General features: G+C 31.6%; 3 protein-coding genes across 3 annotated transcripts in view; 2 read left to right on the top strand and 1 right to left on the bottom strand.

The window, feature by feature from the left end:
- Positions 1–4,251, bottom strand: part of LOC139489610 (mitochondrial uncoupling protein 4-like) — a 19,872-nt gene extending 15,621 nt beyond the window's left edge. Inside the window, exons 1-2 of the mRNA XM_071276208.1 lie at positions 3,925–4,251; positions 337–453 (exon numbers count right to left, since the gene is read on the bottom strand). Coding sequence (XP_071132309.1) covers positions 337–453; positions 3,925–4,021 — 214 coding nt within the window. The 5' untranslated portion in view covers positions 4,022–4,251. The remainder of the gene's footprint in view (positions 1–336; positions 454–3,924) is intronic.
- Positions 4,252–13,191: 8,940 nt separating this feature from the next.
- Positions 13,192–25,347, top strand: LOC139489605 (growth factor receptor-bound protein 2-like). The gene is made up of 5 exons (XM_071276205.1): positions 13,192–13,322; positions 16,113–16,210; positions 16,887–17,027; positions 17,974–18,139; positions 21,291–25,347. Exons 1-5 carry the CDS (start codon positions 13,245–13,247, stop codon positions 21,462–21,464), a joined length of 657 nt encoding a protein of 218 aa, XP_071132306.1. The 5' UTR covers positions 13,192–13,244; the 3' UTR covers positions 21,465–25,347.
- Positions 25,348–37,515: 12,168 nt separating this feature from the next.
- LOC139489606 (growth factor receptor-bound protein 2-like) lies at positions 37,516–51,873 on the top strand. Its single transcript, XM_071276206.1, has 5 exons — positions 37,516–37,657; positions 45,763–45,860; positions 47,542–47,682; positions 48,173–48,332; positions 49,392–51,873. The coding sequence occupies exons 1-5, from the start codon at positions 37,580–37,582 to the stop codon at positions 49,554–49,556; spliced, it is 642 nt and encodes a 213-aa protein (XP_071132307.1). The 5' UTR covers positions 37,516–37,579; the 3' UTR covers positions 49,557–51,873.
- Positions 51,874–72,089: the final 20,216 nt, after the last annotated feature.

The raw sequence follows: 72,089 nt of genomic DNA, 5'->3' as shown, positions 1-72,089 counted from the left end.
CGGAATCATATCCAAACAACTTTTTTGTCGTTTTTCTCCCAAAATAACTCAATCTGAATAATCATAAGAATGAATGACAAATGCGACTATGCATGTTACCTATAGGACACAGAAGCATGATGATTGATTTTATTGTGGACGGAAAAGAAGCGACACACAAAATGAGGTCTTCTCGTTTAATAGTATAGATGTCTATTAAACAAGACAGCCAATATTGCCAAAGTGAACTTTCTAATACAATTACATGACTATTGAACTGATAGTTTACAGTAAGAATATGCCACCAAACCCTGTGATAGGTAGAATGGGTAATATTTATTGATTAAATCTAATTACCTATACCAATCACTGTGCTGACCATTCCCCTTTTCTTCACTGTAATACTGTTTCCTTCTAGGTTTTTCTCTCCCTGGATCATTAATCGGGTTTTGGTTAGATCCAATGGATATGTTACTGTAGAAAAGAATATCTACCCAAATCAACATGCATAATAAATTTCTTTTTTATCTGGTTAATTCTGGTACATTATATAAGTAAGTATCCTCTTACTATAATCATGCTTATTGCAAGATTATGTCCATCAAAATAAATTGTTTCAGGACTATAATACATGAACATCAGAAATAGAAATTAAGAAATACTTTATTGCACTCATATACATTGTATCACAAATTCACTTATTTGCTAATTCACCCTTTAATTTGTGATTTATGATTATAGTTGCCAATCTAAGTTGGTCTTTTCTGAAGATTGATCTATGAAATCTACTCCAGCTGGCAGCTGCAATGTTTAAATAATATTATATGAATGAATCTTTATTGCAAAAGCATAGACATGCTATGGCAAAATTAACAACATATATTACATAATATAAAACATGGATAGACAGCAGAGAACAATAGTATAATACAATGACATATAAAGATATGAGACTATATAAGATCGAATATTCCATGCAGCTTTTACATAATTACATAATTTGATCATAAGAGACTTAGTAGAAGCATGTAGTAAATGTAATAGCTTGATATTATTAGGCCAATGACAATAGAACTTTGGTAAAAATTGCGTTAGTACAGATCTATAAGCTGGACAAACAAGAACAAAATGGTATTCATCTTCAATAACACACATTTTACAACATTCACATAAATGATTTTCTCTAGGAATATTATTATAACGGCCAACTTCAATATTTAACTTTGATGTTCCATTACGTAACTTTGTCAACAGATTAACATTATTGCTATTAGACAAATATTTTTCAATATAAAAAGTTACTACATTCCTGAATAGTTGTTGACCAATTCTGCAAGTATTGATCTTTAATACGAGTTTTAATGTTATTTATACAAATTGTGCTAGCATCTTGATTTAGCCATAAATAATTTAAACCAAGATCATATAACATATCACGAATATTTGAGGCTCAGTTTACATAACCATTTATAGCATCGTCATACAAGAGTTTATACACATCGTATACAACTTTTGGTTTATTTGTAATAATATGTTACCAATATTTCAATATATTTTGTTTTCTAACAATAAAAAGAGGTAATTGGCCAAGTTCGCCATATAAAAAATATGTTGGTACATTTCGACCCAATTTTAACATAAATCTACAAAAACGACTATGGATAAATTCGATATCTTTAGCACGATGGAAACCCCATATTTCTGATGCAATATTATAGTGCATCATGGAATCATTTCTCCTCAACAAGTTAAGAACGCAGAGCTTGCTTTAAACTCTTAATTATCAAATGAGTTGCCAAACCATTTATGACTATAAATAAATTTCCAAGTTATTATCTTCATGGAATGGTAGCTTATAAAAAAACTAATTTAAAAAACGCTGTGCATGCAGAAAATTTTAGTGCTTTTTTATTGGCTTTAGTTTTTTGATAGCATGTTGCTTACTTTTTGCTTGCTGCATAATGGTGGGTTTCTTTTCCAGTGGAGGATCCAGAGGGGAGCGTAGAGGGCGTATGCCCCCCCCCCCCCTTTGCAAAAATTTGTAAAATGATTAATCAGACTAGACCTCGTGAACTTTGCCATTTCCCATGTACTACTTTTTAATTTTATGCGACAATTCTTGACTTATAAAGATATTTTTCGCTGGAATTTACTGATTATCAAAGTCATGTGATTCGCTATGGTGGAGTTGACCTTCAGTGCGTCGATTAAAACGTCTCTCAGTCATTTTGAAATTCAAATTACAGTAACACATTGCGTAGGCTTAGGATGACAATCATGACACCTTCAAAGCGACACAGGATTTAGCAAGAACATATTGACTTCTATTTCACTATTCCACCAAACAGAAAGCAATACTCTATAGACTATTACACTCTCATGAAAAAAAAGTTCCACAGCAATATTATCTAACTACGGAAACATGTTTAACCCCAAACGCCCCAGCCTTTTTTAAAATAATATAGCTGAATAATGATCCCGTCAGTATAAGCTCTATATAGATTTAAAGTCGTAAGTACAAACCATTTGATTTGAGGAGACAGTCTTAGATATTTGAGAGAAAAAAATTTGACTCTGATTTTTGCCTTAAACAAAAATTCTGGACGCAAAACAAAAATCTTGTCCACTTTTTGCTATTAGAAACGAAAATTCCCAACAGAATTATTTAGCATTAAATGAACATGATGAATAAAAGCTGGCATATTGCTCTTTAAAAACTACACCCCCTCTTTCAAAAATCCTGGATCCGCCCCTGTTGTCTTTGTTTAATTCTGTTAACTGTGATGTCCTTTTTGTTTTTGCTTTGTCATTTAAATGTATTGCATATTGTTTTAAGTAGTTGATACAAGAGATCTAGAGAGCTTGGAAGAACACATGTACAAGAAAAGTATGTTTCTAAATTTTGCACATAAGCTTTTTAATAACCTGTATTTTTGACAGACTTTTTATTTTTTATCTCATCAATTATCATCATGATCAGTTGATAAATCCAAACCCTACTCCAATTCTTTCCATTGGTTGTCAACATGTCAGTCCAATGATCAAGATTTAAAGGGGTTGAGATCTCTATTAATTTCCCTGACACATAAAACTTTATGTGTGCCAGAAATAAGGATTATTGTCAGTGGTTGACCTATAATTGGGTGTATTTTACTGAATTCCCTATGCTGAATCTTTCTCATAATGCTGTTTTTTGGTTGTTGTTTTTTTTCATTCAAGGAAATTATGGTTGGTAGCTTATCTTTGATGATGTCTCTGTTATTTATTGTCTCCCTCTTCATCAGCATCAATTTACATGTAGGTGTTTTTCTAATGACAATTTTACACTACCCATTACTTAATTGCCAGATAAAATGACCCAAATGATAAAGGGGTACCAAGATTTCCCAAGAAATTCCAGAACAACGTAATATCCCCAAAACAAACTGATATATCCCGATAACAAGATTTTTAAGGGGTGATAACTGCTTAAACTAGTGTACCAGCATACAATTAGTATAAGGTTTAAGGCGTTCATAATTAATTTAATAAAAATACACGCAATCTTCAGAAAATCAATTTGTATATATCTTGTATGCAAATTCTTTGTTGAAAACAATATTGTTGAAGACTGTATGTTGCCTGGAAGCCTATGGTTTTTCGTGTTGTTGGATTGCTGTCTCATTGACTTATTATAGTTATCAAAGGTACCAGGATTATAATTTTGTACGCCAGACGCGCGTTTCGTCTACATAAGACTCATCAGTGACGCTCATATCATAATATTTATAAAGCCAAACAAGTACAAAGTTGAAGAGCATTGAGGATCCAAAATTCCAAAAAGTTGTGCCAAATACGGCTAAGGTAATCTATGCCTGGTTATACCATCATCCTCTATTTAACAGGGTCTAAAATTAAATTTGTGATGTACAGTGTACTTTTTAATATTACACCAAAGCCACACACCTGTCTCAGCTACAACTGCAGCAAGAGCTGAGAGTGTGTATTTAAACCAGAATGAATCTGCATACACTAATGCTGACTGACGATCTCCACCTGTCATTGTTGACAATTACTGCCCACAGTGGCCACAAACACGTGTAATACAGCTGTTCTCTACGTTCAAAGGTCACTTCCTGTTTACATTTGCAACTGATGTAAATTGTCAACCCAATGTCCTGCAACTTCTGTTATCACACTTAATAATATACGACTGACACTAAACAAAGTGTTTGACATTGCTGTTTTGGTCAGGAGTCCTCCACAACAAAAACACGAAAATTATTTTTATAAAACCCTAAATGCTAACACCGAATAGATACGAATAATTACGGTTTTTTTGTGGACTATAAAAACAATTAGCTTATTTCTGTAGAAATGGCAACTTACCGGCAAAGGAAATATAGAGAATTTGTATTTGGCCGGTTGTTTGAGAAGAGAGAAGTTTTATATAAGATCAGAATTATGTAGATTTACTTTGGACTCTTATATATAAATCTCAACACTCATGTATTTTATAGAATAAACTGTAATGATATTAGGGAGCTACGATATCGGAATTGGGTATCAGCCTTCCTTAGTAACAGAACGCAACAGGTTGCCCTTGACGGAGAGGTATCTAGTCAAATGCCTGTGGTAAGTGGGGTGCCCCAAGGCTCGGTTTTGGGTCCACTACTTTTTCTCATCTTCATTAATGACCTACCTGCAGCAGTAACATCAAAAACACGCTTGTTTGCAGATGATTGTATCTTATACAGAAACATAACAAACCAACAAGATTGTACCATACTACAAAATGATATAAACTGCCTAGCCAATTGGGAAAAAACTTGGGGTATGCAATTCCATCCTGAAAAATGCAACTCCCTCACTGTAACAAGATCACAGTCACCATTCAAACATGATTATGTATTAAAAGGCCACATCTTAGAATCCGTCAGCACTGCAAAATATCTTGGTATCACCCTTTCTCACAACATGTCTTGGGATACACACATAAATAATATTACTTCAAAAGCAAATAAGAAAAAAAGAAACTTGAAAATAAACCAGGAAGAAACTAAAAGTTTGGCATACAAATCCATGGTACGTTCTAACTTAGAATACTGCTCTTCAGTTTGGTCACCTCACACCCAAAAACAAAAAAAAACAACATTGAAAAAGTACAAAGAAGGGCAGCACGCTATGTCACCAACAGATACCACAACACCAGTAGTGTTACTTCCATGATTGACAATCTTCAATGGAAGTCACTTGAAACTCGCAGAAACATCAATCGAGTCACTATGCTTTACAATATCTCTCCCTGGATCAGTTTAAAATACTGATACTGATCCAGAGTCAGTATATTTAGATATCTAACCTGTTTGTAAATAATGTAAATGCGTTAATTTTTGTTTTGTTTTTGCACAAAATTTATTTTTGAATTATTGCACAAAATTAGTTATTATATTTTATTAAGTGTCTGTTTGCGATGCGCCGACGTATAGTCATCAATGTGCTGATGGATCGTCGTATGATGTAGATGTAGATGAAAAGTCCTCTCCCTTTTTTTCCAAAGTCCGTTATGTGTTTCCTTTCTGTTAAATTCAATTATTTCGTGTTTCTCAATTATTCTTCCCCTTTGCTACAATGCATTTTTTGGCAAAAGTCAAATTAAATTAAAAATTTGCACCGCTGCAAACATGAAATAAATGAAACTGCTTATAGACCATTATAATTCTAATAAAATGGGCTTCTAGAACAATCCATCAGTGCTTTTCCTTTTGAGAGCACCATTAACATGCCAATGGTAGGATTTGAATCTCGTATAAATGACTAAGGCTCATTTGAGGGGTGGTCTGAGGGGCCCTGATCCCGAAATCCCGGGCTTAGAAACATGAAATCCCGAGGTGCGTATTTTAACAAAATTCATATCTCGACATCCCGAAATTTAAAAAAAATATTCCCGCATCCCGTAAAGATCAATCCCGAAATCCTGAGCTTAAAAACACACGATCCCGACGTCCCGAATAAGTCCTGCCTCCCACTAATCGCTACCCTACTTTCATTTTGGCCAAATCACTACTTTTACTTTCAACAATAAATTCATTTTGTATGCCCCATTTATGGGAATTATGTTTTCTAGTCTGTTCGTCCGTCCGTTCGTTCATCCGTCCGTATGCCCCCCTTCAGGTTAAAGTTTTTGTCGAGGTTGTTTTTGATGAAGTTGAAGTCCAACCAACTCGAAACTTAGTAAATATGTTCCCTATGATATGATCTTTTTTTAATGCCAAATTAGAGATTTTACCCCATTTCACGGTCCACTAAACATAGTAAATGATAGTGCCGATGTGGCATCCGTATACTATGGACACATGACGTTTTACTTATTTCAATATATACTAGAACACACCCGCGAAATCGCGGGCATATACAGCTTGTGAACTGTTGTAGGAGGAATTTTTGTAAAAGATATTATGTATGGAGAATTTCATAAAAGGTAACAAAAGCCCTGTCCCTTTTTCCAAAGTCCAATATTTGTTTCCTTTCTGTTAAATTCAATTATTTTCGTGTTTCTGGCCTCAGACCACAATTATTCTTCTCCTTTGCTACAACGCTTTTTTTTTTTGGTAAAAGTCAAATCAAATTAAAAACCGTTTCAAACATGAAATAAATGTAAGTGCTTATATATCTAGCATTATTAGTCCAATAAAATATGCTTCTAGGACAATCCATCAGTGCTTTTTTCTTTTGAGAGCCTTATTAACATGCCAATGGTAGGATGTGAATCATGTATAAATGACGAAGACCGACTAAGGCTAATTTGAGGGGTGGTCGGAGAGGTCCTGATCCCGAAATCCCGGGCTTAAAACCATGAAATCCCGAGATGCAGAACGTAAAGAAATTCATATCCCGAAATCGAAAAATATATTCCCGGATCTCGTAAGGATCAATCCCCAAATCCCGAGCTTAAAAACACCCGATCCCGACACTCAGAAAAAGGTCATGCCTTCCTCTAATCTCTACCATACTTTCATTTTTTCCAAATCACTATTTTCCCTTTCAACAATTAACTTGTATGCCCCATTTATGGGCATTATGCTTTCTAGTCTGTGCATCCGTGCGTTCGTTCGTTCGTTCGGTCGTCCGTCTGTCCCGCTTCAGGTTAAAGTTTTTGGTCGAGGTAGTTTTAGATGAAGTTGAGCATGTTTTACTTATTTTAATATATATGCAAGTGGTATGACCCCTTTAATAGTAAACATTTAAAAGAAAACAATAGACAGAATCAGGGACTTTCTATACTAACATAGAAAGTCCATGACAGAATAAGAGAGTCTCTATATATTAAATCAGTATATTCGTAGTTTACATGTAGATAAACGTGAAAAATAATTGCCCTCTCTATAAAGAGGTATAATAGTTGTGGTTCTTGCGATCTATCACCATGATAGGAAACGCGAAAAATAATTGTCCTCTTTAAAGAGGTATAATAGTTGTGATTCTTGCGATCTAAACACCATGATATGGAGAACGCTCTGAATGACTTATTTATTTTTCATATGTGTTATCTATCATACGATTGGTTGTACTTGTGTCACATGGTTTACTTATTTTAATATATATGCAACTGGTATGACCCCTTCAATGGTAAACATTTCAAAGAAAACAGTAGACAGAATACAGAGAGTCTCTGTATATTAAAGTAGTATAATCGTAGTTTAATTACATGTAGATTAACGCGAAAAAATAATTGTCCTCTATAAAGAGGTATTATAGTTGTGGTTCTTTCGATCTAAACACCATGATATGGAGAACGCTCTGATTGGCATATTCATGTTTTCATTTTTGTTATCTATCATACGATTGGTTGTATTTGTGCATGTTTCAAACCGGAAGTCTTATCTATGACTAAAAGTCAGTCTGATGACGGAATCATATCCGGACTCCTTTGTCGTTTTTCTCCCAAAATACCTCAATCTGAATAATAATAAGAATGGATGACAAATGCGACTATGCATGTTACCTACAGGACACAGAGGCATGATGATTGATTTATTGTGGAAGGAAGAGAAGCGACACACAAAATGAGGTCTTCTCGTTTAATAGTATAGATGTTTAATAGCCTATAGATATCCCCAAGTGGGAGTGCTCCGATATATAACGGAGGAAACTACCTGAACAGAACAGAACTTGGTACTCATATGGAGATAATTTTTTTAAAGATAATTATGCAAATAAACCCAGAAAATTACTCTAATATCAATGTACCTTTTAAACAATAAAAAAAACCGTGTTAAAATGTAATATTAAAAAGTGTGTTTCAGAGGAATATGACAAAACTACTTTAAATAAACTTTCAAAATTGGATTCCTCATCTAAGTTTTGTCTCTATGGAAAATTAAAAACTTAGTGTCAGTCTGAGGAATATTAAAATTGTAATAATTTATACATAAGCAGTACGTTACTCTCAAAATTTAGACTTATTGATCATTCCCTATAGGCATTGAATTGGGAAGGTACAGAAAGATTCCAAGAGCACAAAGATTGTGTAAAAAATGTGGAGTCCTATAGATGACGAATTCCATTTCTTGTTGTATTGCGTTCGAATTTTTTGGCTTATCTAAAAGACTACATCTTGATGAATTTAAGAAACTAAAACACATTATAAACCCCATTTCTGAACTTGTTTGTCATATTGGAGTCTTCATTAAGCAGTCTTTAGAACTGAGGGGTCAGACCCGTGTCAGACAAGCTCATGATTGTGTTTTATACATAAATTTATAATTGAACTTTTAAAATATGTTTAAGTATAATAATTGTATTATATTTCATTGTATTGCATTGTATTTAAAATGTATATTTGTTTGTTTGTATTGCTTGACCCTTATGGGTGTAATTTTGCAATAAAGATTATCTATATTTATATAATTACTTTTGAAGAAAAGTACTATGAAAATGTGCACTGTCAAAATAAAAGCAAGGATTTGTATAGTAAGAATTAAAGTATTTCTAAAATAAGATATTCACAGTTATAAATCAAAGTGATTGTAAGCACAGAAGGGTAAAGATTGCGTTAAGCATTGTCAATAAATTGATTCCACTACAATTCTGGACAATGGGATAGAACTCCAATTTTTAAAGATGACGTTTAACAATGACATCATCTATATTTTTAGAACAGATATAAGATTCCTGCATATCGCAAAAGTTATGTAATTTTCTTGACAGGTGTAACATTGATTTGTAACTTGAATCTATGAAAATATTACATTGATATATTTCTGGAAATGTTCATGGATAGGATATATATAATAGAAATGATCAATGCACTGTATTTTGTGTATAAAAAAGTAACATAGGGTTTTGATTGCATTTCATGCAATCTTTGCCCAAAAAAATCTTTAATAATTCATAATCTCATTGCATCATAAATTTGACGAAATGTTATCGGGGAACACTATATCAATATATTATGTTCCTAATATTATACAATGATAGCAAAATTAATCACATTATTAGTATTGCCATATCTGTAAAAAAAACAATAATGTTTAAATTAAATTTGCTTTGGAAATTATATTGCATGTATGTTAACATAGTTTTAAATCGATCTTACCATGGCTTCCTCTTACCTCGAGTCGGCAAAATACCATATTCTCTATTTTTCCAGCGCATGCATCTCATGAGCAACACATTCAGTGTGACTGTCATTCACTATATTGCAGGTTTCGGTAAAATAGCCATTTTTATGGTAATATATTTTAATCAGTGCCGTCAAAACAGCATATTTTCTATTGTAAAATATATTTTGAAATAGCCACTAACAAAAAAATCGACACATGAACCAAGATTAGGGGTATAACTTTGACAACAGTAATACAAAAGTCCTGATAACAGATACCGAATCAAAGGCTTATATTTTTTAACGGAAGATGCATGCTTCGTTTACACGGAGACATATAATGTATTGTACTCCCATACCACCTTAAAAAGTCAAAAGCGGGGTAATACTTCAAAAGCGAGATAATGCTTCAAAAGAGGGGGCTGAAGGGTTAACAGATATTGTCCCTTGTGTGACACCGTCGTGTTGCTCATTGCAAGTCGCATTCGGTAATGTCACAATCGAGAAAAACATAATGCAAGTGTTGCTACGACAATTGAAACATGTAAATAATCAATTGTATCACTGAACTTGAACACTGTAGTTTTGTTATGGGGCCAGCTGAAACACTCCTCCGAGTGCGGGATTTTCTCGCTGTCTCGAAGACCCAGTGGTGGAGCAGGATGTGCTTATCCTTCCGGAGCACCTGATATCACCCCATTGTTTGGTGGGGTTCGTGTTGCTTAGTCTTTAGTTGTCTATATGTTGTGTCATATTTTCTATTATTTGTCTGTTTGTCTTCTTAATTTTTAGCCATGGTGTTATTTTTAATCTACGAGTTTGACTGTCCTTCTGGTTTCTTTCGCCTCTCTTTTAATTAACTGTAGGATGTTGTATCCTTTATCTCAAGCTCGATCGCCGGATAGATGCGTTTAACATAGTCACCTGCAGATTTTGAATTATTAAGTGAAAGAATATATCATATCTTTATGATGGAAATTGAAGTTAAAGGACTAATTACCAACAAATCCTTTTCATTGGCAATCATATCACATCTCCTTATTTTTTATATAAGTATACTTCCTAAAATACATATTGTCTGGATCATAAATAAACGTAGGTGGGGAAAATATATGTTAAAATTGGTGCAATTTGAGTCAGTACCCCTATAGATGAAGATATAAAAAACAAGAATGTGTCCACAGTACACGGATGCCCCACTCGCACTATCATTTTATATGTTTAGTGAACCGTGAAATTGGAATAAATTCTCTAATTTGCCATTAAAATTAGAATGATCTTATCAAAGGGAACATGTATACTAAGTTTCAATTTGATTGGACTTCTACTTTATCAAAAACTACCTTGACCAAAAACTTTAACCTGAAATTTGCACTATTATATTCTATGTTCAGTGAACCGTAAAATTGGGGTCAAAACTATAATTTGGCATTTAAATTAGAAAGATCATATCATAGGGCACATGTATACTAAGTTTCAAGTTGATTGGACTTCAACTTCATCAAAAACTACCTTGACCAAAAACTTTAACTTGAAGCGGGACAGACGGACGAACGAACGGACGGACGCACAGACGGACGGACGAACGGACGCACAGACCAGACAACATAATGCCCCTTTACTGTCGTAGGTGGGGCATAATAATTCATTGTTTTACTTTTATCACATAATAGAGTGATCCTTAGAATCGACGAGAAAAAACAAACAGCGGGTAACAACTTGAAGAAACATTGTCTCAGCACAATTATCTTAAGAGTTACAAACGGCCCTAATCGTCCCTGTATAAGCTACCATAAGTACATGGGGGACAGGCCGTGAAATTTTTTATTGCCCTCTCCCTCTCAGTTCCAAAATCCGCTCTTACTTTTGCATGGTTAGTTTAATTTCAATTAATTTAGTTTTTTGCCCTCCCCATATTACTCCTAATCTGGGAATGATATTTATGTTACTGTCCGGTCAAATGACGGTAATTTATTCAATGTGCATTCTTTATTAGATTTCGTATTTTGATATTATTCGAATTCCTGGGACTATTACCAGTTTACCAAAAGGCCGAACAAAAATTGGCATGTTAAATTATAAAATCGTCGTATTAAAGGAATAACCCACAAAGCTTTTCAACATACAAAATGGTAGCATATGCTATAAATCAAGTTATCACTTTGGAATACCAGGCATACAGCATATTTTGTTAACAGTGAAAATAGGTAAAACATGCTACACAGAGGAACAAGTGATCAGAATATTTTTTAAATGTTTTAATCTAATTATCGGCATTCCTTTGGGAACGAACTGTACCGCCTCTTTTTGTCGACCTATCATGTCTTATTTTCATATGAATCGGAGTTCCTTCTAAGATATTTGTCAACTTGAAAACAAGAAGATTAAAGAAGCCAGGTCATGTTCTTTCCATTAACAATTCAAACTTTACTGCATGATAAATTTTATTGTCGGTTCCATTTTAATATATATCCCCCAGAACTGGAAATTAAAGAAATAACAGACCGGTCCGCTTTCTTCCGTCTCATTTTTACGGACCTATACCTCGAATTTGACATACATGGGCAACTAAGTACCAGAATATTTGACAAAAGAGACTATTCTAATAGTTATTGTGTTATGAGGATTTTTTTGTATTCTTGTCTTTCATATTTTCTTATCGGTGCTTTGTCCGCTATATCAATATATGTGCCTTTTTGTGCTTCTTTGTTCAATATTTGTTTGTTTTCATAATGATAAAGATAATAACACAATGTTGACTGTCGTTCCCCTAATTTTGACATTTTTACGTATTATGTATTTTTGTTTTGTTCACAACGGCATTAATTGTTGTCAATATGCGACTGTAATACAAGTGAGAGTCCATGCAGTGAGAGGTTTAGCTAGCTGTAAAACCATGTTTAATCCACCAGAAAATGTCTGTACTAAGTCAGGAAGATGACATTTGTTATCTATTTGTTTGATGTGTTTGAGCTTTTGATTATACCATTTGATTATGGACTTTTCGTTTTGGATTTTCCTCGCGATCGGAGTTCAGTATTTTTGGGAATTTTCTTTTTGTTTGTGTGTTATGTTTATGTCTCCTTTATGGTGAGCACCACATTAAGATATGTAGCGCAGGTTATATGTTGGCACACTGTTTAAGGCACTTATTAATTAAAAAATTTACCTACACAGACCCCGTGCCTTGTCTTTGCGTGTTTTACTCATAGAAATAGATCCTTCCTAAAAAAAATATTGATAAATACATTATTGTTCTTAGTCTACATATGCTCCTAGGAAGGAGGGTTTGACTTCATGTACACGCTCTGAGGTCAATTCTGTTTATATGAATAAAGCCCCTGTTTAAAAAGAAATGAAAAAAAAAAGAAATTTTCATTACAAAATAACCGTAAAACAATAAAGTGGCGAATATGCATTGGGTATTGATATGTACATCAGTAACAGGAAGTAATTAAATTGAATACACATTGAAAAATTCATGGGCACAAAAAGTAGTTCAATATTTCTGATTCTGTTATATAATTTTTGTCGTATACTAGTTTGTAAAAATAAAAGAACGTGTAGTATTTACAAACTTTAGACAGATTCGAACCGGATAAAAAGCGTTGAGGCTATTTTAAATGTCTTCTTTATTTGGTATTTTGCGGATGAATCGCGCACATAACGGTAATCCTCCAAGATGGAGGCTGTAGCAAAACACAAGTTTTCTGCAACTGCTCAGGACGAATTAAGCTTTGAAAAGGACGATATATTGAAGGTATATCAATATAAGGTTTCATAAATGAAGTGTGTAATCTGTCAAGTAGGTTACATTTCTTAAAGATGACAAATTCATCCCAAAACATGCATGAAGGCGTGTCTTGCCAGAACTTTCTGTTTTGACTGTCTGATCAACACTTCCTGTATAAAATCGTGTGATATGATAGATTTTATTATAATTAATATGATTTGAAAGCAATCGAATGTTTTATTCACGCCATCAAAATTTAATTGAAAATTTGACATTTTCTTAGTAACACATTTGCTAATTCTAATGTTTTTGTTTGATCAAAACAACAGCCTTTATAACAGGTTGAGACCACTCACACATTGGGGGTATCACTTATTTTGACCCACTATTTGGGTACTCTAATAACTACTCAAAACTCACGGATGTTACACTAAAACTGTATTTACATATATAGTCAGTGAAATACTGCTGATTTGGTAAAGACCAAAATTTATTCGATATATATGAGCATTATATAGTATTATTAATGGGGGTACAAATGTACTTTCATGACAAAAAGCGGTAAAAATTCTTGCCAAATGACGGTAATGGTAATTTTTGGTGCATGACGATAAAATGTACACTCTCTATCAGACAATAAAAAAAACTGATTGATTTTGACGCATCACAGTAATTTTTTCCTGAAATGACACTAATTAACAACATTTATTTTAGACCTATGAAAAGTCACAATAAGGTTATTTTGACAAATCACTGTAAAATTTTAAGCAATTTGACGCTTATGGTAGCCAAAAATGACCGTTTGACGCCTGATGGTAAAGGGCATTAATACCCTCATTTATATATGGTCAGATCAGTTCGTTTTTCCATCTGTACCTCTTCAGGTTAAAATTTTGGTGAAAGTAGTTTTTGATGAGGTTGAAGTCCAATCAACTCGAAACTTAGTACATTTGTTCCCTATGCTATATGATCTTTCTAATTTTAATGCCAAATTAGAGTTTTGACCCTATTTTAATGTCCACTATATATAGAAAATGATAGTCCACTGGGCCTCCATATACTATTGACACATTCTTGTTATATATATCATTTTAATTTAATGTGGAAAATATCATGAATATCAAAACATATTGTAAATGTCCAGTATTTTATGTGTTGCCAATTATCAGTAGGATGAGTTTGTGAACATGTTCAGGTTTGTTCACCTGTTGTGTTTTGTCACTTATCAATATTGAAATTCAAGCTTATCATTATTATGACCCTACCATACTGAATGGGTCATTAAGTTTTATCTTTTAGACTTTATCTATATGTACTCTGTACATCCTGATATTGGCATGATTGGTTTACGATTTCTAACAAGTTTCACTTAACCAAATGTTATGAAACATTTGTATAGCTTCACTCTGACTTCTCCCAATTGCTGACCTTTACCAAGTAGGACAATACTGCGTACATAAACAGTGCAGAGTGTTGTTTCCCTTCAGATCTCTTCTCTTTTACAACAAGAAAAACTTAATTTTCTCGATCTCCAGTTTTCTCTCAGTTGAGGAGTGTCATCCCAACCTAAGATGTACGTGTAATATAAATGGCTTAAAAGGTTTTTGTGCGATTATTTGAAAAATATTCTTGTGATGCTCTACAAATTTTGATATACAATATAGAATTTTAAATGTTAAGGTCTTTTGAATTATGGGAAAAGTTAAAGAGGGTGTTCGTAGCAGGGTGGGTAGGGTGCCTTTGTCATCTTTTTCTGTATTCTTTATTATTAATACAAATTTTCACTGTTCACTATATCCTACATTGTGCATTTAGTCTTTCCCCGATAAAACTTGTAAAGTGTGACCTTAGAAACAAAAGGAAGCACCTGTAAACCCTGCAAAACATACAGCATGTACATGTAAAGCTGAACTGTGACTACCATTGTTTTGAAAACTTGTGTGACAAGGTGATTGAATAGTTTTTCAGCATAAAAAGTAGACAGAGTTTTATCTGGGCTAATCATGTTGTACTTGTATATATATTTATATATTACCAGTGATTCAATGAATAAAGACAATGTTTTTGTTTATTAAACATTGTTAAATACATGTATTAAACTTTATCAAAACTTGCCTTTTTCATATAATCATATCATTACACTGTATATTTAAAAATAGTTTTATTAAAAAAAAAAAAATTTGATTTTTTACTTTTTAATAAAACTATTTTTAAATGTACAGTGTAATTGAAAAAATTAACTATAATGTTTTGCTTTTAAATCTTTTATTTGTTTCAAGCAATCAGAAATTTAACCTGATTATCAATAGACAGGAAATACAATTGTTTAATTACATAAGTAATCTCGCATACCTTGACTGATGTCGCTATTACAATAAACAAAAGGTAGCGAATTTATGCGGAAGTCGGAGGGAATACTCCCAAATTTCTCCGAGAATTTAGGGAGGGATGTCAGCATTTTTGGTGTTACACCAAGAAAAAACTTGGTGTTTGGAGTTTGGGAAGCCTTTCACGAAATTTGACTGTACATTCGATTTTTTCTTCAGAAAATTTTTATAATGTCATAATTTTATGTGGCATGACTCTTAATATTGGAAAATGGGTCATGAGCTTGCATTATTCAGAAAATTTTGGTACAGTGTAGCATAGCCTTACAAGAATTGACTGAAAGAAATTGGTGTTGGCTATGGTAGCAGACATTAATTGACCCTGTAGTCTGGCAATAGATGATTATACATTTTATATTTATCCCTTTTCTTGTCATGACTAATTAATGTGAAGAAGGATTTTTGTAACAAGCAGTTAAATTTTTTTCAGGTTATCAATAAAGAGGAAGATGAAAATTGGTACAAGGCAGAACTTAGTGGTAAAAGTGGATTTGTACCATCAAATTATATTACTATGAAACCAAATCCGTAAGTGTTTATCCAACTTATAGTATATTATTAATTTTTTTAGAAAAAATTTGTCCTCTTTTGTAACACAGACCCCTCACTGTGAGTGCAGGAGGTTGTTTGTTAAATACCTAGACGGATCAAATCAAAGGTCATTAAAATTGGATTTTTGCTGCTTCTCCACTAAGCACACTGTTTTAACTCAAATTATTTTATTCTTAATTTGAATATCAAACCTACATTTTAACAAAAGGATTAGACCAAATCCTTTCCCACACAAGATGGATTGAGACAATTCTGTATATAGGTTAATGAAAATGTTACCAGGGGTATTATGTTAATGCTGAATAGTTGAGTTTATGTTCAACACTTCTCCATTTAGAATACATTTACATGTATGTACAGGACAAGTATAAAACATTTTAAACAGGCAACACCAACACAAATTCTAGTGAAGTGGCTGTAATTTTTTGGGTATTTAACGGTCAAACTCAAATGTGTTGGCCTTGCCAATTCATGAACACTTGAAAGCTGACACAATGATCAAATTTCCAACTATGGTGATTTTAGACAATAATGGCTAGTGAATTATAAGAATCAGAGTATTGGAATGCTTTGTTTTAAGATAAAAACATGTGTAAAATGTTTAATTTTAGTAGTATGAATAAAGCTTGAAATAGATGATTTTTATTTACAGGTGGTATGTTCCAAAGATATCAAGAGAGGAATCAGAGAAAAAATTACTTGTAAAAAGTGGTGCCAATTATATACAACCTGACGGTGCTTTCCTAGTACGGCCGAGTGAAACATCACCAGGAGACTTTTCTATATCTGTCAAGTACTGTATCTGCCAATACTTTAATATGTTTTAGATGAATTATTTTACTCAAGGGGGTTAGGTTTACCTCCTACCTTATAATGATACTTAATTTGTATAACTTTAATAATTTTAGAATTTAGAATGATGAATGATTGAGGATCTGTATGGGATATACAGAATAGAGAAAAACACACACACAAAAAAATAGAGAAAAATACGCAAACAAAATAGATAATAGAGAATAATAGGCAAAATAGAGAAAAATGTTGTAAAAAAATGAAGAACAAAGTAAAAAGGCCCCCCTGTCCACCTTCTTGAGTCCTTACTTTACCTTGTGTAACTAATCATAATTTAATATTCTTTTCTACTATTTTTTTTGGTGGTGTCCATTAAAGACATTTAAATTTTGTGCATTGTGTATCCTTTTACATACTGGTCCAATGTCTTTATAGAAGTGATTATTTAATGTAGATGTTATACACATTGAACATATTAGTACATATATTTATATATTTTAATATGTAAATAAGAATTTTAATAATGATATATATGTTTATGGTTTGGTGTAAGTGTAATTTTGTCATGTACATTTTATACAATCATAGTCATTTATATAATGATACATGTATGCAAAATGAAGGACTGTTTTAGTCAAATATGTAGAAATTTGCCATTAGGTTTTTTATTCACAATTGTAAATGCTAAAAAATCAATACACAACTATAAAGCAAAATTACTGTCTCATAAAAAATAAGAATAGCATCTTAAAAAAATGCAATACACAACCCTAAAACAAAATTACTCATTTACAAATTACAATACTATAGAAAATTAAAGTCAAGTATTTTGAGTGATTAGTTAAAACAGAAAAATTAAGAATTACATTCTATAAAATGACTATCACAGAATAGACTATTTTGAATTCTGATCAAATTACATGTATATCATTCTCTTTGCATTTCAGATTTGGCGATAGTGTGCAACATTATAAAATTTTAAGAGACAGAGAGGGAAAATTCTTTCTGTGGGTTGTCAAATTTAATTCAATAAATGAGCTTATAGAATATCACAGACAAGCATCAGTTAGTCGGACACAGACAGTTGTTTTAAAAGATATGATACATGAACAGGTATGTATTAGAAAAAGGGTCTTTCTTTGTTAATAGTAGATTTGACTTGTGAAATTAAGTTTTCTGAGGTGGATTTAAGGGGAGGGGAGTAAGGGGGCCAGGCCCCCACCCTTTTCTGGAAAAAATTGGGTTGATTATATAGGAAATCACTGAAGCATGACTGGAGGTGCCCCTTCTAAGGCAGTCAGTGGGCCCCCACTTATGAAAATTTCTGGATCCGCCACTGGATTTGTATACAATGCAGCATTCAAATATACCACAAAAGTCTTCCCGTGACAAAGTTATTGTCCATGCATATGAAATTAAATGAATCTAATTCATAAAAGCGTTTGACTAATTTGGGCCCATACATAAATCTGTCAGCAGACATTTTTGTCGAGCCTTTGACTTTAGTCGAAAAAGCGAGACATAGCGATCCTACATTCCGTCGTCGGCGGCGGAGTCCACAAATATTCACTCTGTGGTTAAAGTTTTTGAAATTTTAATAACTTTCTCAAACTATCCTGTATTTCTACCAAACTTGGACATAAGCTTGTATATGATCATAAGAAAGTATCCAAAAGTAAATTTTGTTAAATAAAAAATCAATTTTTTTCGTATTTAACTTATAAATGGACTTAGTTTTTCTGCAGGGAAACATTACATTCACTCTGTGGTTAAAGTTTTTAAAATTTTAATAACTTTCTAAAACTATCCTGGATTTGTACCAAACTTTGACAGAAGCTTGTTTATGATGATAAGATAGTCTCCAGAAGGAAATTTTGCAAAAATAAAATCCATTTTTTCTGTATTTTACTTATTAAAGGACTTAGTTTTCTGCTGGGAAACATTACATTAACTCTGTGGTTAAAGTTTTTAAAATTTCAATTACTTTCTTAAACTATCCTGGAATTGTACCAAACTTGGACAGAAGCTTGTTTATGATCATAAGATAGTAACCAGAAGTAAATTTTGTTAAAAAAAAATCCAATTTATCTTTAATTTATCTGTAAATGAACTTAGTTTTTCTGCCAGGAAACAGTATATTCACTCGAGGTAAAAGTTTTTACAATTTTTGTTGAGCCTACGATTGACAGCAAAAGTAGGTGATACACTGGGTTCCGCGGAACCCTTACTAATTTTTCTATCTTGATATTTTTATGCCCCAGCCATAGCTGAGGCGGCATTAAGTTGTATTGTCTGTATACGTTGGTTTCTGTTCTCTAACTATAGTTTGCCTCAGTCAAATGTTATAAAACTTATACACAATGCTTATTAACAACAAACATAGATCAAGAATTTTGGTGGCGTCACTTTTACTGTTCTAGAGTTATGCCCCTTTACAAGTGGAAAAATTGCTGAAATTATCATTTCCATTCTCTAACTTTAGTTTTGCCTCAACCAAATTTTATAAAACTTTTCGACAAATCTTTTAACAACAAAATACAGACCAAGTAAAAAACTAGTGGCTTCACTTTAACCATTCTTGAGTTATGCCCCTTTATATATTGAAAAATTGCTAAATCAGTCCTTTCCATTCTCTAAATTTAGTTTGCCTTAACCAAATGATATGAAACTTCACACAATGCTTATAATCACAAAACAATCTTAACAAAGTGAATCCTGCATCTGTATGTGGAAATTGACTTGTGCATATTTACAAGCAGAGACAGTCCGAAATTTCCCTTTTTTCTTACGATGTAAAAAGGTATTAGGTAAACTACATTTTGAATTATAGAATCATTATTGAGTGTTCATGCCCATTGGTTAATTTTACGACATGACTTTGATCTTTTTTTTGTTTGAGGTTCATTGATCAATGTCAAGTTTTAATGATAAGTTTGTGTCTCCATTACTAAATGATAACATATATAATTATTGTTACATAGAAACTGATGTAATGATGAACTGATACTTGACCTACTACAGTACTACTTGTAGTATTTCCTGTACTTTCATGCCTCATTGATAACCTAATAGTTGTCATGATTTAAGTCAGATTTGCAGTTACTATAATATATTGTTTTAACTATATTTGGTCTGTAGAACATTTCACCTTTAAATTTGAAATGGGTCACCAGATCTTGATCCCATGATTCATGATTAAACATTAAGTTTTAATAGGCTAGCTATATTTGATTTGTAGAACAGATGTGAGGTCTTTGTGTCTGTTTGAATGGTGTAATATATATCTGAGTCAATTTCATGGTTCACTATGTTTGTTATATCTTTTCTTAAAAACTATAAGTAATTTGTGAATTACGTGTGATCTATAGAATTAATTGTAAAGTCTACACATCCATTTGGCAGGACTCTTTACTTCACTTGAGGGTGTGTTGATTGAATGTCAAAATTTCCTGATTTATAAAAATAGATAGCCATTCAAAATCTTCATTGATAAAAATCGTGATATGCAATTTCTATAAATAGAAAATTGTAAGAACCTACATGGATTTAATCCAGGTATTACCATAGTGTATTTATTTACATATACTTCCTGATTGTAAATAGCTTCCTAGTTGACAGGATTTAAAATCCAATTTAAAGAGCTTCATAAATGAACAATAAAGATATGAACTTGAACTTTCACAGTTAATCTAGATTTTTAAGATAAGTGTGACAAAGCATTTACCGAGTAACTTTATTTTATCATTGTGAGAAGTTCTGTCAAACCTACATAGATCGAAATCAGTTTGCATTGATAATATATAGTACTTCAAAATGAAGTTATTACTTATAAGATACAGATACTTTATTTGCTAATCAAAATGCTCACAAGGAGCAGAATAATTACAATTGAATCAAAAACCATTAGGTAAATAATAGAAAAACATTGGATATGGAATAAATATCCATCCGTAACACAAAATCAGTTAAAACAACAAAAACACACAAAAAACAAAGGGACAACGCTATTATTGCTGTTCTTCATCTCAAAGTCACAATTATTCTTCAACACTGAACAAAAAAATGTATTTTTTTTTACTGGTTGTGTAATTTTTTTTTATCTATAACATTGAACATTCCATTGGCTTTGATGATCAATTTTTTTATGCCCCTGTCGTAGCAGAGGGGCATTAAGTTTTACCCTTGTCTGTATGTATGTACATCTGTTTGTCTCAACCAAATGCTATGAAACTTATACACAATACTTATTTTTTATTCATTGCAGCAAGCAAGAATAGCAAGAGCATTATATGATTTTGAACCAGGAAATGCTGATGAAATTCGATTTAAAAAAGGTGATAATATAGAAGTAATTGGAGAGGAAGACTGTAATTGGTGGAAAGGACGAGTTAATGGACAAGAAGGAATATTCCCTGCAGCTTATGTCAAAATTGCATAGTTTTAATAAATAGAATTGACAATTTTTTATTAAAAACTTGAATGTTTGAATGGAAGGTACAAATAAAAGTTAACAGATATTATGAGTTTGGGTGGGTACTAACATTCTATGTTCTTTGTAAGTATTTAAGATTATATGTACTCTTTGTGAAACAGGTTAGAACTTTATACCTTCCTTCTGTTTCTTAAACTTGTACAATTTTTATACCTGCTGATAATATATTTTTTATCCAGTGACATATATATGACAAAGATGTTCAAATGTGTCATATTCTAAAAATAGCAAACACAAATTTGTATTTGAGGTAAAAAGTGTATTTTTTATCCATTAATGACAATTTTGCCATATACAAAAAATGTGAACACAAATCTGCATTTGTGGTATTCAAAAAACAATTTGCATTAAATGTCTTCTTTGTTCATCCTGATAGTAACTTGTGCTGTATGATATTGTTTACTGAGTATCTACTTTTGATCAATACGATATGCAGGAGAAGATCCCAGTCTAATTTTGATATAACAAATAATTTTAACATGTTTCAGTCTTTTTATAGATAGATTTATATTATATATTGTTTTACAAAACATCAGTTTGTCCAGTGAATATTGAAACAAGATGATGAGGGTATCTCTGAAGCAGGATATCAGGGGAAGTAACCATATACTTAAAAAAATTGATTTGTTAACATGCATTATATATTACAAATAATGTAGAAGGAGGAAGTCGTTTATAAAAAATCCGATGTCACAGTTATTTTTAATTAAGACTGAAACTTTGTATGATATGAGATTGTGATTGGGAGTTTGTAGTTTTATTTTTAACATTCAACTAAGCAATTAGAATTTGAAATTATGTTAAAATTATTTTTTACCATTAAACTTTTTGGGCCGAGTGTCCTTCAAATATCAGGAAAGTACCATATATACATGTATGTTCAATCCTGATACTAAATTTTGGTCAAGAAGTTCTTCATTTTTTCTGTACTTATTATTGTCCACTTAAAATGTAGATATGTTCAGAATTAATGTAACTTTTATATGACAACCTGTGACAAGACAGGTAATGATAGTAAAAATGTGCCACATACACGTAGATTGCACATGTGCCAATAGTTCTTTCAGCTTGTGTGAAAACTTTATCTTGTGTAAAGAGACTTAATGTCACAATCATTGTTGTCACATTCTGAACGGAATACTTTTTAATCATTGTTTAATTTGATAACATCAACAAGTTGAGAGTTATCTTTATTAAGGAAAACACTTTGTTGTTCCCATGAAGCAAAGTTTAGATTCTTAGGTTAGAAAATTTTCAGTTTGAATAATTGGCCACTTTTCACTATTATAACAAAAAACAAACACAAAAAACCATGAGAATGGCAGATATAAAAGCATGACTTGTGACAATCCTAAATCTCACCAAAAATGTTTTGTATATTGATGATTGAAACTTTTATATACTTTAAATATACATGTTAAACTCCTATTGTTTTATTTAGAAACTATGTCTTAACCAATGCTGACTCCTGAAAATAGTTGGATCTTTGAACAGTATTATTTAAGATATATCTTGTACTCTATATAGGATACTAAAAAATTTAAAAAAAATACTGGCATGAAAAGCAAAGCTTTTCCAGGAATAAACATACTCTATATTGATACTAAAAATTAATAAAATACTGGCATGAAAAGCAAAGCTTTTCCAGGTTTTAACAGCTTTTTTCTTTTATTAATAAGCATTATCAAAGTAGGACTAAATTGAACTTTACCTCAATTTGAAACCTGGGATCCCTGTAACTTGTCTGGACAAGCATGACACTTCTGTTTTATATTGACATCAGAATTTGTCAGTTCTGGTCATTCAAATGGAGGACTCTTCAAATTAAGATATTGGCTTTGGGACTTACATTGTACAAAATAAAACAAACCTTCAAGCAACCATGATTAGTAATGTATATGGAAAAAGCACTTAGACCATCCTATAAGTAGAACTGTTTTCTGCTAGAGAAGAAAAAACCTTAAAGCAACCCAGATTATTCATGAAAATTGGAATAAGGGCTCAGACCATTATACATGTATTAGTAGAACTGTTTTATACTTGAGAAAAAAAGACCTTTGAGCAACCCTGATTTATCATGACTATGGATAAGCACCCAGACCATTGTATTAGTAGAACTATTTTTGTTAGTGATAAAAACCCTCATTCAACCATGATTATTCATGTATAAGGAATAAGTGTTCGGACCATTGTATAAGTAGAACTTTCCTGCTAGAGAAAAAAACCTTCAAGCAACATTGATTATTCATGTATATGGTATAAGCGCCCAGACAATTGTATAAGAAGACTGGTTTTGGACAGAGAAAGGCTTTTTTTTTTTAAATAAGTCATCTTTCATTGCACATCTTAACTATTTTTTCCTTTTGCAACAAAATCAGTACTATAACCTATGTTTTTATACCACTTGCTTTAGAATATGTGATTGTTTTTAGAGATGGTTTATTAATTGTATATAATTTGTATATATATATAAGAGAAATACAAAGGTGAATGTCTCATTTGTTTGTTGTTACGAGACCAGGGAAGAGAAAATACATGTATATATAAGGCTATAGTGTCAGACCCATTCCTGTTAAATATCTCCAAGTGCTGTACATGTTGATAGATTTGTCAACAAAATGTTTATGTATTGTATATGTATCTATGCTAACTGGTACAACAGATTTTTTCAAGTTACAATAAAATTACCACATAATTATTTTTCTCAAGTAGGATGATGAAACTTGAAAGTAATGTTGATCTCAAATTCTAATTATTAAAAACAACCTTTTCTGAATTCTTTTAACATGGTCTTACGATATTCTTATGTTAGATCTAAACAATATGTTATGAGCTGAACCATAATTTGTTATTGAAATAAAATGGTTGACCTGTTGACCTTAGTTTCCACTTGAAATTATTTGACACATGACAAAGAAGGAATTACTAATAGTAGTATACAGTATGACTGCTCATGAAGGATTTTTTTAAGTACATATTCAGGAGAATTTATAGTAATTTTTTAATCAATATTTGATAAATTTATAATAAAACAACAGCATCTGTGTTTTGTCTAGTAAGCTAAGGATGTAATTTAGATTGTGTATATTTTAAGGTCAAAAGATAATTTTTGTATGTTATGAAGCTTTTGAACATCATTTATGAAAGATTTCTAAGAGTAAATCAATCATTGCATAAGATGTTTTTAGGAATATAGAGCTTGTGGTTGATTAATACTGGAAATGTTGCAAATATGACCAAAATGTTGATTTAATCATTTAAATATAAAATATATATTTACAAACGTGATTTCAGACAGTAAATAACTTTCATTGTCTCCATGTTTCTTTTTTTTTTATTCTTGAAACATATTCACCCTGCTTGCACTTCATTTAATATTTTATGTTATAGCTATGTATATTTTTGAAATAAAAAGAAGAATATATCACAATCATTTTTTTGTGAAATATATAAATGAAGTTTATTGTTAAATGTGTATTTGCTAGAGATTACATGCATGGCTCCGGTAATTTAACTTATCTAATGCCTCCTCCTTCTTCAATGGTCATAGATATAAAAAAAAAAAAAAAAAGAAGAAAAAATCCTTTTGAATGCTATACATATGTTCTTGTCATATTTTTTTAAGGGAATTTATTTTATATGAATAATGATTTGCTGTGCAAGTCAAAAACAAGTATTCTAAATGTCAGATCATTTAATGATTCTTCATGTCAAATATCGTAGATTTTTTTTTTTTTTTTTTGCATAATGACTTAATTTTAGGAATCTCTGGAGTCTTATCATGTGCTGTATCTTGTGTGATTCATCAACAATAAATCATACTAAATATTGTCTGTCTGTATTAGTCCCCTACTGACAAATTAGTCCCCTGCTGACAAAGTGGAAGGGTACTTTAGGTTTGCACACCAATCGTCTGTCTGTCCATCCGTCAGTCCCGCAAATTAGTCACCTGCTGATAAAGTGGAAGGAGTCTTTTAAGTTTGTACACTGTTCGTCTGTCTGTTCATCCGTCAGTCTCGCAAATTGGTTTTCCACCCTTTTTTTTCTTCATGCTTGAAAATATTGATTTGATATTTGTTGTATTGTTTTATCATTAAAAGTTACATATTTAAGTTTTAAAAAATCTGGACTGATAGATTTGTGCAGTTATGGTTCTTTTACTTTAAAAAAATCACTTTTTACACACTTTTTTTTTCATTCTTGAAGATATTGATATGATAATTGGGATATAGTTTTTTCATGACAAGTTACAGTTCAAGTTTAAATTTTGTTCCAGTCTGATGATTTTGTGCAGAGTTATGGTCTTAAAAAAGTCACTTAAATAATCAGACTTGATATTTGTTATGACAAGTTATAAATCAAGTTGGAATTATGTTCCAACACAATGAATTTTTAGCAGGTAGGGGACTATATATTGCCATGCAATACTCACAGAATGATTGTCTTTTATTTACCTAATGATATGAAAAATACTATTCTTAAATGTTTATCTTTCTAAAGAACATCAGTAAAACCAACTGTCTACCATAGAACTTTATCTAGGTATTTTTGTTAACAGTTGATATTAAAAATTATTGAAGTTACTCTTCAAATCTTTCCACCAATTATTTCAATCACTTTTATTTATTTCTATTACTGAGGAACCTATAATCATTATTTGGTGTAATAATTCATCCTGTCAAGTATTATGAATGCCACCAACAAAAAGAATGAGACTGATATATTCCTAAAAAAGATTAATGGAAACACGACGTTATAAATTTCATGCGCCTGAAGTGCTTTTTCTGGATTTACCTTCATCAGAAACCCTCAAAGCCAAGTATGCATAAGAGCCTCATCAGTTGAAGAGCTTTAAATGACCTAAATAATTGCTTAATCCATCTTAGGTCAACAAAGTTACCTGCAATCACACTGATTAAGTTTGTATTTCTGATCTCCATTTTAAGATTTATTGACTAATATTAGGTCTTTAGTCTCAGCAGAAAAGTTATTGTTTAGAAGGAATTAATTTTGGGGCAAGTAGATCAAGTTTTATGCATAAGGTCAGATTTTAGAAACTTACAGTTACAGGTCATTTCCTCCTCTCTTAGGAGCACTCCCGAAGGAATACATAAATTGTTTTAATCTATAATCTATAATCTTAAAGATATTCACAAGTTATGTCAAACTGCACAGTAATCCTATCACTCATGGTTATTGCTTATACTGAGAGCATTGTTTTTGCCATTTTTGCGGTCGTATATTGGTATCACGTGGTTGTCGTTGTCAGTGTCGTCTGAAGACGGATGGTTTCCGGATAATAACTTTAGTATAAGTAAATTGAAATCAATAAAATTTTAACACAATGTTTATAACCACAAAAGGAAGGTTGGGATTGATTTTGGGGGTTATTGTCCCATCAGTTTAGGAATTGGGGACCCTAAACATACATTTATCTTGTTTCAGGACAATAAGTTGTGTGTAAGTATTTTAATTACTCTGAAATTGTACCACAAGGTTTATACCATTAAGTAGAAGGTTGGGATTTTTTTAAGGGTTATGGGGCAAACAGTCTAGGAATAAAGGGCCAAAAACAAGCATTTTTGAAGTTTCGGGACAATAACTTATGTTTAACTGAATGGATCTCTCTGACATTGTACCACACGGTTCCATTTAAAGAAGGGAAGGCTGGGTGTCAGTTTGGGGTTAATATCTTTGAACATTTAGGGATAAGGGGCCGAAAAGAAGCATGATTTTTCTAGTTTACAGACAATAACTTGTGTTTAAGTGTATGTATCTCTCTGAAATTATACTACAAGGTTTCTTACAACAAAGAAATTTGAATTGAGATGATTTTTGGAATAAGGGATTGGGGGAGGTGCAAAAAAATGGGGGGGGGGGGGGGTAAATTTTTTCTCATTTCAGATTTCAAAAATTAAAAAGAATTTTTCTTCAAATATTTTTTTTGAGGGGATTTATATTCAACAGCATAGTGTATTGCTTAAAAGCCAAAAAAAAATTTAGTTTATTAAACCACATTCATTCTGTGTCTGAAACCTTTGCTGTGTCACACCTATTTAATCACAATCCAGAGCTGTATCAAGCTTGAATGTTGTGTCCATACTTGCCCCAACTGTTCAGGGTTCGACCTTTGCAGTCGTATAAAGCTGCGCCCTGTGGAGCATCTGTTTTTTTTTTGTGTATTTACATTTTGTAATTTTGAATTTTTGAAGTAAACTTCAATGATATAAGGCATATAAAACAAAGTGAAATGGTCCTGTAGACTCAGGGACGGATCCAGCCATTTTAAAAAGGGGGTTCCAACTATATGTTCCCATTCAAATGCATTGATTGTCCAAAAAAATGGGGGTTCCAACCCTGGAACTCCTCCCCTGGATCCGCCACTGTTTGTAGTACATATAACAGCATTTCAATAACACTAAAGCATTATGACTTGTCTTACTGACTTTGAAATAAATTTTGCATCCTGATGAGCTTACTGATTATACCTGGTACCAGAAAGTCAGTCACAAAAATGAGATTCAAATATCTATGTGACCTACATTCATAAAATTGTAATAACCTGTATCCTGGTTGTCTGCTCAAACCTCCTCTTTCTCAGGTTAGCTGTGATTGTGCTACCATAATTGGATGGAAGGAGGTGGATTAAAATCCATTGTGTTCATTTAATTGTTTTAATAGGTTTGATCAGCATAAGAATAAGATGTTATTGCTCATATTTTAGTCCCGCTGCATAATGACAAGAAAAAACTGAATCCTTAAGGTCTTCCTATTCACCAGTTTATAGGGTGTTGTGGCTCCAAAGGCAGGTACAGTTTCGGTTACATAATCAATTAACTCGTATTACATTTAACATGTTTTTTTCCTGATTCAGTGAATATGTGTATTCATTTGCGACTGGACTTAATTCTTTTGTTTTTTTTTTTATATAATAGGTAATGTTGCTTGCTTAGCCAGGAGTAACTTTTTGTTTATTATTTAAAAGGTTTAGTGACATTCGTCTCCAATCTCTGATCTGTGCATTTTCTCTCTGATATTTCTACATTTGCTAATTGACCTTATTAAAACGTTGTGAAAGTCATCTGAATTTAAAAAAAATGAATAATCTTTATTTGAGAGTGTTTATCAATATTCTCTTAAATATAAATTTTCCTTATGAATTTTACAATTTACTTTTTGGGGCTATTTTTAATTTCCTTTAGACAGAACTACGGAAGTTGATCTATGATTCGAAATTTTATAGCTAACCATTTTTGGTAATTTCAAATTTGTTAAGGAAAATATTTGTGAAACTGCATTCATTTAATATTCCGTTTACATTTTTTGCCTATTATATTTCATAATTATGTTATGCTGGACAGCTGGTTATTTTCAGAATCTAGCTTAGACCAATAATAAGTGCTCAGCGTCCTGTTTATCAAGAAATTTAATGGTTGACATCCCGTTTAACTTTCCGCATTCCCAATTACATGTGGAATAAAGTACTTGTTTCATAAAGAGAAGATGTTTCCAGAATTTCAAATGTACCTTTTCAATTGCGTGTTTTTATGGCCCCGCAACGAAGTTGTCGATGCCATATAGTTTTACTCTTGCCCGTAATTCCGAAATTCTTTAATTCCGAAATTCCGTCATTCCGCAACAAACCATTATACGGAATGTTTTTCCAAATGCCTTCAGATATATATTGGGCTGATTTTTGGTATGTGAGTTAACCATGACGAGTTACAGTCAAGTTTAAGTTTCGTTACGCTCCACTAATTTTTGCCGAAATTACGGGCTCTGGACTTTGATAAATTGTTGAAAATCACAGTTATACGGACTTTTTTCCTAAACTCTTTCAGATACTGGGATGATTTTTGGCATGTAAGTAAACCAAGATGAGTTACAGATCAAGTTTAAGTTTTTTTCCACTCGGCTAATTTTTCCCGAAATTACGGGCTATGGACTTTGATAAGTTGTTGAAAATCACAGTTATACGGACTTTTTTCCTCAACTCTTTCAGATACTAGGATGATTTTTGGCATGCAAGTAAACCAAGATGAGTTACAGATCAAGTTTTAGTTTTATTCCACTCGGCTAATTTTTCCCGAAATTACGGGCTATGGACTTTGATAAATTGTTGAAAATCACAGTTATACAGACTTTTTTTTTCTAAACTCTTTCAGATATTGGGCTGAACTTTGTTATGTGAGTTACAGATCAAGTTTAAGTTTCGTTCCGCTCCGCTAATTTTTGCCAAAATTAAGGGTTTACAACTTTGAAAATTGTTAAAAATCACAGTTATACAGACTTTTTTTTCTATACGCCTCCAGATTTTGAGCTGATTTTTGGTATGTGAGACAACCATCATGTTTGTGTCCCCATGTGTTATTGAAATTGTAGATTTTCAAACTTTTTGAGACGGGCCATTCGTGTCGCTTTGACACATCTAGTTTCTTCTTAACCTCATCATAGAGGATGGATAGAATCCTTCTATTCGATATTTAAATGACAGGTGGTTTATTGTGCTTTCTTTTGACTGAAGTACACTTGGATAATACCAAGGGCATATTCAACACTCGTACGTCGATGAAAAAATGACAACGACATATAGGGAAACAAACAAAAAAAGACGAATTGACGAACAATACTACATAGTAAACGAAAGATTTAGCAACACAAACCCCATCAAAACACGTGATGGCATCTGTAAATCTTTCGAAGCCATCTATCTCATAAAGTCAGAAGATTACGATCAATAGCAATAAAACATTTCAAATTATAAATTATGAGAGTCCATCATTGTATGAGTTTGTTAATGTTCAAGAAATGCAACTGAACAGTCCCAGGAAAGAACAACACGGTGTCACACGTTATGGCACCATATTGACAATTATCTATGGCACGCCGTTATTATATTTATTCAATTTCGAGATATCTTATTTAGTTAAATAAGATATCTTATAAACTAATTGAGATATCTTAATAACAAAATGAGATATCTTATATATTAATTGAGATATCTGATTTATTAAATAAGATATCTTATATATTAAATAAGATATCTTATATATTAAATAAGATATCTTATATATATACAGGTCGACATGTCAGCAGGACGACAGGTCGACAGGTCAGCAGGTCGACAGGTCGACAGGTCAGCAGGACGACAGGTCGACACGTCAGCAGATGTTTCATGTTATCCATAGATTATTTGTCATTAAGTCAGGATGTTGTGTAGGGGGAAGTTGAGTACTCAAAAAAAATAGTCAGCAAGTCGACAAGTCAGCAATTGAACTGTATCGTATTGTGTTACTGCTTGTTGGGTGTTAGTTTCTTTTTTAAACAGTCACCATTGCTTTTCACTTTTCTATTAAACTAAATTAAAACCACTGAATTATATGTGCTTTCGCATGATAAATTTTATTACTTTTATTCACAGAACTCTGTATTCGTTGTAAAGCCTCAAAATTATAATTGAAAATGTATTTATCTAATGAAAATGTTGACAGGTCGACAGGACGACAGGTCGACAGGACGACAGGTCGACAGGACGACAGGTCGACAGGCCGATAGGTAGACAGGTAGACAGGTCGACAGGCCGACAGGTCGATAGGTCGACAGGTCGACAGGTTGACAGATTGACAATTCTTTTAAAAATTATAAAAAAAGAAATAGTTACATTTTCGACTTGTCGGACTGTCAATCAAGCTTATTGTTGACATGTCGCTGTCGACCTATCGACCTGTCGGCCTGTCGACCTGTCGGCCTGTCGACCTGTCGGCCTGTCAATCTGTCAACCTGTCGATCTGTCGACCAATCGACCTGTCGGCCTGTCGACCTGTCTACCTGTCGACCTATCGGCCTGTCGACCTGTCGTCCTGTCGACCTGTCAATCCCAACTTAATATGGCGATTAAACATAACTACAATCTTCAAATAATAAACCTGGAAAATAATTTAACTTGTATAAAAACCGATTTACTTCATTTGACTTAAATATAAGTCCGATGGTACTACAATTATGTAATTTGTATAAGAACCGATTTACTTCATTTGACTTAAATATAAGTCCGATGGTACTACAATCACGTATTCTATACTTGATCCGTAGTATGTATTTAAAAGATATCTTTATAAAGAAGTAAGATATCTTATATACTTTATAAATATCTTATTAATTAATAGAGATATCTTATCAACTTATAGAGATATCTTATAAACTAATAGAGATATCTTATAAACTTTTAGAGATATCTTATTAACTTATAGAGATATCTTATAAACTAATAGATATATCTTATAAACTTTTATAGAGATATCTTATTTAATTGTTTATAAAGATATCTTATTTAATATATAAGATATCTCCATAAGTTAATAAGATATCTCTATTAGTTTATAAGATATCTCTATTTATTAATAAGATATCTTATAAAGTATGTATTTAAAAGATATCTTTATAAAGAAGTAAGATATTTTATATACTTTATAAGATATCTTATTAACTAATAGAGATATCTTATTAACTTATAGAGACATCTTATAAACTAATAGAGATATCGTATAAACTAATAGAGATATCTTATTTACTTTCAAGATATCTTCATACTTAATAAGATATCTTGTTAAATAAATAAGATATCTTCAAATTTGAATAAATATAAAAACGGCGTGCCATAATTATCAAGTTTCGCGAAGCAGCTGCTAACATTTTGAATGAATTATACGTAAGAATTTTATAGATAAAAGCTATTTGCCCTATTAATCTGTCCGTCAGAACTTTTATACTTGTAACGAAACCGTGACAAAAATTAACTCCAATTTAATATAGATAATAACAGAGACATATAATATATTGTATTCTATGTTTCTGATAATAAATAATAAATACCGTTGAAACATCCAATAAAAAAACACATTCATTTGCAGAGCAAATGCATATGATCACAAGAATCTGATCGAATTTGAAAGTGAGAAAAAAAATCGTTTAATTGAAGTAAACTTTATTTTGCGGGAAATGATGACAAAAGTCGACACTTAATTAAGAGGATGAGAATTAAGTATTCAAATATCTACAAAGGCATTCAATACTTTTAGTAGACCATGTTTAAGTTTTAAGTTTAAGTTCGAATATCGATTTTTGAATTTTTGAATGAAATACGATTTTTGAAACCACTAAGATTGCAACAACAACAAAAATCGCATATATTAGCCTTAAATCAATGCTTTTGCTTGATAAGAACATAACACTCTGTAGATATTAGACCAGTTGGGGAGAGACATAATGCAAGATGTTATATTCACGGTATTATATGTTTCTGGTACAGTGTATCCAATTTCAAAATGCTATTGCCTTGTATCGTTTCTTTTGTAGACTATAAAATTGAGAATGGAAATGGGGAATGTGTCAAAGAGACAACAACCCGACCAAATAAAAAACAACAGCAGAGGGTCACCAACAGGTCTTCAATGTAGCGAGAAATTCCCGCACCCGGAGGCGTCCTTCAGCTGGCCCCTAAACAAATATATACTAGTCCAGTGATAATGAACGCCATACTAATTTCCAAATTGTACACAAGAAACTTAAATTAAAATAATACAAGACTAACAAAGGCCAGAGGCTCCTGACTTGGGACAGGCGCAAAAATGCGGCGGGGTTAAACATGTTTGTGAGATCTCAACCCTCCCCCCTATACCTCTAACCAATGTAGAAAAGTAAACGCATAACAATACGCACATTAAAATTCAGTTCAAGAGAAGTCCGAGTCTGATGTCAGAAGATGTAACCAAAGAAAATAAACAAAATGACAATAATACATAAATAACAACAGACTACTAGCAGTTAACTGACATGCCAGCTCCAGACTTCAATTAAACTGACTGAAAGATTATGATTTCATCATATGAACATCAGGCACAATCCTTCCCGTTAGGGGTTTAGTATCATACCATCATAACATATATGAGAAGAACATAACCCGTGTCATTCCAACAACTGTTTTTAGAATAAATGTGTTAAGTTCCGATGCAAAGACCTTATCAGTGACTCAATATTAACGCCAAAATATGCAATCTTTAATGACTTGACAACAGTATCGTAATTATATCCTTTCTTAATAAGTCTTTCAAAGGTTTTGTAAGTTTCTGAGGTGAATACTGACACCTTTGTGCTTTATAAAGAATATTTCCATAAAAAAATGGATGTGAAATACCTGAACGTATTAGAAGTCTGCATGTTGAGCTATATTTACGAATAATTACATTAGATGTATGTTTCATTATAATACTTTATTTTGATTGGCTAACGGCACATCACTTGTTATTCCGTAAACAATTGCATCACTCAATAAAACTGTGCATTCATGATAGCACGTGGTCCCACAATAAAGTACACAGGTGAATAATATACAAAATTTATAAAATTCGTGTTTTCATGATCATAGCTAAAAAATGTAATTATAAGTATTGAATGCTTCTTTTTGTAACTTTATAGGGTTGTAAAAGCGTTGACCGTGCGCACATTTTTAGTATGAAGCGCTTCCGCGCTTCATACAAAATGTACTTCGGTCAACGCTTTTACACCCCAATAAATTTACAAAAAGAAGCATTCAATTCTTAAATGATGTCTTTATACCGATGATAAAATTTAGTAAATGTTTTGACTAGTTTGTGATATCGAAAACCCTGGTGTAATAATTTTTCAGTAATACATAAATTTCTCACGTTAAAATCTAAAACATTGTTACATACACGAGCGAATCGTACAAGTTGAGATATATAAACACCGTAAGGTGGTGACAAGGGAACGTCACCATCTAAAAACGGATAATTAACGATAGGAAATGAAAAATCATCCCTTTTATCATATATTTTAGTATTCAGCTTTTCATTAATGATATAGATATCGAGATCGAGAAAAGGGCAGTGGTCATTGTTAGTATTAGCTTTATTTAAAGTAAGTTCAACAGGATAAATTTCATTAATATACATACTGAAGTCGTCATTATTGAGAGCCCAAATATCATCCAAATATCTAAAAGTATTATTAAATTTGTTTATCAGATGTTGTTTCGATGGGTCTTTGCTTATTTTTGTCATAAATTGTAACTCATAACAATACAAAAACAGGTCCGCAATAAGTGGTGCACAGTTAGTCCCCATTGGAATTCCGATAATCTGACGATATACGGAATCCCCAAAGCGAACAAAAATGTTATCTAGTAAAAATTCAAGGGCATATATAGTATCAAAGCATGTCCAATTAACATAGTTTTTTTGTTTATTGCTACTAAAAAATGACCTAAAAGAGTTTGAACATATATATTCACATTCTGATTTTTTGAATGCCCATTTAATTAGGTGTGTGAATTTTTTCTTAATGAGAATGTGAGGCAATGTGGTATACAGGGTAGAAAAATCAAAACTTTGAACAGATTCAAAATCACCAATATAAGCATGCAATTTATCAAGTACTTCCAACGAGTTCTTGACACTCCAAAAGTAATTTATTCCACTATTTTCGAAGGCCTTATTTGAACAATTATTTTCAGGTTTTTAATTGTACCAAGTGTGCTGGTAAGAAGAATAGACAATTTAGTAGTTGAACAATGGCTTGAAGACGAAATAAATCTATATTTGTAAGGGGTTTTGTGTAGCTTTGGAGGCCAATACATAGTTGGGACTTTCATTGTATTTGGCTCTGCTTGTAAAGCGGTGGCTAAAAGTTTATGTTAGTTACAGATTTCGTTTTCTAAAAATGGAGTCAGTTGGAATGTTGGTGAATTGGTGATTTCCTTTTTCAGAACCTCAATGTAAAATTTACGTCAAACAATAATAATATTATTAGCAGCTTTATCGGCCGGGACAAAAACAAATTCCTTGGCTAGTTCTTTTAGTTTATGTTTGATACGAGAAATAGGTTTATTGTGGTTATTGTTAACAGTAAAATGTTCTTTAAAATGTTGAATACGTATATCAACTATCTTCATTACTGAATTAAAAAAAAAGAGTCCAAAGATTTTTTGTCAGCTTTTTCCCGTTTTATCCATTTCATACAGTAAGTATGGAGTGAGTCGTGGATGATATTACGACACTCATTCCAATTAATAATTGACGGGGGACGATATTTAGGTCCTTTACTGAGGAATGATTTTAACTCTCGGTCTTGAACGATGTTAAGATCTCCTGTTATAACATGGGAAATGGGTCCATAAATATATTCGGAATTACTGCAATTACATAAAGTAGGTGTATTTTCACTGATATTAACATCTTTACACAATTGACTATAATTAAACACAAATTTCCGGGTAGATTTCTTGTAAATATAACAAATAAGAGGTAGCTCAGTATTGTCAAAATATCCAGGAATTTGTTCTTTAGTATATCATCTATATGTCGTACAATAAATCAAGATTCCCTCCACCGGATTTAAAAAAATTAAGAGTTTTTAAACCCATTAACAGAAGATCCCTTTCATCTTAATTGTGAAATTTGGATAAAAATTGTGGTCAAACATTTTTTTGTGGTTAAAATTGTCACAATCTTTGAGAAACATCTTCTTGTGCACGAATTTCAACCAAAGATTGCCAGTTATTTATGATATTATGATATGTCATTTAAAATTGATTTCTTATTAGAAAAAATATTTATGTAATAAGTTTTGGGTAATTTTTCGAAATGAATGTGTAATTTCCTTTTCTAAAATGAAGCCTGAGACTAATATTATTGCTATCCACCGTTGCAAACATGCCCACAAAAATTACAAAAATAATTGGATTAAAAAAACCATGTAAATGAATCAAATGCCCGTGACAAAATTATGAGAATTTGGAATCAAAATGCTTTGTATGCATTAGTATAAATCTGATTACACTCTGTGCTTTAACGTAAATGTGCAAGCGGGACCATTTGTTGACATGTAAGTTTTCTTGTTAGATCAGCATCTTGGTCATTTTTCAAAACTAGAGTAACCTTGAATAGTAATGCATGACAATGCAATGACTACAGATAGTCAACGCTTAGTGCTTATCTGCTTAACGTGCCTTTAACTGCTGTTTCGCAATATATTTGTTATGCATATACACCATGAGTAGCATTATTACTTTTGTCATATGTCATTTATTTTAAGAAAAATTTTGGTTGGTTATATAGGGAATCACAGAAGCGTGACGGAATCGCCCTCCCCCCTTTTTAGGCAGTCAGTGGGCCCCCCCTCTTATGAAAATGTCTAGATCCGCCACTGTTGCTTTCATAGTTTCATACACTGGCAGGGCCTTGTGTGATGATATTTTCCTGCAAGTTTGGTTTAAATCTGCCTGTTTTTTTAGGTGTTTGCATGGTTTAAATCTGCCTGTTTTTTATGTGTTTGGTTTAAATCTGCCTGTTTTTTATGTGTTTGGTTTAAATCTGCCTGTTTTTTAGGTGTTTGGTTTTTGTAACTTAATTAATTAAGACAATCATAATTATTGAAAGCTCAATGATACTATACGGATATTATGGATTTATCTTATACTACTATCGAGTAGTGAACTTTGAAATATCGATGACAGTATTAGTCATTAGGATCCAATCTCAAGATTTTCAACGCGGACGTCAAAGAACGCCTTTAGTGCCCTTTTCTGAACGCGGAGGTCAAAGAAAGCACCCTAATGTTTTTTGTTTGATATCTTGATATTTTTTTGTGTCATTTTGATAGCTTGTTCAATAAGTAAACACTTTGTACTAAGGTCCTAGATGAGTTATTAAGGTGTGTATAGACACCTGTATCTTTGTGGAGCCTGAATATTGCAATAGGTGACATAGGCCGGTGTCTTGGTTATTTTTGTTATTGGGTTGATGCCTCATAGACAAATATTTCACATTCCTTGTAATTTAAAAACATTGGCAGGGCGTTTTATTTTGCATTAAAAATTTAATTTGATGTAATTAAATAAATACAAAAATTGTTAAACGAACATGATGCATGGATATGTCTGATTAGAATAATAATACAGACGTATTTTTTTTCTAGATGTACACTCGGGCGTTTTCCTTAAGGATAAACGGTATAGACAAGAGAACTCGAAAGGAAAGAAGAAAATGGAGGCGAAGGCCAAACACGATTTTACAGCAACAGCAGATGACGAACTAACTTTCCGGCGTGGCCAAACTCTTAAGGTGACAAACGAAAGAAACACTGGCTTACATATTAACATGTCTGCCAAATAAATCTGCACGAATCATATAATTATCGTAGGAAAGTATATGGGAACTGCGAATAGGGGTAGTGCCTTGTACCGTTGTGGTTTCAGTTTGGACAGTTGAATCCTTGCTATAAAGTAAAACGAAAACAATACAATTTCGTCACTTTTAAATTTGTGCATTTTATGCAATTGATTCATTTTTTGCCATAATAAGTTTGTTTTTTGATTCATGGTATGAAAACATGGTAGATAATCCAAATAATTATGACGTCTGGCAAGGCTATTTTTTTCTGGGATGCTAGGAAGGCGTCCCAGAAAAAAATCAAAATAGCCTTGCAAGGGGGCTATTTTGTTCTCAATTTTCTCAGTAGAATTTACAAAAATATTGTGGTTGTTTCTTCGGTCCTTATGGTGTGTGTATATATCATGTATATATTCCCAACTTGTTTGTTTTCCCAATGTCATTATTGAGAAGTGATATTTTAGATTTTAATATTAAATGTTATCTAGTATGTTTAACATTGATAACTTATTTAGTCAAGTATTTAGTTACCACAAGTTTTAATTACATAGAAACTTTACTAAATTCAGTGATTTTCCAACCCTCATTTTGGGGCGGAATTTCGGCCCCATTCCCAAAGAGAAATATGCTCTTTTTTTCCCAATTTTCAGCTCTAAAATTCCCAATCGTATATGGACATCGTCGCGAGATTTTGTTATTGTTGTATCTCCGTATCGTGTATTATTTTGTTGACAAATCTCTGAGCGTTCGGGGTATTTCGGGAGTTATCATTATCGTTCACTTAAGACGATGATTGGTTTGCAATCTTTTTTGGATTGCATTGCAATCTACGATATTCTGGTCACGTTTGCGCTTGAAACATCCGAATGAATAATTCAATGACAAAGCAAAACAAGAGGCTCTCAAGAGCCTGAATCGCTCACCTTAATTCTTTTGGTTAAATCTCTCATCAATGATTATTTTGGCTTTTCAATTTATTTAAATGTTTTTTGGATCGTCCTATTTTCTTCAAAAGCCAAAAAAAATAATCATTTTCTCCTATGTTCTATTTTAGCCATAGGAGCTATGTTTCTTGACATACAAGGAAATAAAATATAAAATTTATACTAGATACTCTGAAACTCATTTAGCCTAAGTTTGGCTGAAATTGATACAGCAGTTTCAAAGGAGAAGATTTTTTAAAGTAAGTCAACATGATGAACAAATTGTGAAAAAAGTCTTTAAAGGGCAATAACTCCTTAAGGGGTCAATTGACAATTTTGGTCAAATTGACTTAATTGAAGATCTTACTTTGCTGTTTACAGTTTATTTCTATCTATAATTATATTCAAGATAATAAACAAAAACAGCAAAATTTCCTTAAAATTATCAATTCAGGGGCAGCAACCCAACAACAGGTTGTCTGATTCATCTGAAAATTTCAGGGCAGATAGATCTTGACCTGATAAACAATATTATCCAACGTCAGATTTGCTCTAAATGCTTTGGTTTTTGAGTTATAAGCCAAAAACTGCATTTGACCCCTATGTTCTATTTTTAGCAATGGCGACCATGTTTGTTGATAGATCATAATTTCGGATACAATTTACAAACTAGATACCCTAAGGAACATTCAGTTAAAGTTTGGAAGTATTTGGCCCAGTAGTTTCAGAGGAGAAGATTTTTGTAAAAGATTACTTAAGATTTACGAAAAATGGTTAAAAATTGACTATAAAGGGCAATAACTCCTAAAGGGGTCAACTGACCATTTCCGTCATGTTGACTTATTTGTAAATCTTACTTTGCTGAACATTATTGCTGTTTACAGTTTATCTCTATCTATAATAATATTCAAGATAATAACCAAAAACAGCAAAATTTCTTTAAAATTACCAATTCAGGGGCAGTAACCCAACAACAGGTTGTCTGATTCATCTGAAAATTTCAGGGCAGATAGATCTTGACCTGATAAACAATATTATCCCATGTCAGATTTGCTCTAAATGCTTTGGTTTTTGAGTTATAAGCCAAAAACTGCATTTGACCCCTATGTTCTATTTTTAGCAATGGCGACCATGTTTGTTGATAGATCACAACTTCGGATACAATTTACAAACTAGATACCCTAAGGAACATTCAGTTAAAGTTTGGAAGTATTTGGCCCAGTAGTTTCAGAGGAGAAGATTTTTGTAAAAGATTACTAAGATTTACGAAAAATGGTTAAAAATTGACTATAAAGGGCAATAACTCCTAAAGGGGTCAACTGACCATTTCCGTCATGTTGACTTATTTGTAAATCTTACTTTGCTGAACATTATTCCTGTTTACAGTTTATCTCTATCTATAATAATATTCAAGATAATAACCAAAAACAGCAAAATTTCCTTAAAATTACCAATTCAGGGGCAGCAACCCAACAACAGGTTGTCTGATTCATCTGAAAATTTCAGGGCAGATAGATCTTGACCTGATAAACAATATTACCCCATGTCAGATTTGCTCTAAATGCTTTGGTTTTTGAGTTATAAGCCAAAAACTGCATTTGACCCCTATGTTCTATTTTTAGCAATGGCGACCATGTTTGTTGAAAGATCAAAACTTCGGATACAATTTATAAATTAGATACCCTAAGGAACATTCAGTTAAAGTTTGAAAGTATTTGGCCCAGTAGTTTCAGAGGAGAAGATTCTTGAAATAGTTTACGACGACAGACGACGGACGACAGACGACGGACGACAGACGACGGACGACAGACGACGGACGACGACGGACGCCAAGTGATGGCATAAGCTCACTTGTCCCTTCGGGACAGGTGAGCTAAAAATGAGACATAATGTAAACAAAATGAACGTAGATCATGTCTCATAATTCCAAATATTACACAAAGAAGCTAAAGGCGGCGGACGGTAGTAAATGCCGGAAGCTGGAAGCTTTTGGATTCAAAAAGTCGTTTCTACTTCCTTCTGATGAAACAAGTGAAAGAAGGAAAAGACCGACTCTCAGATACAGAACTGGAACAACTAGTTGACATGTTTAAAAATAAACATGAAAGAAAACTTGGAATTTTCAATAAAACTAAAAAATAAATGCTTCAGATTTCAAATGTGTCTTTTTAGAATTTCTATAGATTCTCATCATTATAAATAGAATCAGAAGGGATAGGTTGAATTTTACCTTTCAAGAGTAAAGTTACAAAGCTTGAGTGCATGCAAATGTGTCCTCAGACACATTCAACTTTTATTTTTAATCCTTTTCCTTAAAAAGATAGCTTATTTTGTAGGTAATTCATGCAGTTAATCCTTCTCAGAATGCAGGATTTTGCACCTAATTTTCAAAATTTTCTTGGGGGGCATGCCCCCAAACCCCCCTAGCGAGACGCACACGGCTTACGCCGTTTGCCCGCCGTCGTAAAGACCAATCATATTTTTCCCAAGCCATTTTTTTTTCCCAATTGCATGGGCCCCAGGACACTTCCCCTAAACACCAGGAAAATCACTGAAATTCTTTAATTAATTGAAACAAAGGTTTTATTTAATAGTTTGACTAATTTTGAATCATCGTTTTTGGGGTTTCAAGGAAGTGTGGTGTACTGCTTGCCTCAGTCACCAGGAGAGCCAACCCAATGACCATGATGACTTGAAAAATGTTATTTATCTTTTTGTCTGTCAAGCAAATGGCATTCAGGAGTAAGAGCAAAGTTGTGCCAAGTGTCAGCTCAAAGCCAAAATAATGAGTTGGGGTAGGGATACAAGTTTGTGAATGGACTTATTATTGCTTTAACATGTTCTTGTCCTGATATGCATGTAATCATTACCACTGAATACACCAATCAATCATTGTGTAATGATGATTTTATTTTTATTCGTCTGTGCATTTGTTTTGTCTGTATGTCCCGCTTCAGGTTAAAGTTTTTGGTCGAGGTAGTTTTGGATGAAATAGAAGTCCAATCAACTTGAAACTTAGTACACATGTTCCTTATGATATGATCTTTCTAATTTTAATGCCAAATTAGAGATTTTACCCCATTTTCACGGTCCATTGATCAAAGATAATGATAGTGCTGATGGGGCATCAGTGTACTAGGGACACATTCTTGTTGATAATTTGATACTTAACTAAAAATTTCTGCCATGGCTGCTATCCAATTATAACACTTATGAACCTACATCCTGTCAATTTTATATTTTACATTGTGCATAACCAATTCTTGTAGAGCACAAATCTTATGAAATCAGTGTCATTACACTAAATATGTTGGAAGTCTAATGATTCACAAAGTGTACTGGTTGACATTTTAGTCTAGGAAAACATGGTTTATTTGTAAGTTAGTTTGTCTCTTTCATTTTTTCTTTTATATCTTTTCATGATCAGAAACGATCTGATGAGCAAGCCATGTTCAACTGAATTTTACAGTTTGTTCTTATCTTACATGTATGCTGTGTTGTAACACCAGTATAAGGTAATAAGGGTTGATTTGATTGAAAACTAACAAATGTTTAACCCTGCCACATCCTTTTATATGCATTTTCAATAGCAAGGAACCTGTAATCAGTGATTGTCTTTTGTTCCTCTCTGTATTATTGTTCTTCGTATGTATGGTTGTCAATTGTCAATTATGAATTGTCTACTCCCCCCTAATGCTTATTTACATGTGTGTTAGAATCCATAGTTTAGGTTGTGATTTTTTGTTGTTGAAGGGGACATTGAAAGCATAACTTAAAACTTTTAAGCCTTCACTTTTGTTTTACAAAATATTTTAAATACAATAGATATCTTTATATATTTAGATAAAGTTACATGTACCATGACAAAGTAGTATTGACACTTCTGACAAAGTCATCATAGCAATGTTGCTAACTATTTAATCTGCAAGTAATTCCAGTATTTCTTTCTATTCATCACAAAAAAAAGACAAGCATTTTTACACACCTTTATAAAGTATCTTTATCATGAAAATATATTGCCTTTATTTTGTAATTTCAAGGAAAGAATTTTGATCAACGTCTTTTTTCAAACTTCAAAAAACAATCTAGAGTGAGATGAGTATGCATTTTATTAACATGTAAAATTTTCTGACAATTCAAAGCTGTCTGTTTTGGTGAATCCTTGTTTTTATGAGTGTCTTGTTTAAAATCTTTCAAAAGATTTATCATGTTTATTAGGTCTATATTCTGTTTTCTGGAATAAACACGCTCCTTTACCATGTTTACAATTCAAAGATATCTTGATGGAATATGGCTATATGCAATGTATATGGCTATATGCAGTGTATATGGCTATATGCATTTATTCTGCTTTAGTCAGTTATATTAGTACATACTGAAGGCAGTGTTCTCCCCAGATATTTAATTTAGCATCCTGAAAAACAGGAGAAATTGAAATACCATCTTGTTTCTAAAAATTATAGCATCACATCCCTAACATAACCTGTAACAAAAACATTTCAGATAGCATCACATTTAAGATTATAGCATCACATTACCATGATGCTAACAGGCCCTGGCAAGAACACTGGAAGGGTGTTAGCTTGGCTGTGTTACATGTATGAATTGGCTGTCTTGGCTGGTTTGTTTTGGGACATTAAATTTAGGTTATATGTTATGCCTATGAACCTGATTGAATTTAAAAATTGGATGTTTGAGCATTTTGAATGTGCATGACTTGATGGTTGGTGAAAGTTGTAATTGATAACTTTTATAATTGGTGAAGTTAATGATCAAATTGTGTGGTGGACAAGATTAAAAAAGAAACACTTCAGGGAAACTTGTTTTTCAGAGAGGACTGTATGTGTCAGACCTATGGCAAGTGGATATTTCTAACTCTAATCAATATGCATTTTTTGATTGACCACAGCATCCCCTAGTCCACACCATTTTTAATTTAACCTACCAATCAAAATAGTTATAAACAAGCATCCTGAACATCTTTGAAATATTTGTCACCGGACATTTAGCATCCTTTATCAATCTTTATTTGCAGTTCTTCATGATATTAAGTTTACATGTATATATATACATTGTAACATATCTGTTTTGTCTTAATTTTGTCACAAATGTAATACATAGGCAAAATGATAGGCATGCATGTCAGTTAGTGTCAAAAATAAAACAACAGTAATGGCATACAGTTTAATATTTCAGAAGGTAGAAAAGCTACACAAGTCATATTTTGTATGTTTAAAGTAGTAAAGAAGTTGATGTTTTTGTCTGGTTTATCCTCCTTTTCAAGGGGCCGGGGTGGTAGAGTGGTCTAAGAAGTTGCTACTATATTCACTAGCCAGTCAACACTGGGGTTATATGAGTTCAAACCCAGCTAGTGCAGGTGCACTTAACTCCAATCTTAGTTGACAAGGATTGTCAGTTTTTCTATCGAAGGTCTGGTGGTTTTCTCTGGCACTCCGGCTTCCTCCACCAATGAATACTAGCTGCCAAGAAATAGCCCAAAAGCAATGCCCGAAAGAGGTGTTAAAACACCAAAAATCTAAATCAAATCCTCATTTTCATGATTCAATTACTTTCTAGCTATAGCCAACATTAATTTTTCTCACTTATGTCAGTTTCTTAGTTACTGTTAGGTCTACCAAAATTGTTCTATATTATGGATGTGAGTACATGTCTGAGTGATAGGAATCGTATGACTTTTGCTTCTTTTATGGTTCACTGATCAAGTCAAGTTTTCAATTCTTAGGCCAGTTTCTTATTTATTATGAGTGATAAGTCCACTATATTTAGCTTAGAATGGAAATTAAGTGGCAGGAGGTACTTGACTTAGTCTATTCATATTTTATGATAAACCTTTTATTCAATTATGTCAGTTTCTCAGTTACTGTGAGTAAAAGTCCAGCTATATGTTGAATAAAAAATGTTTTTATGTGTACCGTACCCGTGTGTATGTTTTAATTCATTTGGTTTTGACATCTTACCATTGTTTAATGATAAACTTTTTACTATTCATTCAAACAGCTTAGGTCAGTTTCTCATTTACTATGGCAAATGTATGGATAAAAGGTGAAATAAACTTTGTCTATAAATTTCATATAAATGTCATTTGCAGTGTTCCCTTGATTGTCTTAAGGACATTGAGGTTATCTGTATTTAATGATCATTATTTATGTTTAGTTTTATGCTGATGTCATTTTCTCAGAAACTATGAGTTTTGGATGTATATTGCTTATGTATTATAGAAACAATATAATAAAGATGAACATTTCTCATGATGTCTATCTAATGGTGGTATAATAAACTTGACCTTATTTTTATGATTCATTAAACAAAATTCAGTTTATCTCAAAACTGTCGTTATCTTACATAATCAGCAGGAAAGATACACTCTTCTTTATTTTGAAAAGTAGATATACACTAGAAAAAAGGAAATGTATATATACCATCAATGGGTTATTACGTGTAAAGGTTTAATACAGAATGTTTACTTCCTCAGATGTTATCAATAGTATTCAGTCATTGATGTGTAGTGTGGAGTACTTGAAAAATTACTTTACATAGATTAAGGGTTGTTCTAAAGTTCTTACTGTTACTTAATGAAAAAAAAGATATAAAAAGATGTGGTATGAGTGTCAATGAGTCAACTTTCCATCCAAGTCACAATTTGTAAAAGAAAACACCATAAAATATGCTTCAACATGGCACCTTGGCCAAAAAGCTTGATAATGTTTACTTATTGTGGTGATTCATTATCTGGCGGAGAAAAAAAAATCACATAAGAACTGGTTTTGATTTATGGTTAATTAGCCTGTTGATTGTACCCCAAAAAAATGTATCTCTATCTCATTTAAGATTGAGATTTTTAGACTGAGTGAATCCCTCCTAAAAGATTACATTAAAGCCATCATTCTTTATAAAAAATAACCAGCAGAAGAGATTGATTGTTTGTAGGTACTCTCATGCCCCCTGCCAACATTGACTAGAAATAACAACCAAAATAGGTTGACTGGAAGTTTCTTAATGCAACCCAAGTACAGTTACAAAAAAAATGTTAGTATCAAAGTAGATGTAGTTTCAAGTCTGCAATGTATTGCTCAAATATCCCAATGACAAAGAATTATTTGTATTTTATTGTAGATATTAAGTTTTGATGAAGATCAGAATTGGTTTAAAGCAGAGTTGGATGGAGAGACTGGATTCGTACCACACAATTACATTGAAATGAAACCTCACTCGTAAGTACATGCAAAATTATGTTGTTTACTGCTGCCTAACCAAACCATCCATTTTGAATGCAATATCTTGCAGGTCATATTAGTGATAAATTCTAGTTCTTTCTTCCATTCAGTAGCCAAAACCATTTTATCTGTTACTTATTTGGCTTTGATTGATTGATTGATTGATGGATGAATAGATAAATTTAGTTGATGTGCAGCATTATACATTGTACACATACATGTATATGACATTTTCTCAAGATGATAAACGTTAACAGAAAGTCATGAACACATCAATCTGACTAAAGTGGTCCAGCCTTTGTACTATATGCAAATTAGCTTTTTAGCAGCAAATGTATGTACATGTAGCAATTAAAGACTTTCTTATGATTCGGTTTGGGATGTTATCTTTAGCCTTCACCAGTGTATATGATCTATGATCTATAAACGCTAGAATGCAAAGCTGTTTCAGGGATGATAATGTCCGTACTATGAATATGACATCAAAACAGAAATTTTTCCTGTATGCTTTTTATGGCCCCGCAACGAAGTTGCCGGTGCCATATAGTTTTACCCTTGTCCGCAATTCCGAAATTCCGTAATTCCTAAATTCCGTCATTCCGTCATTCCACAACAAACCATTATACAGAGTTTTTTTCTAAATGCCTTCAGATATTGGGCTGATTTTTGGTATGTGAGTTTACCATGATGAGTTACAGATCAAGTCTAAGTTTCGTTCCGCTACACTAATTTTTGCCGAAATTACGGGCTTTGCACTTTGATAAATTGTTGAAAATCACAGTTATACGGACTTTTTTTCTAAACTCTTTCAGAGATTGGGCTGATTTTTAGTATGTGAGTTAACCATGATAAGTACAGATCAAGTTTAAGTTTCCTTCCTCTCTGCTAAATTTTTTCAGTAATTACGGGCTTTGGACTTTGATAAATTGTTGAAAATCACAGTTATACAGACTTTTTTTCTAAACTCTTTCAGATATTCGGATGATTTTTGGTATGTGAGTTAACCAAGATGAGTTACAGATCAAGTTTAAGTTTTGTTCCACTCTGCTAATTTTTGCCAAAATTACGGGCTATGGACTTTGATAAAATGTTGAAAATCACAGTTATACAGACTTTTTTTCTAAACGCTTTTAGATATTGGGCTGATTTTTGGTATGTGAGTTACTCGTGATGAGTTACAGATCAAGTTTAAGTTTTGTTCCGCTCTGCTTATATTTGCCAAAATTAAGGGTTTACAACTTTGAAAATTGTTGAAAATCACAGTTATACAGACTTTATTTCTATATGCCTCCAGATTTTCAGCTGATTTTTGATATGTGAGACTACCATCATGTTTGTGTCCACATGTGTTATTGAAATTGCAGATTTTTCAACTTTTTGAGACAGGGCCATTCGTGTCGCTTTGACACATCTAGTTTTGATTTACAAGACAAAAACATATACAAAACATCAACTACAATTGAAAGACTTTTTTTTGGAAACACTTACTTGATATATATAAAATAAACTATAACAAACCATGCAATCCAAAATTGAACATCAGAAAATTCAGACTGAATAGTTATATGAAATTGAAACAGACATAGCATTCCCAAGACAATCTGGATAACTTTAACTATTCCCAGGAACAATGATTTATGCTTTGCTGTTCTATAGATCTCTGTTTATATCTTAACAGGTGGTTTGTGGGTAAAGTGACTAGATGTCAAGCTGAGGAACGATTACGGAAGTCAGCAAGTGGTGGTATTCCACAACCAGATGGTGCCTTTATAGTGAGAATGAGTGAGAGTGCCCCGGGAGAATTCTCTATATCAGTCAAGTAAATACCTTTTTAAGAATACATACATGGTTTATGTCTAAATTGGGATCTCAGATAATTGGTTTGATAACTACATGATTTACTATCATATAGCTTGACATATGATAACTCTAGGTTTGTTTAGAAGTGTCTGAAATGCAAGTCTTTCTGACCAATCAATATACTATACACTTCATGTCGAATTTAACATTCAGACTTCATATCCCAAGTGAAATCTATCTGACAAATAATTTAGAGTAATCTTTTTTCTTGGTGACCTAAGCAGCTTCCTAAAAAAAATTAGTTCACTTTGACGAATATTTTATGCTTCTTTGACTTCAAGTTATTTTATATGCAAATTTGGAACTGAATTTCGACACTGGTTTAAGAATGCATCTTTTAATAAGGAGCATTGCATCCTTCCACAAAAAGTACTGAGGCAGAATTTTCAATAATGAAGATTCTTTGGATGAGTGCGGAAGTTGATTAATTTATTTTCATTTTTTTTTAGATTCAAAGACAGTATACAACATTTCAAAGTGTTACGTGATGGACAAGGCAAATATTATTTGTGGTGTGTTAAATTTAATTCTGTGAATGAAATTATAGATTATCATCGAACAAACTCTGTGAGTCGAACTCAGACAATCCTGTTACAAGATTTGGTTATGGTAAGTACCAGTACTTTTTATAAAAAAATCAAGACTTCCATGTTTTAGTTTTTTTGGTTAAGATTGCAATCGAAACCCGATGGTATTAACTTTATCTAAATTTTCCAATGTTGATCACTTCATTTGGGATCCACAAAATATAGTGCATTGATTTCAACATTCTAAACATCCTATTCATGAACATTGCCAGAAATTTATCAATAAAATATATGCACAGATATTCAAGTGATGGTGTAATATAAATGTAATATTTTTTAAGATAATTGCAAAACTTATGCAAAGTTCAGGATTTTAAGATTTGTTCTGAAAATATTAATGATGGCATAATTAAAGTAATCTTTAAGCCAAGGCTCTGTGTTGCAGATTGTACTTTTACCTTCAATGGTTTTTCTTTTACAAGTTATGACTTGGATGGAGAGTTGTCTCATTGGCACTCATATCACATCTTCTTATATCTATAAAATATTGAGTTATCTTCCTTTGTCCATGATTATAGTTAAATCAACCACACAATGTAGTGTTTAATTTTACATCCCACGGAAAAATGAAAGCAATCTTTACCCTGCAGTGCTTAAAAGGACTCTTTTCTTAACTATTACTTAAGAATTTGATGTGTTCATAATATTCATTGACATTGGGAATACAAAATGAATACGCTTCATGAAGAATGCAGCTGAAAAATTAATTGGTTTAACCATCTGAAAAATAAGAAAAATATTCCTTGGTTGAAAAACTTTTGGAAGAGTTGGTAAGAAAAAAATAATACCCAGTTTCTCCACTCACTGGTATTTCCATCATTAATCATATAACTATTTTCACAAACTGCAAAATGGTAAAAGATGTACACAAGTGTAACAGTGAAATTTTACTTCCCTGATTTAAGATTTCATTGTGTGGAATCAGAACATTAAATCATTTTCAATCAAAGTCAAAGCATTTTAAGAATAATTGTTTAATATGATGGTAAAAAGACCTTGTTTTAAGAACACATTATAATATGACTTAATATTAAATCAATGTATTGGTTTGGCATTAAGTTTTTATGATTATTTATTTCAGGAAAGGACTGCAGTAGCAATGTATGACTTCAAACCAGAAGACCCATCGGAACTAGGATTCAGGAAAGGTGACATTATAACTGTATTAGAATATGTGGATGAAAACTGGTGGAGTGGAAAATTAGGTAACAGAGATGGACTTTTTCCAGCTGCTTATGTGAAATAAAGTGAGGGTGTGTAATCTGTTCCCATCGGTGTGCCATTTATTGTGTTTATCATTTCATAGGGCCATTATGTTCAAAAACCAGTATATTTATTTTCTGGTAAATAATCAGATATTATCTGGCCTTTGTGATTTTTATGCATGTGAATTATTGTATTGAGTTATTTAAAGTTTTTAGCTTTAAAGCATTTACACTCACAACTTATGAACAAAACCAAATATCAGTGTTTTTTGTTCACACTATTTTTTACTTGTAAATAATCAGATTTTTATCCATGTGAATTTTTATTTACTTTTTTAAAGTTTGAAGCTTTAATGCATTTACACTCACAGCACTTATGAAACCCAACTGCCTGAGATTTTAGCTCAATGTTTTTATCTTTAAGGTTATTTTAATGAATAACTGAATCTTGATGAAGTGATTTATAATTGGTATTTTTCTACAAGTTTCTTAAAACACAATTTTAGTAATATAAGTCTACTTGTTTTTAAACTTTTGTATATCTTTAATGGAGATTTTTATGGACAGTAATTCAAGGATGACAGATATTTTACATGCATGAAATGCATAAATTTCATGAGTGTGCCTTATATAATTGTAATTTTCATGAATCTTTTTCTGTAATATGTGTAAAACTGTACATTTTTGAATAGAAATATTTTGAAATATAGCTCAATATCGGTATAAACATGCATGTAAAAGTTATCTTTTTTATGCACATTTCTTAGATTGAGTTTCTTAAAGATTCAAAAGAATTAGATAAGCCTTTTGTATTTAAGTATTCTGACAGTCCATGCATCACTTAGAGTTTTCTATCTTTTCTAAATCTTTACGAGATAATAACTTTACATATAATACATTATCTCTGATCTTGAGATTTTATAGATTTTTTTAATATTTTTCATATTGGGAAAATTTGGGGACTTATTTTTGCTGTGAAAATTATGTTTTCATGGAATAATGCTTCCCTGTCTTATGAACAATGAACAATCATTTTTCCGTTTTTTTGGTTGAATAACAATCTTAAATTATTACTATGATCAATAAGTAAACTGACCATAACAACAGCTGGATTTCTATTCATTATTCTATACAACTTAATTTAAATATGATAGGAGACCATCTTGGTCATGGGCTTTTCATATACTTGAACGAATGGTATTTCTATTATGTTTGAACATAATTTAAATATTACTTCCGTGGTTTGAATGACTATAAACTAATTCTCTCTACATTGGTTGGAATTGTGAATTACATATTCAATTTAGTGAGCTGAGGTGCAACTTTATTATATAATTGACTAAATATTCTGCAAAAACTGTCTGATTTCTGTACTGGTCAGAAACAATGTCTGTTATTCAGACTCCAAAAATGCAATTTGGATTTTGAGTTACCAGTGTATTTATTTCTTTGAAGATTGATAGAACTCCAACTGACTAAATTGAAAATGATTATATAAATGAAGCTAAGAAGTATCAATTCTAATGCAATTATTTTGTATCAATGGTTCTGATTGGATGACAGTTAGCATAAAATTCTCTAATCTCCTTGTCTGTAACTAAGGAAGCCGACATTGAATATCTGAATGTATTGACATGTAATTTCTACAATAATAAGCCAAAAAACTCAATCGTTGCACCTAAAAATATTCTTTTTATCAAGTTTTATTACACTCTGAAGCGGCACAGAAGCCAGAAAACGCCTGGTGTTTATGTTTGACGCCGGAAGCATACCTATGATGTCACCTAGTGTAGGGACCAAAGAAGATAACATCTTTTCGCGGAATTTTCTTTAATGAAGATTTTACACTGAAATAATGATTGAAATTTAATTATGAACTTGTTTTGCATTAGAATAGAGATAACCGTATGGTATTTGAAGCTTTGCGGACGTTGATCGGTAGTTTTACTGTCGCAAATACCTGTTTATCTGTTTCTGCTACGCGTCGCCAGGTAAACTAAATTTGCGACAGTAAAACTACCAATGGACATCCTTAAAGCTTCAAATACAATACAGTTATCTCTTAAATCTCTACTAAAAAAAATAATGAAATGAGTGCACAGATTTTAAATTAAGGTTTTAATAAAAAAATATTTGCTGTAAATAGTCTCTTATAAAAATAGGCCAAGAACTTATGTTAAATGTGCAATATTTGCTTATTATTTTTCTTGCATGTCTTATTTTTCACTTGATCTCAATGAAAACTGCTTGGAAACCACTGCTTAGTATAAAGACATAGTTTGATCTCTTCCATAATTCAATCATGTTAAAATGGGAATTACTTTGAAAAATATATTCTTAAAAAGTAAAAGAAAGAAATGTGAAGGATATGTCTTTAAGATTTTATATTCATTTTTAGCTCACCTGGCCTAAAAGGCCATGTGAGCTTTTCTCATCACTTGGCGTCCGTCGTCGTCGACGTCGTCGTCGTCGTCGTCGTCGTCGTCGTCTGTCGTCGTTAACAATTTTTCAAACATCTTCTCCTCTGAAACTACTGAATGGATTTGAATGAAACTTAACATGATTGTTCCTTAGTATATCCTGCACAAAATGTGCGCTTCGATTTTTGATCCGTCAAAAAACATGGCCGCCGTTACTTAAAATAGAACATAGGGGTCAAATGCAGTTTTTGGCTTATATCTCAAAAACGAAAGCATTTAGAGCAAATCTGACATGGGGTAAAAATGTTCATTAGGTCAAGATCTATCAGCCCTGAAATTTTCAGATGAATCAAACAAACCATTGTTGGGTTGCTGCCACTTAATTGGTAATTTTAAGGAAATTTTGCAGTTTTTGGTCATTATCTTGAATATTATTATAGATAAAGATAAACTGTAAACAGCAAAAAAGATCAGCAAAGTAAGATCTACAAATAAGTTAATATGACCAAAATTGTCAATTGACCCCTTAAGGGGTTATTGTCCTTTAATGACAATTTTTCACAATTTGTTCATCATATTTGCTAACTTTAAAAAATCTTCTCCTCTGAAACTACTGAATGGATTTGGTTAAAACTTAGCATGGTTGTTCCTTAGATTATCCTGCACAAAGTTTGTGCTTTGATTTTTGATCCGTCAAAAAACATGGCCGCCGTTACTTAAAATAGAACATAGGGGTCAAATGCAGTTTTTGGCTTATATCTCAAAAACGAAAGCATTAAGAGCAAATCTGACATGGAGTAAAAATGTTCATTAGGTCAATATCTATCAGCCCTGAAATTTTCAGATGAATCAAACATCCAATTGTTGGGTTGCTGCCACTTAATTGGTAATTTTAAGGAAATTTTGCAGTTTTTGGTCATTATCTTGAATATTATTATAGATAAAGATAAACTGTAAACAGCAAAAAAGATCAGCAAAGTAAGATCTACAAATAAGTTAATATGACCAAAATTGTCAATTGACCCCTTATTGGCCCTTAAGGGGTTATTGTCCTTTAATGACAATTTTTCACAATTTGTTCATCATATTTGCTAACTTTAAAAAATCTTCTCCTCTGAAACTACTAAATGGATTTGGTTAAAACTTAGCATGGTTGTTCCTTAGATTATCCTGCACAAAGTGTGTGCTTTGATTTTTGATCCGTCAAAAAACATGGCCGCCGTTACTTAAAATAGAACATAGGGGTCAAATGCAGTTTTTGGCTTATATCTCAAAAACGAAAGCATTAAGAGCAAATCTGACATGGAGTAAAAATGTTCATTAGGTCAATATCTATCAGCCCTGAAATTTTCAGATGAATCAAACATCCAATTGTTGGGTTGCTGCCACTTAATTGGTAATTTTAAGGAAATTTTGCAGTTTTTGGTCATTATCTTGAATATTATTATAGATAAAGATAAACTGTAAACAGCAAATATGATCAGCAAAGTAGGATCTACAAATAAGTCAATCTGACCAAAATTGTCAATTGACCTCTTTAGGAGTTATTGCCCTTTAAAGACTTTTTTTCACAATTTGTTCATCATGTTGACTTACTTTAAAAAATCTTCTCTTATGAAACTGCTGTATCAATTTCAGCCAAACTTAGGCTAAATGAGTTTCAAGACAAGACAAGACAGAGTTTCAGAGTATCTAGTATAAATTTTATATTTCATTTCCTTGTATGTCAAGAAACATAGCTCCTATGGCTAAAATAGAACATAGGAGAAAATGATTTTTTTTTGCTTTTGAAGAAAATAGGACGATTCAAAGAACATTTAAATAAATTGAAAAGCCAAAATAATCATTGATGAGAGATTAAACCAAAAAAATTCAGGTGAGCGATTCAGGCTCTTGAGAGCCTCTTGTTTTTCTAATGCAGGGGCTTTTTTTTTATGATCTATGCTTTTGAATGGGGGCATATGGTTAGAACCCCCCTTTATCATGGGAGTTTAAACCCCCTTTTAAAATTGACTGGACCTGCCTCTGTAATGCTACTGAATGGTATGTTAAATTAGCTCTTTAAAATTTTATATATTAAAGAGTTTTTAGATGAAACTAAAAAAGTTACTGAAATAACTAGATTTGTTTTTATATGATAATTATTTGATAGTTTTGTAAGAATTTTATTGAGGTAAAGTCATTGTATTGTGCTCTTTCTTTCTATTATATATTACTAGATATTCTTTTTCTCTCTTGATTATTACATCATTATTGGTAAGGTCTGCCTGCGGGATGATTGTGTACATAATTAAACAACATTTCAACCAATTTAAGGTGAATATGGAATATTAACAGACCACTGTTATGATTTTAATTATGCAAAAATCTCTTTATCTGTTAATGTAATACCCAGTTAGAAAAATTTATTTATACTCAATCTTGGAAGTATCAAATATGATACAGTTATATAAAAAAGTACAAATTTTACCCCAGTTATAATTATTTATCCATGAGGATATTTCAAACTATTTACACTTTGCATTTATTAAATATAACCAAAGGACTGCTTAAGTGGATAGTGGTTTTTTGTTTACATTGTGACTGATTTTGTACTTTTAATAGTTGTAAAGACACACCAATATCTAACAAAGTTTTCACAAATGATATTTATATGTGTTTTACTGTAATATTGTTATTGATATTGGTTGTTCAGCAGATGCCAAGTAAAGATGACGAGTATGATTTTATGGTTTCTATATATATTGCTATTTTTTTTATTTTACCATCCCTTGCCTTGATATAACAATACTATCTGAGCTAAAATACATATTATTTTAAAAATAGCTTACTTAATTCAAAATTTGTCCATGTTGTTAAAAAATACATATTTTTATATTGTAAAAATTTAATTGAGGTGGCTATTTTTGCACCATTTATATTCATTGGAGTTGTCTTTAAAAAGGAGTCTTAAAGGGACGAAAGGCACACAAATTCGTAGAACCAACCACTCATGGAATTTTGATTTGAGATATAACTTGCTTTATTATGTAGATTGATATTGTTGATAGTGATTCATGACTATGCATTTGTTATGAAAAGTGCCTATAAACCAACAACATCCATCCCCCTTAAATTTTTCAACACAAGACTTATGAAAATATGTGATACTGTAAACTGATGTGATTTGTAAGTACTTAAACTGGAAAGAATATATTTGTTATAGTAGTTTGTAAGTGTTAAGTTTTGTTCTTGTAGTTCACACATACATATATATGTACAGTGAGAAATATTTATAATTTTGTTACAAGAAATAGATTGTCTTTTTGCTTGTGACTTGTTTTAATTGCAAACAAAATTTCAGAGCAAACCCATATAAGTGTTTGTTTCTATTATTGATCTGTATTATCTTTTAATCATCTCTGAAATTTCAAGTTTACAAATGTAATTTATTTACATTACAACCTCTGCACCTTTCAAATAACAGTCAAGGCTCTTGCTGCTCATGAAACATATCAGTTGTATCAGACTGATTCTTCTACAATAAACTAGCCAAAGGTCTCCAATTCTGCTTTGTGAAAACATGAAATTCTTTTATAAAGGACTAAAACATTTCAACATAACTCAACACTACTGTAAATTTAGAAATTATTGAGTGTATTTATTATTGGGATTTTGTCATTTGAGACTAAAATGCGATTTAAATATTTACGATTTTGAGAAAAATCCTGTTTAATTCATATAAAATATTTTAAAATGCGAGTTTAAATTATTGCTTTGACAAATCTGTCACATTTTTCACAATAATAAAAACCTCGCAATAGTTTCTGAATTTGCAGTATGATCTATTCTTTTGGTAGGTCAACAACACCCATTCTTGAGAATAAATTCAAGTAATTATTATTTTTTTTAAATATTATGGTGATACTGATATAAACCTTATATGTGAAGTGAAGTGTATGTTAGTATTGTAGGTTTATATATATTTAAAGTTAATTATTTATTTACAATTAATTTTTGTAGATAAGTGAAGTTAATTCTATGCAAGAACATTTATATTTTTTTAAATGGTTTGCGATGATGTATAGACAGTCATTTTTGTCAAAGATTAAAACTTTTCATGTTACACATTTGTGATATTTGTGATGAAGGATTTACTTTAAAAACATATATTAATATTTTTATGTTGGAGCCCAGCTTGTGTTATTTTCTTTAAAAAAAATGTTTCTTTGAAAAAGGATTTTACTCAAGATTAGTTTTATTGAAAACATGATATAAATTGGATAACCACTTGCAAGTGTTAGACAAAATCTCCTTTTCTTAATAAGCATCAATAAACCTTTTTAAAGGCACAGATGTCTGCTTTAAGACTTTTTCTGTCATTTTTTTAAATCATTTAACTCATTAAAATAACTAATTAGCCAAGATTTGTTTCAATTAAAACATGCCTGAAACTTAAGCAACTTTTCTAATTTGCAGGAAAGAGTTAAAGGTTGGTTTATGTTTGCACTTCAAGTGGCAAATATTTCATGTATAACTTAATGTTATGCTGACATTTATTTTTATAAAAAGAACTTTAGTATGAAAATTTTTAAGGATACTGCCAATTGTCTATTTTAATGAGATAATATTTATATATTTACTTTTATACCAAATGTTGTAAAATTTTATGTTGCCCTGATATAAAAGAGAATGAAATGCATTTTTTGTAGCCTTTCAAAACTATTTGTATGTTGATTTATAAGAAGGTAACAGACGTACTTTCAGATTTGTGTATGGACGTATTTTTGATGGCCTCTGCCATTTTTACCACAATCTATGGTATACTCAATAAATTAATCTTATGATTATTGCATTAGATCTTTAATTATTTTTCATGTAAATTCCTGTTTCACATTAAATTTCACATTATTATTGTGAACTGTGACTTCCAAATTTTTGCTTAAATTAGGTCTATGTTTAAGAATTAAGTTTCAGAATAAAAGCTCTTCTCATTTTGTTAATGACCAAATGTTTAATGCTGTAGGAGAAAAATGTGATAACTCACCAATTATGAAATAGTGTGAAAACCATGAAAGGTTGTTTTTATTTTACATATTGGAACTTTTATATGAAGAAGTCTACAATTTTATAATGTTTTGATTTATGATTTGTGAATCACTTATTACCCAACGTTTTGATGATGTAGTTGATATTATTCTCCAGCATTACATGTAAGAACTTGCCATATATAGTTTTGAATTATGTATTTTTGTTACAATGTATAAAATGAACAACAAATATAACTTCATATATAGTTGAACATAGTTGCTGCTTTAAAATATGTGATATCTGTAATTTAGTGCTGAATAGTTTTGTAAAAACGGCTATTTTGACCAAAAATGGTCTTATTTTGGCCAAAAATCATTGTTTAAGGAAGAAAACATAAAAATGATAACAATTGTTGTTTTAAAAATACACACGAAATTTACGTTTTTTTTTTACAAAAGAAATGAAATTTCAAAAGATATTTCAATTGTTATTATCATATCATTAATTAACTAAGGTTAGATAGGGTAAAGTACTATGTTGTGTTTAAGTACTTATTGATACCGCATCTTCTTTTATCGATGGAAAGATAGCCACAATGGTTCAGAAGAAAACAATAAGGATATCTGAACATGAAATTTTAATGCATTTTATTACAACTTTTCTTCAGATTAACTTACAGTATGAACCCTTTACTGTTCAAAAATAAAATTTTATTTACGAATAAGATTTACCTCCCTTGTCAGATAATTTGATTGATTCATGTAATTTAGAAATGTTACTTTACTTCTTTAAGGTAGTAAAGATGAAGGATTGATAAACTTTGCCACATTGAAATATATTGCGCTATTTTCAAAATTAAAATAAACCACCAATCACTATGCTTGATTTTAAACTGCAGATGACACAAAATTGTCATAGTGTAAGGAATATACAGTAAAATGCACTATAATTTGACTTAAAAGAAAACTAATATTCGAGAAGATAAATCTTTAAAATATTATAAGTTAAGATAAAGAGTTTTTATTATTGTTATAACTTACAGTTTCTTTCTATTGTTTATCTGTTAGATCTGCATTTGTTAATTATATGATGAAATTCACAATGTCCATTTGACCTTGGACAATATATCGATTGGCACTGTGTCCATTTGACCTTGGACAATATATCGATTGGCACTGTCAAGACTTATCTGTCAGATTTTGTGATTAATATCATGTTTATAGATTTAAGGCAAACTCTTAAAAACGTTCATGGTACCCATGGAAAGAAAACAATTAGAAATTTCATCTATGGTCATTGAAGGGTGTTTTTTTTACAGTGAAAATGTAAAAGAAGTTCTTGAATTACCTTTGTAATTGGTTGCCCCATTTTCAAAGTGCCTTCTGTGGGTACATTGTATGTTTTGATATGAAAGAGCCCATGTGATAAGCTCACTATATGATTTAATAGTAGAAATGTATAATTTATATTTTTGTGGTATTAACTTTCTCGTCTATTTAATCTCATTGCTTGTTTGTAAATACTTTACATGGGCACCTTGTTACTGTTTCTATTGTTTTTGTTAAAGTTACAGAAATTTTGTATATAACTTTGTCTTCGAGTGACTCTGGTGCTTAATTACACAATTTAGGCAATTTTGACATACTTCAGGGTACTGTTTTATAACATAACATTCAAATTTAAATGATTATTGATAAATTTAAAATCACCTTGTCTTTTAAAAACATTACATTTTGTATTTATAACTGTTGATTTGTTTGCTGATAAAATGAGTAAAATTATCTATATTGAATATTGATACAAAAGTTATTTTGAATTCTGCGGATTCATTTATTTTCGTGGGTAAAAATATTCATGGATTGAGGAAAAGTGTATTGTCGTTGATATATTTGATTTCATGGTTTTGCCTAATATTGCCATTAAGCCAATAGAAAATTTGTCCTCTGTTAGATATTTGAATTCGTGTTCCACCTTTACCTTCGAAATCCATGAACATTGGTATCCAATAAATGACAAGGAATCCACAGTACAATGTGTGTAATACTATTTGACAGGTTTATTTTGTTAACTAATTTTTTTTTTACTAAAAGAAAAATGAAGATCTTGAGTTTGGTTACCTTGTTTCATTTATGTTATATTTTAATTGGTGATTATGAAATTTCTGTTCAGAAATAAATATAAGTAATGTATTTAAGTACCCTGTGTGTGCCAAAGACAAATTGTATGATTGTAAATATTTGTTACACTGTTTGCTTCTGTCATTGCAGAAACAATAGTAGCTCTTTGATGAATAAAAAAAAATAAAAAAAAGTATGTGTTATGAAACAAATGCCATTCTATGATAAAGTGTAGAAAAACGTGTTTCAATCAAATACATTTTTTGATTAAAATTACCAGAAAGGCATATAGAATTGGAAAATCATAAACAACTTTGAAATAAGCATAAGTGGAACCGAAAAAGAAAGCTCTTATGGCAAGGAAAAACAAACAGTCCTATGCTTAAAGAATAACAATGTAATAAAAGGCAAAAAAAATAAAGATTGCCCAAATTGAAACCCCAAAAAGTTTTGGAAGAAAATCTGAAAGGGTCAGTAACTTTTGCTCTACTAGTTACGCCCATTGTGCTACGCCTGTAAAAAAAGATTGAAGAGTCAGGTTGTAATTAGGAGTCATATAATTGTGGATAGGTAATCTTTTATCTAACCCTAACATCACAAAATTTACACATCAGGCATGTAAATTCTCTAACCAAAAACGGAATGGTAAAAGTAAGATTTTCCAGAACAAAAGAAAGACCATATTGTTAATGGTATAAACAACCAGGCATTGAAAAAAATAAAATAAGACAAATTGCAAAACTGGAACTAATCAATGACTAAAACGAACCACAAAAAAACAAACTAGGGGTAAAATCAGCTACTCAGGAAGGGTAAGCAGTTCTTACTTCTCTATTGACACATGTTGTCTTGCTAATTGTAACTAAACATGTAGTGGCAAGTCTCATTTGGTGATGTCACGTTCAAGGAAAATATGAATAGGTTGTGACTTATAGGATTAGAACATACCTGTTCATCTGTGACACAGACGTGGCGAGGACGGTCAACAAAATTACGTTCTTCTTCCCTTGGAAACGTTTCATGAATACCTGTTGAATATGTAGAGTTTACCAGGGAACAAGTTGTGTTGTCTTTTCCTATGGGAATTAATCATTATCGTAAAAACATGTATTCTTTTTGGCTATTCTTTCTCATTAGAAATATTCTTATATATGAAATTTTAAACCAGCAGCATATAAATGATTTCAGGAGTATTACTAACTCATGTTGGTAAATCTCTTCATCTTTCCTACACTATATATGGATAAAGATTGAAAAAAATGTTTTGTAACACAAAATTACGTTTATTGTTTTACTTTCTACGAAATTTATTCACTGAAAAAAATGTATTGTTTTCAAGGAAATATTTTCTCACGGATAATAGAAAAACATGCATTGTTTCTACAAGGAAATGTTTGTTTGGCGAAGAGTATTATCTCTAATGGGAGTTTAGGCCCTGTACAAAACTTCCTTTAGCCCCTTTAACGAAGGATGTTGCTCGTATTGTGTATGCAAATACAGGTTTATTTAAAAGAAGCAACAATATAGAGAGATATTTGAGATGCAACTTTCTGTGACAAAAGTAAAATAATGACAAAAAAATAATCAAGGATTAATAATAAAAAAATATTGCTTTATGAGATAGACCCTAATCCGTCTACATTCAATCAGTTGAAAACAGAATCACTAGAATGAAGTTACGTCAGAGACAAATTGAATCATTATAATGGTATCATAACTTCATACGTATACAATTTAAGAAATAAAACCAATATTCACTTTTACAATTAAATGTTTATATATTGAATTCCATCAATGTTAACATGATTATAGAAATATTATCTCAACTCATCAAAAATAAAGAAATATGATAATTTAGGGACAGTATCCCGCCACCCTGTCGACAGTTTGATCAATGTTTGCCATTATATTTAATATACATGAGTATATAAGTAATGTTCGATTCGGAAAAAGGAATTTTACATTAATCGAAAAATGGAAAACAATTGGACGGTTTATAGGCTGAAATTTATCAATATAGCAGAAAAAGCCAAAGTTGCTGGATATGACTATGTCCCTCATTATAAAACTCACATTCCTAAGGCACCAGCATTCAAACGTGTGCAGGGATATAAGGTTAAGCAAATTGTTAATCGTTTAAGCTTAAGGAAACCAGAATCTGCAAATTGGTCAACAACGCAGCACCTACCAAAGAGACCGGAATCAACAGCAAGTTGCAGATCACCTATACCAAGAAGATCAGATTTTACAAAAACACGTTGTTCAAATTCGCCGTACATATCGAGGAGACCAGTTTATACGATTGGCTACATGACACCTATAACAAAACGACCAAAATCTACGAATAATTTGAATAATCTGCTTACATCGAAAAGACTTGATTCCGACAATGGTTTAAACACTCATGGTTCTAGTATCCCATATTCAACAGGCGAAAAGTCGATCAAAGGACGGAAAAGTGCATCATCAAATAAAAAAATACGTCCGGCATCAGATGACAGATTACGAACAGCATCACACACCAGATTACGTACAGCATCGGATGCCAGGTTACGTACAGCACCGGATACCAGTATACGTACATCATCGGATACCAGATTACGTATACTGACGTTAAATCAACCAACAGTGTCCAGTTATATTCGTTTTCGAATGAGAGCTAATGAGGACAAGAAAATGGATGTTAAAGACATAAAAGACGCATGTGATAGACATCATAAACACGATTCTATCCCTTTTCTTCCGGCAAAGTATAGAAACTGGCTAGCTATTGAAGGCATACATGTTTAGTACTATTTTTATAACAAACAGCGCGGAAATACTAGTGAGCAACTGTAAGGTACATGTATTTGTTTAATTATATTTATATATGTTATAACGTTATATTATACTATAGTTATTTATATATCCATTTTATTTCAATGAAATATCAAATACTGATTAAACTGTAATATGTATAAATGACTTTTTTGTCCATTAAATATCATGATCTTTCATAACGTCCTTCTCGTTCCAAGCAGAACTTGACTGTTTTGTTTAGTTAGACTATTTGTTTAAACTTGCAGATGTATTTGGCTTTAAAGATCATGAATGTTTTAAGTAGTTGCCTTTCCTACATTTAGGTCACCAGCGTACATGATGATTTATTCAAACATTGAAGTACATATAATACTTCAAAGATTCAATAAAAACACACCATGCACAAGAAATTAGTATCATTAGTTTACACTAGAACTTTATGTGTGTTTTTTTCTTATTAATACCTCCAATGTTATTTGTTAAAAATTGAATGCTGCTTTTAATATCTTTGTTGTTGGTGGTAAAGGGGGAAGCGCGAAAAAAGTAAAATCACAAAAATACTGAACTCCGAGGAAAATTCAAAACGGGGAGTCCCTAACCAAATTGCAAAATTCAAAGCTTAAACATATAAAATTGGTGGATTAACCTGTTTTAATGGCTAGCTAAACCTCTCACTTGTATGAAAGTCGCATAAAATTGCATTATATTGATAACAGTCTGTGAACAAACCAAACAGACAAATTCGAAAAAAAGTCAAATAAAGAGGTACAGCAGTCAACATTGTGTTATAATTATAATAAATATGAAAACAAACAAATATTTCAGCAAAGAAAAACAGAAAGACCTATACACAAAGAACATTAGCAGTACGAAAAACTAGAATACAAACATTTTACCATAACACAGTAACACAATGACGGGATGTATTAATACCAAACTACGTCAAATGGATTTTAACCAAAAAAAAAAAAAAAAGACTAAACGGCAAAAGTAATAATTTACAAAGTTAAAATGATAAACTACGCCAGTACCTAGAATCTATATCTCAAGACCCTCAGATATTATGTGTGAAGATGATACAAAATATTAATCAGCAAGGTCTTGGTATCTTACGATGAACTTTTACAGAAAAAGGACAGGACGTTCTTTGACATACACTGTAAAGTAGACTTAAAGTCTATACTCATATGGTCCTTGTTTGTGTATATCAATAGTTGTCAAAAGACCTTTACTAACCCTTATTAATTTCCCTTTCCCATAAAAATCTACTGCTTAAATCATTCGTATTTCAATATAAAAATGAGAATGTGTAGTATGATTGCCAATGAGACAACTGTCTGTCAGAGCTACAACGAAATGGAAGCTAGCAATTGTAGGTCACCATACCACGGACATCAATCTTTTTATCGTTATAAATATTAGAAGATATAATATAAAAGAAAGACCTCATCCTCTTTTTGTTTCGATAAGTTTAACCGGCCATTTAGCGAATCAATTTACTATTTGACAAAGAAGAGGAGTGGTTACATGTGAATTAGGGATAAAGAGGAGGGATGAAATCTTATTTTGTACTCATTTTTTACAGAATTTCAAACTCATCACCTCAAACTTTTACTGATATGGTTTTTCATAAACGTTGCCAGTCTTAATATTATCTATTAATTATTTTGTCTCATGCAAATCAGATCGTTATTTTTTTTAATTGTTTCATAATGTCGGGGAATTTTATACCTGACTTTGGGTTTTGCTAATTTATGAAGTCCGTATGTTAACCTTCATGCATTTGCTTAAATCTACGTCACTTGGTCTCTGGTGATTAGTTGTCTCACTGACAATAATACTATATCTTATAAGTTTTATACATTATTGGTGTTATAATAATATAAATAAAGGCAACAGTAGTATACCGCTGTTCAAAACTCATAAATCTATGGAAAAAAACAAAATCGGGTAACAAACTAAAACTGAGGGAAACGCATTAAATATAAGAGGAGAACAACGACACAACATTAAAATATAACACACACAGCAACGGACTAAGCATCAGACAAAATCCGATGAAAATAACCAATATAATATCAAAACCAAATAAAAAGTTATCAAAGGTACCAGGATTATAATTTAATACGCCAGACGCGCGTTTCGTCTACACGAGACTCATCAGTGACGCTCATATCAAAATAGTTATAAAGCCAAACAAGTACAAAGTTGAAGATCATTGAGGATATATGTCTAATGTTACTATATAGCATACTGCATATGCTAAATTGTCCAAAAATCTCTTTTTACTTTCTTAAAAAAGAAAGCCATAAATTCTAGTGAATAGCTTAACTTTTGGTTTCTTCTCTGCCAATCTCGTATTGTTTTTGAAGTACTTATTGAAAAAAACAGCATTCAAATATCATACTACAAACTGCAATACTAGATTAATAACCTTTAAGAATAAGTTAAAGTGAAAATGCGTGTAAAACCCGTGAAATCAATTATTTTCACATTCTGACATAGACGCAGACTATATAACGTATAAACTTATTCTGGTTATAAACAGTCCAAATCATGAACGACAACGACACGTCATGGTTAATAATACATGACTTTATTTAGAAGTTGTACACCAGCACAAGCTTTGATGTGTTACTTTAGATGCATTGTATATATTCTAAAAACTATATATCTCTTTCATTATGTCATTTGCTATTTTATCTTTAAAATATCTTTTATCATTGGCTTTATTTAGTCGCGATATGCGCATTTATCACAAGGACACACATTTTAAAGTTTTAATAACAATGCGGTGTTTTAACGATTTGCCTAATGTGTCACATACAAAAGGTAGTATGCTACAATTCTAATTGAATACAATAGTCATAATCAATAGAAAATTTTTAAAAAACACACATTTATCTTAAATTAACTTATAAAATAAAAGAATATATTCTTGTAATTTTTACTACTTTGAAAAATGGTTATAGTCTTTAAAATCAGTTTTGATTCCTCTAAGGTTTTCCACTTTTAACCAGTTCCTATACGCTAATGGATAATATCTTTGTGATGGTTGAAGAACCAAACGTTCACAAGATGTTATCATTTCACTGAGATGATCGTTCCTCCCTCGATATAATTTCTGTCGAATTGTACTAGATACTGTAGGATGACTTACTCTCTTGACATGTTTTCTTTGTTCCTTGAAAGAACTTCCTGTTTTCATCATATTGTCTAATTCCGATTCCTTCTTCGTCTGCAAATAAATTGCATTATCCTCCTTCCTTTCTATTTTTCTTCGTTTATTATTTCTCTCCTCAGGAAAGACACGTGGTTGACACAATCTCTTGACAATTTCTGCAGCTTTCTGAGATGAAACTGACCTAAACACTGAACATTTAGTATCTGTCTTTTCATCTTTAGGATCATCTATAGTTGCACAACTTTTTAGTAATGCATATCTTCCATGTGTAATTGCTGGAGTTTCCATCTTTCTACACATTATTTCATTCGCTGGTAGATCGTTAGCACTATATAAATTTCTGATGTTTAGTTTTTGTACTGACGAAAAACCGACGCTGAACGCCATGATAAATACACTCAACAATGATATATTCTTCTATTGAAAACTGTTGAATACATAGCTAATGCAGTATAGGGTCATTACAGTGGTTTAAAATATTTCATTATCACAAACGTCGTCAATAACTATTATTTAGTTTTTTCTTAGTTTGTTTATTAAATTGTAAAGTAACAATTGTTTTTCAATTTCTATTGATAATACCCATACAAGAATGTTACAACTATTAGTATATCAAATACAAGTTCATTATCTTCAAGGGAGATCAAAATTTGAGTATTGCTTTCATAACATTTTCTTTGCCTTTGGATAAGACAACACACATTAATACAACATGCTGGTGCTGCCTTGTGTCTAACTTTGATTGCCATAAACGATTATCTGTTGTCTGTTTACGCAATTTTTGACCAGCCCAGAATATCAATAATGTGGTCATTTTTATAAATTTCCTGTTTACAAAAATTCTAATTTTTCGAAAAACTAAGGATTTTCTTATCCCAGGCATAGATAACCTTAGCCGTAATTGGCACAACTTTTTTGGAATTTTGGATCCTCAATGCTCTTCAACTTTGTACTTGTTTGGCTTTATAATATTTTGATATGAGCGTCACTGATGAGTCTTATGTAGACGAAACGCGCGTCTGGCGTACTAAATTATAATCCTGGTACCTTTGATAACTATTGATGTTTGAAATAACAGAAAACATGCTAATATGGGGATTAAGTCATCAGATACCGATTCAATCGAACTAAACCCCGAAGATTCCAGCTAACATGTTGATTAAAGAAAACATAATCATTCGAACAGTGTACGTATGTAAGACGAAGAATTGACAAAACAACGGATGGAAACTCGTGGCATTATGTTGCCGGATCTTTTAGAAATTAACGAAATAAAAAAGGTCAACCAAATCATGATTGCATCCGTAAGAATGACATCAACTCTACCATTAGACCATTTGATGTAACACCAACCTTGTAAGCAGTAACACTCTAGCAAGGTTATAATGATGGTAAACGAACGCTCTTGACTAGATATTTAACTGGGAGATTAAACAGGTGCTTGTGTAATGTTGTTACACAGAATTCTGAGAAAGTTCACTATAGGAAAATTGAAATCATTCCTTTTGTCGTCAAGTTTCGTTCTCTGCAGACACTCGTTGTTAAATTATAAATGCAAGTGAGGATATGTAGGACACTCAATTATATATTTGGTATCCATTACTCTAAGTGTGGTGGTATAAATGCGTTCCTGATAGTCAACAAACTTTGAACTATCCAGTGAAAGGATATCATCTTTATAGCTGAACTTGCAGTTAAAGGTTAATTCTATCTTGTTTTAAATTTTTGGAGAAGCTAGTGTATGACATTTGTCTCATTAAAGTAAAGAATTTTGGAAGTCCAGGGAAAAAGTTGGTTTCCGTAGGAATACCGTTGTTAGTTGAAAAGCACATCCTCCAAACGAAACAAATATGTATATTAAGCATCTCAAAGATGTAAGAGAATTTTATGTTTGAATTATTCATTTGTTTACAAAGTATTATGTTTCCACGTTTGTCATTCCTTTTTTTTATGAAAAAAAGGTATTTAGTCTTTTTTTACTTAGAGACATAACGTAATGTTTTTAAAGTATTATAAGAGGAGAGATACTAAAAGAGGGACGAAAGATACCAAAGGGACAGTCAAACTCATAAATCTAAAACAAACTGACAACGCCATGGCTAAAAATGAAAAAGACAAATAGAAAAACAATAGTACACATGACACAACATAGAAAACTAAAGAATAAACAACACGAACCCCACCAAAAACTAGGGGTGATCTCAGGTGCTCCGGAAGGGTAAGCAGATCCTGCTCCACATGTGGAACCCGTCGTGTTGCTTAGGTAGCAATACACAGTTAGAAGTTTAGTTTCGCATTATGGCCCCTGTGAATTTTTTAAATATGAAAGTTTGTGTACAATAAAATTGATTTTTAGATAATTGAAGAATAATATAGCCTTCTTAGTGGGTTTATATGAACATTAAGATTGTTTTTAACATGTTTTTTAGGCCATTTATATGATTGACAGTCCGTATTTTCCTATCCGTACCGTTCATAGGTCCATACATTATTGTAGTGTTTATCAACAAAGATTTTGCGCTCGATCTTTTCAATTCAATTTTATGGAAAAACGAGCAGATAAGCATATGATTTTTTTGGGACCACTTGATATATATAAACCTATGGATTCAGGAAAGGTATTACTGTAATTGATTGAAATTTTCCTTTAGACCAAATTTTGGAGACTTTTGTGACATGTTCACTCCCCTTTTTTGCTTTATTTTGTATCTAAGAAATGCAGATTGTTGCCATGGTTACACCCAAGAGGGATTATATTTCACCCTTATGACCATTAGAAATCAAATCTATTGAAGATTCTCTTTCTATGAGTATATACATGCATAACACACATATAAAGCCTTCTTTGTTAGACAGGAGGGGAAAGAGGGTGTTTAAAAATTATGAGTGTCAATTTTAAGTTTTTTTCCTAACTGTGTATTGCTACCTTATGTGATTACAAATCCGGTAAATAGTCTAATTCGGTAGGTCACATTCATGAAAGGGAAGGGGATTGTAGTTACGACGTAAGGAACATATCCGATATCATTTGTGAAACGGTTATTCCATAACTGTCAACCAACTCGTGATGGCGTCCGTAAAATATGTACTAAACAGATGATTTTTTTGCAAATTTTGTAGTAATCACGTCTTATGATATGATCAAGCAGTATTGAAAATGATAATTTCAATTTTCAACTTATGAAGAATATTTTATCGAAGAAGGTGTTCATAACAACACAGTATGATATATTTTTTAAAAGAACCACACTCCTTATTTTTGACTTCGACATGTACATTTGATTTAAGTGGAAAATAACATAGTGTACGTTAAGAAATCTTGTTATATATCTTATATATCGTGTATAATTCAAATAAAATTTATGCAAAAGTGTGGAATGTTTATGAACAAATGAATGCTCATGACAGAACTACATGTATCCAATTGCATGTTCTATATTGGTTAGGACATATCTGTATATTTAAGCTCAGAATGTGAATTTTAATACAGCTCATACCGTTTTCGTACAAGAAAATCGCTTTGCCTTTATTTTTTTTTAATTACAAAAAAATTATCTCATTTAAATGTCATTTTGTTTCAATTTCAGAATACTTCAACATTATTTTTTTTGTAAATCTTTCAACATTTAAATCAATTATAACAACTGTTGTGCTGACCTAGTTTGCCTATTTTCATTTAAATAGTTTAAATTGTATGCTATTAAATTAACGAAAAACATACAAAAGTCACCCATAATACTATTTAAAGATAAATAATCTCTAATGTAAATTTTTACTACAATTTATTTCGATTGATTTGTTAGATCATGACAATGTACATTTATAAAACAAATGACGAATAACTTAACCATGTCGTCCTTATATTTGTTTGTTTAAATTGCACCTAAGTTTTAGCATATTGTATAATGTGCTCTGTATAAAAGATAAGAAGGAAAAAAAACGAGCATACAAACAAACATACACTCCATATATGACAGTTGTTGTCCATTCGTTTGATGTGTTTTATCATTTGATTTTGACATTTGATTAGGGACTTTCCGTTTTAAATTTTCCTCGGAGTTCAGTATTTTTTGTGATTTTACTTTTTTCAAAACACAACTTAGAGCACATTTGGATTCGAGCGTCACTGATGAGCCTTTTGTAGACGAAACGAGCGTCTGACGTATATATAAAATTTAGTCCTGGTATCTATGATGAGTTTATTTAAACGACGACAGCATGCTGTCTAAATAACTGTAATTTTGACCAATCAATGCTGTTTGATTTGTTGTTCTAATTATAGACCAGCTATTGTTTTCCATTTGCTTACTGTCAAAGTTGTAAATGACACTTAGTTGACAACAATTCGGATGAAACTATCTATGGCTCCAAATTTGGTTTACAATAGCAAAATGTAATTAGATAAGTTATGGTCTTTACACTATGGACAAGAAATCGGTATCATTAGCTTATAGTAGAAATTAATTATTGTTTTAAATACATATTGTAATACTTTCAATTTATTTGTTGAAAATTGAGTATTTCTTTTATTTATTTTTATTTGGGTATATAAAGGCTGACCGTAGCAAAATTTGTTAGAAGCGCGAAAACTGAAAACTTCATTCTTAAAATGTGCGCACAATATCTCTTTTACATACATCACTATAAAACTAAAATAAAAAACAATTACTTTTATCATCAGTTTTGTTATGTTCCAAACAAAATATTATCAGAAAATATTGTTAGAACCTTGTAAGATTTAAAAACATCAACAAGATGAACCTGGTTTTTTAAACGGCTAAAATAGACATAGATACAACATTTTTTGAGAACAAAATGAGACTATAAACAAAGATAAATTGAAGAAAACTTTGACTGGTGGAGTTAAACTGTAGTTTAAGAACAGTTCTGAAATAATGAGTCTGGTTCAATGTTAATCAATTTTAAAATCTTTTGTTTTGCAAATTCTACTAATGTATACAAGATACAGCTTGTCCCTTTGAACACATGAATTCTTCCAAAGATTCTATCAATCTCAATCTTTGTGTTTTGTAAGATTGTTTTAAACTAATGTTTTTCTACTTACTCGGGAATGGGAATAACACACGTCTGTACTGAAAAGTGTACCTGTTGAATTAATTTAGATGACACGTTAATAATCTCAATTCAGTTTTTTGACGATCAATGCTTTTGAAAAGGGAAATATGGTTGAAAAAAAGTAAAATCACAAAACTACTGAATTCCGGGTTAAATTCAAAACGGAATCTTCCTAATATAATGGCAAAATCAAAAGCTAAAACACATCAAACGAGTGGACAACAACTGTCATTTTCCTGACTTAAATTGGTACAGGCAGTTTCTTATGTAGAAACTGGTGGATTATTCCTGGTTGATAACTAGCTAAACCTCTCGTTTGTATAACAGTCGTATAAAATTCCTTTGCCATTGTTATATTATAGTTCGTTTCTGTGTGTGTTACATTTCAACGTTGCGTCGTTTGTTTTCTCTTATTTTTGAGTGTTAATTTACATTGCGATAAGACGTGTCACGGTACTTGTCTATTCCAAATTCATGTATTTGGTTTTGATGATATATTTGTTATTCTCGTGGGATTTTGTCTGATGCGTGGTCCGTTTCTGTGTGTGTTACGTTGAAGTGTTGTGTCGTTGTTCTCCTCTTATATTTAATGCGTTTCCCTCAGTTTTAGTTTGTTACCCCGATTTATTTCCACATGGATTTATGAGTTTGAACAGCGGTATACTACTGTTGCCTTTATTTATACAGACCTAATAGATAGAAAAATGTCAAAAATAGGGGTACAGCAGTCAACGTTGTGTTATTATCTTTAAATAATTATAAAATCAAACAGATATATAAGCAAACATTGACACAATGACGAAATGTCATTAAAAAGGCAGGACATACCACTGACAATACTTACATACACTGACCGTATATCCACCTAGTATCATAGCATATGTCTACCTTGTCTGATTTCAGATCTTAATCGCTCACTAGAACATTCCGTCTTGTTTATCTTGACATGCCTCAACGGGGGCACGGTAGTATTTCCTGGCCTATAAGAGATCATGATTGCCTTTTTAGAATTGTCACCACTTTCTAACACTGCCAAACAATGTACATAAACAGTTGACTGACGTACTGTCTATATACTATTCAGAAATGAATTTGAATATGTATCATGACCGTTTAGTTTTTTTTAATATCTTTAAAAACCTAAGGGCACTAGTGCTTTAATGTCTTTTAATCATGCAGTGAATACAAGGTTAAAAAAAATCTCAAAAATTCATTTTCACCAGTATGTAAAATTATTTCATATTTTTCTACACCTGATTTATCCATCAGTTTGGGAAAGTTTGTTCAGTTGATACTGTATTTTTTGTCCAATCCCACAGTTCCGATACATTGACTTAAGTAGGGTACATAAAATATCAACCTAAGTTCTGGAATGCAAATACTATCGTGCTACCTAACGGATTGAATTACCTGATGATGTTATCGATCGCAACGATGTCTGAAAGTCTGTAGAAGTCTTGACGGTTTTGCTCTCGTGGTAAATTCAGTCGATTCAGTTGATCAGACTAAAATGACCGTTTCAGATTGAAATCTTTATATTAGTGCAAACAATACAATGATACGTATTCACTAAATACTCTAGTAGACTAAATAATAATGTTATTAATTATCGATATCTTCTATATGATAATACTTTATTCTAAATAAATACAGGATACATGCATGTCATGCTAATAATTTGATATCCACCAATAGTAATTATTTTAACAATATATTCTTCAAGTTACACAATATATAAATACAAAATTGAAAATAAAATAATAAATAACACATAATACAAAGTACAATCTGAGAATGGTATAATGTAATAACACAGTATGTGAAAGCACATATACTATACACATACAATCATATTCTAAGTTTTTCAGCTGATTTTAAAAATAGTCTCAAATCATTTTATTCTATAACATTTCTGACAAATAACAACTGGATAAGTTTGTATGTAGATTGATTTCTCCGTTAATTAGG

This window comes from Mytilus edulis, chromosome 9 (assembly GCF_963676685.1).
Source record: "Mytilus edulis chromosome 9, xbMytEdul2.2, whole genome shotgun sequence".
In the NCBI taxonomy this organism is placed as follows: domain Eukaryota; kingdom Metazoa; phylum Mollusca; class Bivalvia; order Mytilida; family Mytilidae; genus Mytilus; species Mytilus edulis.
The sequence above is the reverse complement of the archived record's forward strand: the minus strand, read 5'-3'. Positions and strand labels throughout refer to the sequence as shown.

Bases quoted from the DNA above. Each gene is read 5' to 3' on its own strand.
- LOC139489606 (XM_071276206.1), top strand. From the start codon at position 37,580: ATGGAGGCGAAGGCCAAACACGATTTTACAGCAACAGCAGATGACGAA. The intron at 45,861-47,541 runs GTAAGTACATGC...ATATCTTAACAG, and splicing joins ATTGAAATGAAACCTCACTC to GTGGTTTGTGGGTAAAGTGA. The intron at 47,683-48,172 runs GTAAATACCTTT...ATTTTTTTTTAG, and splicing joins GAATTCTCTATATCAGTCAA to ATTCAAAGACAGTATACAAC.
- LOC139489605 (XM_071276205.1), top strand. From the start codon at position 13,245: ATGGAGGCTGTAGCAAAACACAAGTTTTCTGCAACTGCTCAGGACGAA. The intron at 16,211-16,886 runs GTAAGTGTTTAT...TTTTATTTACAG, and splicing joins ATTACTATGAAACCAAATCC to GTGGTATGTTCCAAAGATAT. The intron at 18,140-21,290 runs GTATGTATTAGA...TATTCATTGCAG, and splicing joins AAGATATGATACATGAACAG to CAAGCAAGAATAGCAAGAGC.